Source organism: Cannabis sativa, chromosome 6 (genome assembly GCF_029168945.1).
Source record: "Cannabis sativa cultivar Pink pepper isolate KNU-18-1 chromosome 6, ASM2916894v1, whole genome shotgun sequence".
Classification (NCBI taxonomy): domain Eukaryota; kingdom Viridiplantae; phylum Streptophyta; class Magnoliopsida; order Rosales; family Cannabaceae; genus Cannabis; species Cannabis sativa.
This window is the reverse complement of record NC_083606.1, coordinates 34,462,924-34,535,012: the sequence shown is the minus strand read 5'-3', so window position 1 is coordinate 34,535,012 and position 72,089 is coordinate 34,462,924. Positions and strand designations below refer to the sequence as shown.

Here is a 72,089-nt window from a genome sequence, read left to right as displayed (position 1 = left end):
TACATACCCGTGGTCCTAGGTAACCCGACCACAAAATCCATCGTCATGTCCTCCCATTTCCACTACGGTAGGGTTAGAGGCTGCAACAACCCCGCTGGTCTCCGATGTTCGGCCTTGATCCGTCGACACGTGAGGCATCTCGAAACGAATTCTACCAAATTCTTCTTCATACCGCTCCACCGAAGTACGGTTTCAAATCTTGGTACATCTTGGTGGTGCGGGATGTAGAGAATATGGAGTAGAATGAGCCTCCTCGAAGATCTCGTTTCTCAAGTCCACACTGTTCGGGACACAAACCCTGGCTTTATACAAAAGCATTCCACTATCTGACACTGAAAAGTCCTTGGCTTGACCAGCCAATACCTCATCTCGGATCTTCACTAACTTTCCGGATACGTCGTCCGAGCAACTTTTATTCTTTCTAACCGTATCGGATTGCGGCGTTAAGTTGTGTAGCCGACCTACCACAAACTCAATGCGTCGGACCCGACCATATCCTCTCGCTAGCCGAGGTGAGATCCGAACCATGCTAGCCACTTGCCCGGACCCTTTCTCGCTCGGGGCATCGGCCACTACATTGGCTTTCCGGGATGGTAAAGGATCTCACAATCATAATCCTTCACTAGCTCCAACCAACGCCTTTGTCTCATGTTCAAATCTTTCTGAGTAAAGAAATACTTGAGACTCTTATGGTCGGTATAAATCTCGCACTTCTCACCATACAAGTAATGCCGCCAAATCTTCAGTGCAAAAACCACCGCGGCCAATTCTAAATCATGAGTCGGGTATCGCTGTTCATAATCCTTTAACTGACGGGAGGCGTAAGCGATAACCCGATCGGCTTGCATCAATACGCACCCCAAACCCCGTTTGGATGCGTCACAATAGACCACGAACTTCTCCTTGTCCGAAGGCAAAGCTAGTACGGAGCAGTAATCAACCTCTCGTTTCGGCTCCTGAAAACTAGCTTCGCATTTATCTGACCAGATAAATCGCTGATTCTTCTTTGTAAGTTCGGTTAGGGGCATTGAAATTTTGGAGAACCCCTCCACGAACCTACGGTAATACCCAGCTAATCCCAAAAAGCTTCTGATCTCTGTCACTGTCTTCGGTCTCGGCCAATCCCTGACGGATTCGATCTTCCCGGGATCCACCTTGATCCCATCTTTACTCACTATGTGCCCTAGGAAGGACACCTGAGACAACCAGAACTCACATTTCTTGAACTTGGCGTAGAGTCTATGTTCTCGAAGTCGTTGCAGTACCATCTGGAGGTGTAACTCATGCTCTTCTTCTGACTGAGAGTACACGAGGATGTCGTCGATAAACACAATCACACAGATATCGAGGAAATCCTTGAATACCCTATTCATCAGGTCCATGAATGCTGCAGGAGCATTGGTTAGTCCGAATGACATAACCAGGAACTCGTAGTGTCCATACCTAGTGCGGAAAGCCGTCTTTGGAATGTCCTCCTCTCGGATCCTCAACTGATGATAACCCGATCGGAGATCAATCTTAGAGAAGACCGTCTTCCCCTGAAGCTGATCGAACAAGTCATCGATCCTAGGTAATGGATATTTGTTCTTCACCGTCAGCTTGTTCAACTCTCTGTAGTCGATGCACATCCTCATAGATCCATCCTTCTTCTTCACGAACAAAACTGGGCTCCCCAAGGTGACACACCGGGCCGAATGAACCCTAGGTCAAGCAACCCTTGAGCTGAATCTTCAATTCCTTAAGTTCAGCTGGAGCCATCCTATACGGGGCTTTGGAAACCGGATCCACCCCTGGTGCCAAGTCAATCACAAAATCAATCTCCCGCTGAGGTGGTAACCCTGGAAGTTCTTCGGGAAAAACGTCCAAAAATTCCCGAACTACTCTGATGTCCTTCGGCGAACGGTGTCTGGCCGAGTGGTGTCCACCACCACGGCCAGAAACCCTAAGCACCCACCGTGCAATAATTCTCTCGCTGACATAGCCGAGATCACCGGGATCCGAGATCCCTGAACCGAACCCACAAATACGAACGGTTCTTCACTTTCCGGTTGGAAGACCACCATCTTCCTCTTGCAATCAATGCTCGCCGAATATTTAGATAGGAAATCCATTCCTAAAATAATATCGAATTCGACTAAGCTCATCTCTATCAGATCGGCCGCTTAACTCTCTACCATCTATCCCGATCGGCATAGACCTAATCCACCTATTGGAGATAACCAATTCTCCGCTGTAACAAGGTTCCAAACCCTGACTCATATCTATCAAAGGGTCTACCCAACTTACTAAAGACTCTGGCCGCCACATAAGAACGTGTAGCCCCAGAATCAAACAAGATCGAATAAAACGAGTCGTTAATAAGAATCGACTGTAACAACCGATGGGCCGGCATCCGCATCGGCTGCGTGATCGCGAATACCCCGGCCGGAGTGGGCATCGCCGGAGCTCTCGGTGCCTCCGGCCGAGCCGGGGACATTCCCTCTTGAAGTGCCGGGCATGCCACAATGAAAGCATCCCCGCCCCTTGCACTCTCCCCGATGATGCCTCTTGCGGCTAGGGCACTCGGGATAGGAGAAGCGAGTCTCATTACCACCGGACGACTCCTCCGTTCGGTTCCCCCGAACCTCTTGTTCGACTCGAGCCGCCGAAGCCGGTGGGTGCCCTCTTCCTCCGATCAATGGCCGAACCACTACTCCCCGCTAAATCCTGATGCAGGAGGGGTAGGAGCTCCGCCACCGACCGAGTACCGGGCCGAATCCGACATACATCCCACCGCGCCCTCGCCTCGCAAGGCCTTCTCCACCATCCGAGCGTAGGTGGTGCCGTCGTCGGTGGTAATCATCGTGTCATGCTCGATCTTGGGATTCAACCCGTCCAAATACTTCTCCTTCCGCCGAAGTCGGTCAAGACAATTCCCGAGGCTAACCTCGCCAACCGGCCAAACCGAGTAGTATACTCGGTGACACTCATGTTCTCCCGCCGGGTCGTGTGAACGAATTCCTTTCTCTTGGCGCTTCTAACCGCCTCGTTGTAGTACTTCGCGTTGAAAAGTTCCTGGAACCTCTCCCAAGTCATGGTGGTGACATCGTGAATCCGAGACACCATGTCCCACCATACTGTGGCATCCTCCCGGAACCGAAAGGTGGCGCACACCACTCGTCGTTGCGGTGACACCCATAAAGTTCAAAATTCGGTGATCACCGTAAGCCACCGCTCGGCTTTCGACACATCCGGACCTCCCAGAATACGGAGGTGCTTGCTTCCGAACCGCTCATATAAAGGTTCCAACTGTGGGCCGCCACTACCATCTCGGCACAGGCGGCGGGGGCAGGTGCCACCGGAACTGCGGCACCGGAACCGCAGGAGCACCCCGCCGTCTCAACCTCTCGAATCTCGAGGTCTTGCTCTTCGATCCCGGCTTGCATCTCCGCAAACCGTAACTCCCGATTCGGGGCTCCCCGATCGGGCCGGGGAGCTCGGGCAGCCCGTGGTGGGTTCTCATCACCCCGACCACGAGCCCCGCCTCGGGGACCTCTCGCCTCGCCCCTACAGGGTGGGGGAAACCGAGCTCCCTCTCCCTGATTCGACCCCACTGAGTTGCCCTGACTCCTCGTGGTCCGCCTGGCGTCCATCTAGCTAGAACCGCCTGCGAAACCAAGAGTTGGCATATCAGGTCGTATTCAGGGCGAGCTTACTAATGCCGCTTAATTTGGAAATTAGAAATGAAACATGCGCCTATTCTACTATCAGGCTACTAACATGCTTCCTAACAGGCTTTTCTTTTTCATAACTGAATAAAATAAACTACTAAAGCAATAAAGGCTTACTGAACCGTGAACCGAGCTAACTGCTGATGATGATTGTACATGTCGTGACGATCTTCGGAAGACAACCTGGCGGCTCTGATACCAAGTTGTAACACCCTAACTAATTTAGGCGTATTACGTGATTTTTTTAAACGTACTGTGCAGCTCGTTGCTAATCAACGAGGTTTATGGAAAAACGTGATTAATTAAAATTTTGCTTTTTCATTAAACTTATAAACCATTTTGCAAAAAGTCACGGGATCCCGATTTATAAAATATTTACAAACGTTTTCACTGTTCAACTTTTACATCAAAATAAAGTCGTCTAACGACAATTACAAAATCTCAGCCGTGCTGTCCCGAGGATCGTACGCTCCAGGCCTAACCGCCCCGACATGTACAATCCCATAAGCTCGCTCACGGTCCATCAGCAACTGCCTTGCCTTTACCTACACATGCAACGTAAACTGTGAGTCGACAGACTCAGTAAGAAAAGCATAATAATATCATACATAAAACTGACTGCCGTGTCCAACACGATACTGAGTCCCGCTACTGCCATGTCCAACATGGTACTGAGCACTACTGCCATGTCCAACATGGTACTGAGTTTTGAACGTTCGGGGACGGCACTATTGACAAGTATCCTCCCGATCGGCCGAACCGGCCATACTCCGCCGCCGGTCATACTCCACTCTGTACCGACGGGATAGGTCAATAGCCGAACCACCAACCGGTCTGTCACTGATCGGCCGAACCTGGCCATACTCCGCCGCTTGGTCATACTCCACCCGTACCGACGTGACGGGGTTGGGTGGTTCGAAGCCTAAATACATATCTAATGTAAACTAACGTGCTTCCTACATGCACGCTAAACATGTAAACTACATATGCATACTGTTATACTAATCTTACCTGGATTCCGATTTCAGGTGTGCTTGGCCAACTCGACCGGAACCGAAGCCGAACGGCGGACATCGGCTCCTAAACCATAAAAACCACAACGCTATAAGCGACACGCTAAATCACTTCCCGGGACTAAAACTCGAAACTAAAAGTTTCCCTATCGATAAAAAGCATGTCAATACCCCTAAAAACCCAAAAACGAGGAAAATTCGGGTTACGAAAAATCCCCCATCCGAAGTCCGTTGCCCAACCTAATTCCCGGTTCGGGAAAATTCAGGACCCCATCCGAATTCCGGATGCTCAACCGAATTCGGTTCCTCGCGAGGCAAGCAAAAACTCACATATCTTGACCAATTCGAACCCAATTGATCCCAAACTTTCCAGGACCTCCTCAATAGGTCCCAAATAACAAAACCAAAGCATCAAACCTACCGAAAACCTCATACACGAAATTCACCATTAAAGCTCAAGCTATGAGTTTCAAACTCAAGCTTGAGCAAAACCAACTAACTCAGCAATCCACTAGCTTAATTCACCTTAAACTAGCATAGATATACCTCGCAAACTAACAAAAACACCCAAAGAATTATACAGAAACAAAACATGCATTTTCTCACAAAAATCATCAATTTTCACATATAAACTAAAAGCTTGAACAATCCTAACTAACAAGCATTCAAACAACTCAATCATCAACAAAATAATCATACTTGAACCCTAGAAAAATAACAAAACCACAAAGAAGAACAAATACTCAAAACTCAAGCATGCATCATCATTTTTCACATAGTTTTTCAAGAAATTAAAGGAGGAGAGACATGAACCAACCTAGCTTGAGATGAACCCTAAGAGATGATGAACAACTAGCCAAAATCCAAAGAGAAAATCCCCTCCTTGCTGCTCAAGGTTTGGCCGAAAGAGAGAGAGAGAGTTGTGTGTGTGTTTTTTTGAAATTTTCTTTAAAATTGCCTAAGTGTTGAAAATGTGAGTAAAAGAGAATAAAAGCCATATGTCACATTTATTTCAGCCAAATAATCACATAAATAATTCTTTATTTTCCAATTAATAAATCATACAAAACAAAACACTAATGGGGCAAAAAGACCATTTTGCCCCTCCACCATAAAATCACATAATTCATACTAAAGGGGTATTTTTGGGACATTCTAAATTCCCGGCCATTCCCGACATTCCCAATGTCTAAACCCGTCCCCAAAATACTAACATACTAAGTTGTGATTTCTACTGAGCCAAACGCCGCGTTCCAAAATACCGGACACCGGAAATGCGAAATATAAAAACTGCTGATGACATAAATATGCATATCTGAATTCCATAAATATTAATGATAAATTATTTAAATAGCTATAAATAATTTCCTGATTAACATAAATAACTGCTAATTTCCAAATTAACTAAGCGGGCTTTACATTTGAATTTAAAAATAGTTGATATCTATCTTATTTGCTTAATAATCTATCTTATTTTTAAATTTGATTATATCTTATCTTATTTTTTAAATTTAAGGTCAGATTTTTAAATATTTTAAATTAAATCTTTTTTTTTTTAAAATAATTTGACCTTATTTAAATTTAAAATAATATAACTATAATCATGTAATTTTAAAAAGGTGTAAGATATTTTGCTAACTTTTAAATTTTGTTATTTTATTTATTTAAATTACATTTAAAATCTGAAAAAGATATTTATTTATCTTTTCTAATTTTTTATTTAATTTTTATTTATAAAATAACATTTAAATTTTAAAAGTAGTTAGAAAATTTTGAAATAATATTTAGGTTGGTTGAAACCTAATTTTTCAAAATTGTTGGTTTAATTTTAAATTTAATTTTTTTAATTTAATTTTGAAATTTTTTATTTCAATTTTTTTTTTTAAATTTTCGAATTTTTTCAATTTTTTTTTTTTAAATTTTCGAATTTTTTTTAATTAATTATTTAATTTAAAATTAAATAAATCCTACATCCAACTATCGAGCTAACCTTGTTGCAGGAGTATGTGTTTTAGCTTATGTGTAAGTTTTCAAAACCTATTATTGCTTGATTGCAAATAGCCATGGTTAACTTGTTGACAGATCCAATGATCTGATTTTAACTCATGGCTCCCTTGGTCAAGTAAATAATTTGTAACAGGTATATTTACAATCTTCTTTCATCTGTGTATGACCTAGCAACATGATAGGACCCATCCAAAGTGTGCCTGTGTGAGCCTATGTGTTTAATTTCATTATAGATGCATATAGGTTAATGTTGCTAAATAAAATGTCATAGTTCTTGATAGATTTTATTTAGGCCCATTTAGTTTTTAGGCCTATTCAATTGATAACAGTTGTTCATTTTAAGGTTAAATTCCTCTCTTTTGGACCTTGTGTGAGAGTTGGGAGCCATAGTAGTGGGTACGACATACTGAACCCAGCACCCCCTCACATGAACCATCCCAATTGTGAAGTCCCATTTTCCTGAATTGAATAACTGTACTAGGTTAATTACACTAGTTTAACCTAATAAAAATTATAATTAATTTCATTTATTTTGAAATTAATTTAAGAAAACCATAGTTTAAAGAATTTTATATTCTAAGCTAAACTATATGTATTTTCTTGTATTTAATTAAATATAGAATTATAACCATCTAGATTCTTTCTGAAGCTTAATTTAAATTTTTCATTAAATATTCCTATTTAAGTTGATATTTAGTTATCTACAACTAACCAACTTAAATCTGAATATCTTTTGGATTTAAAATTTCAAAATTAAGTTGAGAAATTTTAGGCATTGGTTATTAAGATTCTTTAGATATTTTTTAAGTTAATATCTTTTCGAATATTAACTTAAAATGGAATATTTTAGATATTTTTTAGGTTAATATCTTTTCGAATATTAACGTAAAATGGATTATCTTCAAATTAAGTGGTTACAACTTAATTTTAATTTAATTAAATCTGATTTGAAAGATATTTAAGTTGATTTTTTAGATTCTTCTAAAACAACTTAAACAATATATTTTTAAATTTGTTCCATTTAATATTCGATTTTATTTTTCGAATTTAATTAATAATTTTAAATTAATTAAAGTTTATTTTTTATTTAAACCAACTTTGATTTGTAATTTTTCATTATTATAATATGGAACTTGTTCGATATTTATTCGAATTTATTTTTCGAATTAAATAATAATTGAAAATTAATTGAAGTTGATTTTTTATTTAAATCAACTTTAATTTGTAATTTTTCATTATTATAATATCGAATAAAATGATTATACAAAATGCATATTTTTTTAAATAATGAGCTTTTAATCAAAAGATATTCGATCTCCATTGTTGGTCTTACAATAGTTAAATTTTTTCAATATAACCTCGAGACGCTAGACTTCGTCCCCCTATGGATGGTTATTCGTTGAACACTTTTAACACCGTAAGATTTCGTTTGATAAGTGTTTTGTGAGTTTTCGTCTCTGTTAGACTCTCCCCTACGGTGACTACTTAGAGATAAACTCATAAAACATGAAACAATGGTGGAAGCTCATAAAATGAGAATAACCTTGACTCTCGCCTACCGGGACAACGTTGGATTCTCATTTTGATCGAATAAAAGGTTGCTAAAATGGTTTTATTTTAGACGAGCTGACAACTCTATTCAACTAATGTTATCTTTGACTCTCGCCTACCGGGACACTGTATTTCATTATGTTGGAAACCTTGGAAAATAAACTATGTTAGATTTAGTATTTTTATAACATATGTGATTATTTGTTATTTTCTGAACTTGTGTATGAATTTTGAACCAAAACCGTACTTCTGTTTTATTGATGTGTTGTACTGTCTATAACCCTCTTCCCATTCCACTCCTAGTTAATATCTTAGCAATTGAACTTGAAGTTTTAAACTCCTTGTCAGAGTAATACTTCACATAAGCTCATGATGGACTTTAAATTCCAGAAAGCAGGTAAGCTGGGAATTTTTCACTCTGAAGAGCAAAAAGTTCATAACTCCATAAATCCTACTACTTCAAGCTTAGTTGAGAAGATAAGAGAAAGTGATTCCACTTCCTCAAGTTATACTTCATAACAAAATGAACCAGCAAGAACAACAATTAACAAACAAATAAGCAGTAATGCTTTAGTCTTCGAATCATGTGTGTTAGAGAATGATAAATCCATTTGGATTCTTGATTTTGGGTCTACAGACCATGTAAGTTGTTCATTGCAATTGCTTGAGAATTGGAATTATTTGAAATCCGGAGAGTTGAAACATAAAGTTGGTAATGGGGAAATGGTTTCGGTTAGAGCTAGAGGAAAAGCCAAACTCAAGTTTCAAAACAGAATTTTGGAATTAGACAATGTCTTATACATTCCAAATTTCAGTAGAAACTTGGTTTCTGTTTCGTGCTTACAATTGCAACAATACAAATTAGATTTTTCGAGTTCTGGTTATACCATTTCTCGAAATGACATTCAGATTTGTGTTGCATCCATGGAACAGGGGCTTTATGTTATTAGACCAGAAACACCATTTGCCCTACATAACGAACTTTTTAAAGTAGCTAAACCTAGAAACCACAAAAAGCAAAAGATCGTTGATGATAATGAAACATATCTATGGCATTTACGTTTAGGTCACATTGGCTATGACAGACTAAACAGGCTCACCAAAGACGGTCCATTGAAAAATGTCGTCTTAGGTGAATTACCTGTTTGCGAATCTTGCCTCGAAGGAAAGATGACCAAACGTTCTTTCTCTTCAAAGGGAGAGCGTGCCAAACAACCCCTAGGGTTAGTACATTCTGATGTCTGCGGACCTTTGAATGTCAAAGCCCGAGGTGGTTATGAGTACTTTGTCACTTTCATTGACGATTACTCTAGATATGGACATATTTACCTTATGCATAAGAAATCTGAAACATTTGCAAAGTTTCAAGAATTTCACGCATTGGCTCAAAACAAATTAGGTAAATCATTAAAGATCTTGCGAACTGATAGGGGTGGAGAATATATGGATATGCAGTTCAAAGATCATTTAATTGAACTTGGAATCGAATCCAATTAACCACCCCTAGCACTCCACAGCAAAATGGAGTTGCAGAAAGACGGAATCGCACGCTTTTGGAAATGGTTAGGTCCATGCGTAGTTTTTCAACTCTACCTACGTCCTTCTGGGGATATGCAATTCAGATGGCAACCGACATTTTAAATGTTGTTCCATCTAAATCAATCCCTAAGACACCTTTAGAACTATGGATTGGTCGTACACCTAGTTTACGCCATTACAGAATCTGGGGGTGCCCTGCTCATGTCTTAAGAAAGAAAGACGGCAAACTTGAGTCATGAACTGAAGTTTGCATGTTTGTCGGTAATTCTAAAGAGACTAGGGGTGGACTATTTTATAGTCGCAAGGATGATAAAGTGTTTGGTTCTACAAACGCAACTTTCCTTGAAGATGACTATATTAAGAATTTCAAATCACAAAGTAAAGTAGAGTTGGAGGAAATGCTTTCAGATATAAGTCCTTCCAATGTTCCGTTCTCTTCCACACGTGAAGAGGACAATCCCACTCCCTCAGTTGAACCAACTGAGAAATCTACTACTGAAGTTTCTGTTCAGAAGATCACCGCACCTCGTCGTAGTGGGAGGGTTTCAACAAAACCTGCTCGTTATGGCTTTGATGGTAAAATCAATATGGTCGTAGGTGACGGTATTGAAATGATCCATTAACCTATAAACAGGCAATGGCTAGTCCGCAACGGAAACAATGGTCGGCCGACATGGATTCAGAAATGGATTCCATGAAAAAGAACAAAGTTTGGGAATATGTAGACGCACCTAACGACTATCATCCGATAGGATGCAAGTGGGTTTACAAGAAGAAAAGAGGAGCTGGAGGCGAAGTCGGAACTTTTAAAGCTAGACTTGTAGCCAAGGGTTATACCCAAAGAGAAGGCGTGGACTATGAGGAAACTTTTAGTCCTGTTGCCATGCTCAAATCCATCCGAATTCTTCTCTCCATAGCTCCTGCTTTCGATTATGAAATCTGGCAAATGGATGTCAAGACTGGCTTCCTTAATGGTGTACTTGAAGAAACCATCTATATGGAGCAGCCAGAAGGTTATGTTCTTCCTGGGCAGGAAAAGAAAGTTTGCAAATTAAACAGATCTATCTATGGACTTAAGCAAGCTTCTCGCTCATGGAACAAAAGGTTTGATGAAATCATCAAGACCTACGGCTTTCTTCAGAATGAAGATGAACCTTGTGTTTACCAACTCAAGGAAGACCAAATAGTAGTATTCCTGGTCCTTTATGTTGATGACATTTTGATCATTGGAAACAATGTCAAGAAAATGACTCACATCAAGGAATGGCTTAAAACTCAATTCGATATGAAAGATTTGGGTGAAGCAGCCTATGTTCTTGGTATTCAGATTATTAGAAACCAGAAGAACAGATCTCTTGCTCTCTCTCAAACAACCTACATAGACAAAGTCTTTGAGAGATTCTCCATGAACAACACCAATGGGGCAAACATGCCTTCTAGATATGGTATTCGTCTATCTAAGGAGCAGTCTCCGAATGATCCTCAAGAGATAGAGGACATGGCAAAAATTCCCTATCCTTCTGCAGTTGGAAGTCTAATGTATGCAATGTTATGCACTAGACCTGACATCTGCTATGTAGTTGGAATCGTGAGCAGGTATCAGTCGAATCCAGGACAACAACATTGGAATGCAGTTAAGTATATTCTGAAATACTTAAAGAGTACAAGGAATCTTGTGTTAGTCTACAAGGGTGGTGCTTTAAATCCCATAGGCTACACTGATTCAGATTTCCAGGCAAGTCTTGAAGACAGGAAATCTACATCTGGGATGGTGTTTACTCTTGGGGGTGGAGCAGTGGTTTGGAGAAGTGCTAACCAAACCGCGATATCGGACTCAACTATGGAAGCTGAATACATAGTTGCAGCCGAAGCTGCTAAAGAACTTGTCTGGCTAAGAAAGTTCTTCACCAGTATAGGTGTTGTTCCTGGAATGGAAAAGCCTCTGGTCTTACTTTGTGATAACAATGGAGCAATAGCAAGCAGTAAAGAACCTCGAAGCCACAAGAGAAGCAAACATATTGAAAGGAAGTATCACATTATCAGAGAATACGTGGCAAGAGGGGATGTACTAGTTGCAAAAGTTGACACAGAGGACAACCTAGCTGATCCATTTACCAAAGTCCTGGCCGTGACAGCCTTTGAAAAGCACCGTCAGAATTTAGGATTAATTGATATGTACTAATTAGTTTTATATTAGTGCAAGTGGGAGTTTGTTAGGTTTTATGTCCTAAATAAAACTCCATTTCAATGTAATCTATTTTATTCAACATCAATAAAGAAACATAAGTATTTTTCATTCATTTGTGTATGTTTTGGTTCACCTTATCAATTGCTTGTCTATTTGATTTATAAATTCATCTTAAACCCTTTTCACATACTTGATCCTGTTTATTGTGTTGTCATCACATTGGAAAGTAAACATGACTATGTGAATAAAGTTTCCTAGATTTATCAGACACATGGTTTTACTGATATGATAATCTACAACAAGAGTATACTTGCATTTGGAGAAATGCTATATTATTTCCAGAACATTGGTTAAAGTAAAGCTCAGGTTGGATGCATGGAGTATGCATCGGAAGGGACCGATATTGAACTTTGACTTAGATTTAATTAAACTTACCGTAAAATCTATTCAAGTCAATATCGCCAAGTTGATCCTAGATCAAATGTTCTTAATCCTGTTATGATTAGGCTCAATCTTGAAAGGCTATTCGTGTTCTTTGATTTGTTAGTTAAGCCTACTTTTAGGTCAGGGTGATACGTACATTTTGGGAACACGGTAGTGCAATTGAGTGGGAGCGCTAGCATAAACATGGAACCTATAGCTTCTATCTGGCAAATAGTAAGCAAAGGATGATCTCCTTCGAGCTTGACCAAACGAACATAAATGGTGGAGTACTCATTTCACATAAGCCGAAATATCATTTATACGGGGTCAAGTATTTTAAGGATAAAATACATAGTAGGGTGTTACGGTAATCTAATCCCTTTACAGTGTAGATCATTCATATAGAGGATCATTGATCACATTAGGATTATAACAATGGATAACTAATGATGCGTCTATATGGTGGAAAATATAGAGCATTCTATATACTGAGAGTGCAATTCTAAGTTCTATGCGTGGATCCAACGAAGAATTAATAAGTTAGTGAATTTTAGTGCTAAATTCTTGATCTACTTATGGGAAGCTCAGTTATGTAGACCCATGGTCCCCGCACTAGTTGAGATAATATTGTTTGTAAGACTCATGTAATTGGTTTTGATTAATCAATTATAATTCACAAATTAGACTATGTCTATTTGTGAAATTTTCACTAAGTAAGGGCGAAATTGTAAAGAAAGAGTTATTAGGGGCATATTTGTTAATTATGATACTTTGTATGGTTCAATTAATAAATATGATAAATGACAATATTATTTAATAATTATTTAGAGTTATTAAATAGTTAGAATTGGCATTTAAATGGTTGAATTAGAAAATTGGCATTTTTTGAGAAAATCAGATACAAAAGTGTTAAAATTGCAAAATTGCAAAAAGCAAGGCCCAAATCCATCAAGCCATGGCCGACCACTTTTGTAGGAATTTTAAACTGATATTTTCATTATGTAATGCCAAATAATTCAAACCTAACCCTAGTGGAATGCTATAAATAGGTAGTGAAGGCTTCAGGAAAATTACACACTTCTGAATCAGAAAAACCTGAGCCTTCTCTCTCTTCCTTGGCCGCCACCCTCTCTCTCTCTTCTTCCTTCATATTTCAAAATTACCCTAGTGATTAGAGTAGTGCCCACACACAGCAAGCAATACCTCAATCATAGTGAGGAAGATCGTGAAGAAAGATCATCAGCAAAGGAGTTTTAGCATCAAGGATTCAGAGAAAGAGATCCAGGTTCAGATCTTGATAATACTCTGCTACAGAAAGGATACAAGGGTTAGAGATCTGAACGGAAGGAGTCATTTAATTCCACTGCACCCAATGTAAGGTTTCTTAAACTTTATACGTGTTTATTTCATCGTTTTAGAAAGTTCATATTTAGGGTGTTAATAAACATACTTGTGAGTAGATCTAAGATCCTTGTAAAATAAATTCCAACAATCTGACCGAGTGGTGTCCATCACCACGGCCAGAAACCCTAAACAACCTCCATGCAGTAATTCCTTAGCTGACATGGCCGAAATCACTGGGATCCGAGATCCCCAAACCGAACCAACAAACACAAAAGGTTCTTCACTTTCCGGTTGGAAGATCACCATCTTCCTCTTGCAATTAATACTAGTTGAGTATTTAGATAGGAAATCCATTCCTAAAATTATATCGAAATCTACTAGGCTCATCTCTATCAAGTCAGCACTTAACTCTCTACCATCTATTCTGATTGGCATAGACCTAATCCACCTTTTGGAGATAACTAACTCTCCGCCAGGTAGTAGGGTTCCAAACCCTAATTCATAACTATCCCAAGGTCTATCCAATTTACTAAAGATTCTGGCTGCCGCATAAGAATGTGTGGCCCCAGAATCAAACAGTACTGAGTAAAAAGAGTTATTAACTGAGAGCTGACCTGTTACAAGGGAGGGGCTGGCATCTGCATCAGCCTGAGAGATGGCGAACACCCTAGCTGGAGTGGGTCTCGCCGGAGCTCTAGGTGCCTCTGGTCTGAGCTGGGGACAATCCCTCTTGTAGTGTCCAGGCATGCCACACTGAAAGCATCCCTGACCTCTGCACTCACCCAGATGGTGCCTTTTACAACTGGGGCACTCTGGGTACGAAAGCCGGGTCTCAGCACCACCCTGACGGCTGCCTCTACTCTGGTTCCCCCGGAACCTCTTGTTCTGACTCAAGCCACCAGATGCAGTGGATGTTCTCCTCTTCTGATCCACGACCGAACCACTACCTCCCCTGCTAAAGCCTGATGCAGGAGGGGCAGGGGCCCCGCCACTCACTGGAGTACTAGCCGACTCCGACATACATCCAACTGCGCCCTCAGCTCGCAGTGCCTTCTCCACCATCTCAGCATAGGTGGTCTTGTCGTCGGTGGTGATCATAAGGTCATGTTTGATCTTCACATTTAATCCGTCCAGATACTTTTCCTTCTTACTGAAATCGGTTGGCACTATTCCCGAGGCCAACCTCGCCAACCGATCAAACTGGGTGGTATACTCTGTCAAGCTCATGTTTTCCCGCTGGGTCAGGTGGGTGAACTCCTTTCTCTTGGCACTTCTAACTGCCTCATTATAATACTTGGCGTTGAAGAGTTCCTGACACCTTTCCGAGGTCATGGTGGTGACATCATGAATCTGAGACACCATGTCCCACCATACTAGAGCGTCTTCTTGGAACTGGAAGGTGGCACACACCACCCTGTCATTTTCGGTGACACCCATAAAGTTCAGTATCTTGGTTATCACCGTCAGCCACTGTTCTACTTTCATGACGTCTGGACCTCCCAGAAAAACTTGAGGTGCCTGCTTCCGGAACCTTTCATACAGGGGTTCCATTCTGTTTGCCGCTACCACTATCTCGGCCTGAGCAGTAGGGGCGGGTGCCACTGGAACTTCTGGCACAGGCACTACAAGAGCCCTCTGCTGCCTCAATCTCTGTATCTCAAGATCTTGTTCCTCTATCCTGGCTTGCATTTCAGCAAACCTAGTCTCCCAATTTTGGGCTTCCTGATCGGCTTGGGCAACCTGGGCAGCCTGTGGCGGGTTATCGTCACCCCGACCACGGGCCCTGCCCCTGGGACCTCTACCACGGCCCCTGGCATGCGGGGGAAACTGGGCTCCCTGACCCTGATTTGACCCTACTGAGTTGCCCTGGCTCTTGGTATTCCGCTTGGCGTCCATCTAGTCTGAACAGCCTGCGAAACCAAGAGTTGGCACATCAGGTCATGATCAAAGAGAGCTTACTAATGCCGCTTAATTTGGAAATTAAAAGCAAACATGCGCCTCTACTATCAGGCTACTAAAATGCTTCCTAACAAGCTTTTCTTATTTCATAATAAATAATAAGCTACTAAAACAATAAAAGCTTACTGAACCGTAGAACGAGCTAACTGCTGATGATGATTGTACATGTCGTGAAGATCTTCAGAAGACAACCTGGCGGCTCTGATACCAAATTATAACACCCTAACTAGCATAGGCGTATTACGTGATTTTTAAACGTACTGTGCAGCTCGTTGCTAATCAACGAGGTTTATGGAAGTCGTGATTAATTAATTTTTTTTTTCTTTTTAATTAAACTTATAAAATATTTATACAAAAATACTCGGGATCCCGATTACAAAACATTTTACAAAAGTTCACTGACTATAAAAAATACTTGTCGCCTAGCGACTAATTACAAAAAAGCCTTGCTGTCCCGAGGATCGTACGCTACAGGCCTAACCGCCCCGACATGTACAATCTTCACCCGCTTGCTCTCACGGTTCCTCTGCCTTAGCCTTGCCCTTACCTACACATAAACATAGCACTGTGAGTCGACAAACTCAGTAAGAAAAGCATAAATCATAAACATACATAAATCCCAGGTTATGATCAGACGCCCATACCCCTGACCATAACCCTAACTGCCGTGTCCCACACGATACTGAGTCCCGAACGTTCATAAGACGGTACTATTGACAAGTAACAGCCTATACTCGGTACACTGGTCATACTCCAGCTGCTAGTCATACTCTAGCCTGTACCGATGTGTTACAGTATCAGCCTATACTCGGTTCACTGGTCATACTCCAGCTGCTAGTCATACTCTAGCTTAACCGATGTGATACGATCACATAGCACTGTACCACCAACCCTAGTATCAGCCTATACTCGGTATACTGGTCATACTCCAGTTGCTAGTCATACTCTAGCCTAACCGATGTGATATGGTCGGGGGGTATGAAGCCAACATACATATCTAATGTAATCTAACAGGCTTCCTAACATGCACGCTAAACATGTAATATATATGCATACTGTTATACTAATCTTACCTCAATTCCGAATTCAGGTGTCTTGGCCGACTGGAACGAAGCTATTTGCGGTTTACAGTCTCCTAAACCATAACAATCACAACACTAATAAGTGATACGCTAAATCACTTCCCGGGGACTTAAACTAGAAACTAAAAGTTTCCCTATCGATAAAAAGCATGGCAATACCCCAAATAACAAGAAAACGAGAAAAATCTAGGGTTCCTGAAAATTTCCCAACCGGCAGACCAGTTGCACAACCAGAATTCCGGTTCTGGAAATTCCTGAACCCCATCCGGAATTCCGGATGGACAACCGAAATTCCGGTTCCTCGCAGACCAAAATAAAAGATTCATAACTCCATCAATTCGAATCCAAAGCATATCAAATCTTCCAGACCTGTTCTAGACACCCCTAGGAACAAATCTAAAGCATTAAAACCGAGCTTCAACCACAGAAACTCATTTCACCATTGGAGGTTCAAGATTGAGTTTAAAAACTCAAAACTTGACTAGACCTCCCAACAGCCACCAAATCAAGCATAAACCAACATGTTTCAACATAATTTAACACCAAGAAACACATTTAAACAGCAGCAACAACTACAACAACAAATTTCATCATTTTTCTTTGAAAACTAAATCTTTTGAACCAAAACTTCTCAAACTAGAACAAGAGCAACTAACATGCATTTCAGCCTATCTAATCCAATCAATTCAAGCATTTTAATCCAAGAAACAACAACAACAATTAACAGCAGCAACAACATTAAGAACCATACATGCATTACTAATTTTTCATCATTTTCAACAAACTTAAAGAGAGAGAGAGAGATTAGGAGCTAACCTAGCTTGATTAGAACACCAAAAAGGAGATGAATTCACAAGAAAAATTCAAAGATCCTTGCTGCTCAAGGAGGCCGAAAATAGAGAGAGAGAGTTGAGAGAAAATGGTTTGATTTTCTTGATTCTTTTTCTAACTTTGAAAAATAAAAGATAAATGAAACATCAACACTATATTCAGCCAACATTTAACATAATAAACACTTATTTTTCCTCATACTAAGTCCACAAAAGGACAAAACAATAATGGGGCAAAATGACCATTTTGCCTCCCTCGCACTAAAATGACATAAATAACACTAACGGGTATTTTTTGGAAATTCTAAATTCCCGGGCAATCTCGACATTCCCAATGTCTAATAAACCGTCCCAAAATACTAACATACTATGTTGTGATTTTACTGAGCCAAACACCGAGTTCCATGTTACCGGGCACCGGAAATGCAAAATTATGAAAATCACTAAATGACATAAAATGCATTTCAAAATTCAATAATAACAGCATAATAATTATTTAAATAGCTATAAATAATTTTCCATAATTAAACATGATTAACTACTAATTTCCAAATTAAACTAAGCGGTCTTTACATGATCGTTCTGTGAAAATTCCTAGAGGTATTATAGAAGATGTTTTTAATTAAAGTGGATAAATTCTATTTTCTTGTTGATTTCATTGTTCTTGATACTCAACCTGTTGAAAATGCTCATGCTCAAATACCCATCATTTTAGGTAGACCATTTTTAGCTACATCTAATGCAATTATCAACTGTCGTAATGGTGTATTGAAATTATCTTTTGGAAACATGACTGTTGAATTGAATGTTTTTAATGTTGCTAAATCTGTTGAGTGTGAGGAAATACATGAAGTGAACATGATTAACACGGAAAATATGTTTGAAATGGACATGAATGAATCTTTTGAAACTTATGCAAAAATGTTTGGAATGTGCTTAAATGTTGATGATTTTATTCATGATGTCAATTCTTTGCTTGAGTCTACCCCACTAATGGATACTGAGAAATGGAAAGCCAAAATTGAACCATGTATTCCATTAGAGCATGTTGAGTCAACTCCTGAACCACCAAAGTTAGATCTCAAACCCTTGCCTGACACTTTGAAATATGCATTTCTAGGAGAGTCTAACACCTATCCTGTTATCATTGCATCTGATTTAGATGAAAAACAAGAAGCAAAGTTGTTAGATTTCCTTAGAAAACATAAAAAGGCCATAGGTTGGACCATGGGAGACATTAAGGGAATAAGCCCAGCTGTGTGCATGCATAGAATTCATTTAGAAGAAAATGCTAAGCCCTCCCGAGAAAGTCAAAGAAGATTAAATCTAAACATGAAAGAGGTAGTAAGAGATGATGTAATTAAAATGTTAGATGTAGAGATCATTTACCCTATCTCTAACAGTCCATGTGTTAGTCCAGTTCAAGTTGTTCCAAAAAAGTCTGGGATCATTGTTGTTAAAAATGAACAAAATGAGTTAATCCCTACTAGAGTCCAAACTGGGTGGAGAGTGTGTATAGACTATAGAAAGTTGAATAGTGTCACTAGGAAAGACCACTTCCCATTACCCTTCATTGACCAAATGCTTGAAAGGTTAGCTGGCCATGCTTATTATTGCTTTCTTGATGGGTATTCGGGATATAACCAAATCTCTATTGCCCCCGAAGATCAAGAAAAGACTACCTTTACTTGCCCTTTTGGAACCTTTGCATATCGTCGCATGCCTTTTGGTCTTTGTAATGCTCCTGCAACATTTCAAAGATGTATGATTGCAATATTTTCTGATATGGTTGAAAGAAATCTTGAAGTGTTTATGGATGATTTTTCTGTGTTTGGAAATTCTTTTGATGATTGTTTGCACCATCTTTCTCTTGTTCTAATTCGTTGCAAAGAAATGAATTTAGTTCTTAATTGGGAAAAATGTCATTTCATGGTTAAAAAGGGTATTGTCTTAGGTCATGTGATTTCATCTCAAGGAATAGAAGTTGATAAAGCAAAAGTAGATCTTATTTCAAAACTTCCTCCACCAAAGACAGTAAAAAAAATTAGATCATTCTTAGGCCTTGCCGGTTTTTATAGAAGATTCATAAAAGACTTTAGCAAAATTTCACGCCCTTTATGTCATTTACTTGGAAAAGAAAATGCTTTTGTCTTTGATAATGAATGCCATGTTGCCTTTGAAAAATTGAAATCCCTTTTGACTAGTGCACCCATTATTCACCCTCCTGATTGGAATGTTTCCTTTTAAAATAATGTGTGATGCTTCTGATTATGTAATTGGTGCTGTTTTAGGACAAAGAATTAACAAGTTACCTCATGTAATATACTATGCTAGCAAAACTTTAAATGAAGCTCAATTGAATTACACTACAACTGAAAAAGAATTGCTTGCTGTTGTGTTTGCATTAGAGAAGTTTAGGTCTTATTTGTTAGGATCTAAAATAATTATCTATTCTGATCATGCTGCATTGAAATATCTCTTGTCGAAAAAAGATGCTAAATCTCGTTTAATTCGTTGGATCTTGCTTTTACACGAATTTGATTTAGAGATACGTGATAAAAAAGGTTCTGAAAATGTTGTAGCTGATCATTTGTCTAGAATTGTTGTTGAAACTAATCATGATTCTACCACTATCATTGAAACTTTTCCTGATGAACAACTCATGCATGTATCTTCTTTTCCTTGGTATGCTGATATTGTCAATTATTTGGTCACTGGTAAAATTCCTTCTCATTGGTCTAAACAAGATAAATCTAAATTTTATGCTGAAGTGAAAAATTTCATGTGGGATGATCCTTATTTGTTTAAATATTGCCCTGATCAAATAATAAGAAGATGCATTCCAAACTGTGATCAACCTAAAATTATATCTTTTTGTCATGATCATGCATGTGGTGGACATTTTAGTGGTAAGAAAACTGCTTTGAAAATTTTACAATGTGGATTTTATTGGCCTACTATCTTTCATGACACATGTATGTATTGCAAATCTTGTGAGCGTTGTCAAAAATTAGGAAGTGTAACTAGAAGAAACATGATGCATTTAAATCCTATTCTTATTATTGAAATATTTGATGTTTGGGGCATTGATTTTATGGGTCCATTTCCTAATTCTTTTGGCAATTTATACATTCTTGTTGGTGTTGATTATGTGTCTAAATGGATAGAAGCTATTGCATGTAATACTAATGACCACAAAGTTGTGCTTAAGTTTTTGAAAGAAAATATTTTCTCACGATTTGGTTCAACACGTGCCATCATTAGTGATAATGGTACACACTTTTGTAATAGGCCTTTTGAACATTTAATGAAACAATATGGCATTACACATAAAGTCACTACACCTTATCACCCACAAACTAGTGGCCAAGTTGAATATCAAATAGGGAGATTAAGCACATCTTAGAGAAAACTGTCAACCCCACTAGGAAAGATTGGTCCCTAAGACTCATTGATGCATTATGGGCATATCGTACTGCTTACAAAACGCCCACTGGAATGTCTCCCTATAGACTTGTTTATGGGAAGGCATGCCACTTACCCGTTGAGTTAGAACATAGAGCCTATTGGGCTATCAAGCAACTAAACTTTTCCTTAGACAAAGCGAGTGAGAAAAGAAAGCTTCAATTGAATGAGTTAGAAGAGCTTAGGCATGATGCATACGACTATTCGAAAAAGTATAAGGACCGAATGAAATTTTACCATGACAAAAATATTTTGAGAAAAGACTTTTCTCCCGGTTAAAAAGTCCTTTTATACAATTCGCGTTTGCATCTCTTTCCGGGAAAATTACGCTCTAGGTGGGTAGGTCCATACATTGTTCGCACTGTTTTTCCACATGGAGCCATTGAAATTTAAAATCCTAATAATGGTAATATATTCAAAGTTAATGGACAAAAATTGAAACCATTTTTAGAATTGAAAAATGTGGAAGTGGATGAAATCCTCCTTGAGGATCCAATTTACCACGATCCTTAATTGCTCTCATCAATTCTTGGTAATATGTATTTTTCTTTATGTTTTAGATTAACTTTTTGTTTTGACTTTTGTTATCTTTTTGTTGCTCTTCACATGCTCCAAGATGAGGTATGACCATTCTAAACTCTCAACTCTTTCACTTTCAATTTATATTTGTATTTTGATACATTGAAGACAATGCATAAATTAAGTTTGGGGTGGTGAGTTCCTATGGTTATTTCTTTCATGTGCTTACAAATGGTAGAGTATTTTTCACTAAAAAAAAAATTATTGTTTGGATGCTAAAGTAGTAATATTATATATTTTTATAAACAAAAAAAACAAAAAAAATGTTTATTATTATTTTTCTAGTAAAAAAAAACAAAAAAATATATTAACTTTCTATATATATATTTATGCCTTAAAAAAAAAAAAAAAAACCCTTTGGTGATATTCCCTTTTCCTATGATAATACCCTTGATTGACTTTGATTTTAATTTATAAAAATATGAATATCTTTTAAGCTTTATTTTTAACTCTTGGGTCAATTTTGCTACAAAAATCAAATTTTGAAAAAAAAAAATTATTTATCTTGTTATGTGAAATAAATATTTTGTTACAATAATTTTTCCAAAATTCACATAACAATTTGATGAATAGATTTTAGATTTAGAATTTCAAATATATTTTCAAAGCAAGATTGACTATTGAATTAATTAGATAAGCTTAATTTTTATTCATATTTTATATAAGCTATTTTCAATGTGCAATTTTTGAGAATATTTTTGATATCACCAAAATAAAAAAAAAATGTGTGTTTTTAATTTTTCTTTTGCTTGAGGACTAGCAAAATTTTAAGTTTGGGGTTGTGATAACTCTAGAAATTAGAGTTATTTTTCACATTTTTTTAACTAAAAATTGGTTTAGTTCTTAAGTTTTTAATTAATTTAGTAAGTTTCTAATTATTTTTAAATTTATTTGTTTTATTGTAATTTTATATGTTTTTGTGTGTTTTTATAATTATTTTATTATAATATGTTATGTGGTATTTATTTTTAATTTTACTTTATTTTTTTTAATCAATTTTTTGTATTTTTAGGTGTGTTTAGAAGAAAAGGATTGGGATTAAATTGATGAAATATTAGAGAAATGGAGTTAAAAGTGCAATTTTCAAAAGAAAATCAGATCAGCCCTTTAGAAGGCCCACTCTCGGTCAGCCCTTTGACCCAATCCACGCCGTTCGTCATCTGATCCAATGGCCCCTACGCGTGCGTGAGATACACACTCGACAGCAGCAAGTGAAGCCTGCCAACTCCTTCCACACGGGTCCCAGCCGCCAGCCCTCTCTCTACCAGCTTGCGCCACCTGTCCCCCTGGTCCCCACTTCCGTCAGTGCCTCAGCGAATCAGCAAGCGCCACGCAACCGCCTCGTCAACTTCTCCTCCAATCACAGCTCACCAGCTGCCACCTGCTGAGAACAAAGAAAAAGGCTGTTAAATTAACTGCTTTATTCTTATTTTCTCATACACATAAAAGCCAAAAATCCATATTTTTCTCCCATAACTTACACCTAAATACCTATTCACTCTTTCCTACTTATTTCACCTAAATAAACATTCCTATTTTATTTTTACCCTACCTTTCACTACTTTTACATCCTTGCAAAACATTTATTTTTTCCAATACTCTTACACATACTCTATTCATCCATTCTCTTCCCAACACTAATTAAATTAACCAATTTATTTATTTTATTTTGATTAATTTAATCCTTCAAATTTTGCCTATAAATATGGTGTTGGAAGACCATTTCAAAACACATCTCTTCACCCCCCTAAACACCTCTTCAACCCAAAACACTTCTCCGTTCCACACTCTTTATTTTTACCATTTTCTTTCTACCATTTTTACATTTTGAAGAGCATGTCAAGTATGTTTATCTTTTGTAATTTTTATCTAGTTATGAGCTTCTAATCTTTTTTCAAAATTATTAAGATGATGATGAAGCAAAATGTAACTAGATAGTGTTTATGTTTGTATGTTAATTTCCCATTTGTGCTATAAAGTTCATGGATTTTTCTATCAAAAATATGTCTTTTTCATCTTCAATATCATGTATTTTTGATTGTTAAAGCATATTTCCACTTAGTTCTTCGTTATGCAAAAATATAATACTCTTTGATTAAATGTCTTTCATTAAATTGTTTACATCTAATTCTTAGAATATAAGTGTTATATTTTGCCTAAACATAGTTTCCTTGATTTTGTGTAGTTTCATTAAATTGTAACACATTTAATGCTTAGAAATTATACCTTTTATAAGTGAAGAAAAATCCTACATTTTTGAAAATAACTTGTACTTAAAAGAAAAATATAGTGTGATTTATTTCAACTATATATATATATGAACTTGGAAATCAATATACTTATAAATACTATTGAACTTGCATTTTGTGGATTCTAATATCTTAATAATCTTATTTTACACATCTTATTTGAAAATCATTTTTATACTCACTCATCTTTAATCTTAAGTATTTTAGTTACTTGTCTTTTATTTTGTTTTGCAAAACTAAAATCCCATCAAATATTTGGAGCTAGGTTAGAATATTCTTATTTTGTTTGAAGTAGTTTCTTTTGATGTTAGTCAACTCCCATGGGTTCGACCTTGCACTTACATGAACATTATATTCCGTAACAATTCGTGCACTTGCGAGTATAAATATTAAAACACTCACTTTTGAGGACAACACTGATGATTCAGAATGTAATAACTCCAATGATGAAAGTTATGAGAGTTGTTGGTACAATGAAGAAGGGTCATTATTTGAATACAAGGAAGATAATGAGCCTACAATTGAAGATCAAGATCCTTGTGAAGAGGAAATCATTGAATATGAAATCACAAGTGAGGGTTTGGATAGCCAAGTGGAGAGTGAGCAACAAGAAGAAGAGTTGTTAGATGAAAGTGTAGAAACTATGACATTGGAGGATGAAGAAGAACATGCCATCATTGATTCGACTTTATAAATGATATTGACTGATAAACCACCAATGAATCCATATATTTCATCAACATCATATTATATCCTCTACGAGCTACGAAAGGCTTCGCCCCAAGCACATCATCCAAAGTCTTATGTTGTTGGTACTGATTTTAGTTCAAACTCATCACTTGCCAAGCTTGAAGGCAAGTACAACAATAATTTTCAAGTTGTCTTGCATGATGCTTATTACGGGCGTTAACCGCTTGTTGATGTGGCGCTCAGGTAAGTATATCTCAACCACAATTTTATTTTAACACATCGGGGACAATGTGCATCTTTAGTTTGGGGGGAGAGATTTAATTTTTTTCAGTTTCTTTCAGTTTTTTTTCGTTTTTAGTTAGTCTTTGTTATCTTTAGTGTCATGTGTTGATAGCTAAGTTGGAAGATTGATTGAACCACTGTTATTTACTTGAGCAATGGATTGGAATCTTAACCGTATGCTTGAGTCATAACTCTTTGAATTAAATTGGATGTGTGTTAGAAGGTTGTTCATTTAGATGTAAAACATTTATTTTTGACGCGTATCACTTTTGTTCTATTTGGATTGTGGAATGATTGGCTTGACATGGAATAAAATTTGGTTGACATACTCTCTTGAAGCGAAGCTGTTATTGATTTCTGTTTGGAAAGTGATTTAGGCAAGTTTTCTTTGGATCGATTGAGCCTTTCAAGCCTACCTAAAAAGTTTTATCCTTAGTTTACCCAAAGTTGAGCCTTAGCCTATTTTAAAAAAAGTTTCACCACTTAACTAAGCTTAATTCGCTATCTTTAACTACTTTCATCCTCAACGTACCTTATTATGCCATAAGTTGTTACGCAAGTTTGGGGGGGAATGAATTGTTGTAAGTGGGGGAGTAATTTTGAAAGTAAGAGATTGGAAAAAAATAATAGCTGTTATGTGTTGTGCCTCTATTGTAAAAAAAAAGAAAGAAGAAAAGAAAACAAAAGAAAAAAAAAAATAAATGTGATAATTTCTTCTTGAGAATCAAATGTGAACAATGAGGTGGGCACATAGGAAAGAAAAAAAAAAGAAAAGTGTAATCTCTTACTAGTTTCTTTGGGATGAAAGAATAAATAAGTATGGGTGCTTGTTTGGTATAATTGTGCTTATAATATAATGTAGCCTAAATGACTTCTCATCTACCCGTTTTACCTAAGCCATGCTATTATAACCGAAAAAGACCTTTTGATTCCAAGCAAGAGTTGTCAACATTAGTGGAGAAAGGTATGTCGTTCAAGCTTATTGAACATGGGTTAGCGGAATGTCGGAGAGTGTAGAATGGTTGTGATATGGGTGTCAAAAGAGGGGTTTTGTGTCTATATGAATTGCTTACTTCTGAATTGTGCATCCAAGTTAATACTTAGAGTTATTGAGTTGAAATTCTGGTTTTTGATTTGCTTGAAGTTGTGCAGGTGGTAGTGGTAGTTCAATCTTTGGAAGGTTTAGTTATCTATTACATTGTTTAATTTCAGTTTGAGTTTTACCTTTACTCGAGGGCGAGTAAAGATCTAGTTTGGGGGAATTTGTTAGGCTAAAATTAGTCTAAGTTTCGGGTCATATTTTCGGTTAGGTTTCACTCTTTATTTCTAGTTTTAGGGCTAGGTTACGCTTGATTCTTTTGTTTCAGGTCCTCGGGTGTTTAAAGAAAGTATGTACAAGAATTGAGGACAAGTGGTGAAGGAATTGAGAAGAAAAACCAAGAAAATGTGTGCTGCCTAATCCCATCGCGATGGGAAATGTCCCAGTCGTGACGGGGATTGGCAGAAAGAATTCGAGAAAAAAATGTTTAACCCCGTCGCGACGGGGGCATTGCCAGTCGCGACGGGGACCCCAGTGTCGTGATTTTTGGGCAGTTTCGTAATTGCACGAATTTTTAAGATGAGACTTGGTATAAATAGTGAGAGCTCATGAAAATTAGGGATTATTCAGATTGTGAGCCCTAGAAACAAAGAAGTAGGCTAGAAGAGCGGCTTGTGGCGACCCGGATCAATTGCTTCAATTAGTTCTTTCTCTTCTCTTTAATTTTTCTATGCTATTTTTTGATTCAATGTTAATTATGGATTTGATTATGGATGTTTTGAACTAAACTCCTATATAGGGAGAATGATGAATGTTGTTTTAAGTTTTTCCTAGTTAATGAATAATTGCCATTCCTTCATTCTTGATTTGTGAAATTATCTATATTTGTGCTTAATTCCATGTGTAAGATTGATCACCTTTTACATGTTTTATGATCTCAATTCAAAATCTGAAAAGTGAGAATTGAGAATGCTAAAATTGGATAATCTAGGTTTTGATGTGAAACGAAAGTATTTGCATAGCCTTTGTGATAATTAGATTATTGCTTAATGTTGATTTCATGTTAGTTTAATTAAGAGATTAATTAGAGAACATGTGATTTAGAACCTAAAAGATCTGGAAAGAGTTAGGTTGATTTATAATCTGTCATTCACTTCAAGAAAAGGATAGCAATTAGGCATTAACGATTTGGTAAACTAACAACAGGATTCTTCTCCCTAATCTCTCATCTTGATTAATATTCACTTGTTTCTTTAAGTTTCTTGAATTTCTTTCTTCCTTTTTCAATCATAAATACTTTTGATTTGCCAAATAGAATTATAAGTATAGTTTAGTAGTAATTAATCCAATTCCCTGTGGTTCGACCTCACCTGTGTGAGTTTACTACTTGACTGCGTATACTTGCGTAGTGTTCATAATTTTCGTAACACCTATAAATAATGATGCATATTCACTGGGCAAAAGGCTCAAAAGATTTTAATTAAGAAATATTATCTAAGAATTCATATTCAGAGATATTGTTGTGAGAGCTATAAGAAAAGGAACCTTTCTCCTTGTTCTTGAGTTAATACAAATAACGAGGATTAGGCTATTGCCGAATTGCTCGGGGCTGAACCTCTATAAAATTCCTGCGTCTTTATATTGCTTTATTATATTTCAATCGTTATAAACTACTTGTTGCTTACTAAATTAGACTCACTGTCGTTGGCTAAAAGCGATGTCAACATTTTGGTGATTTCATTGAGAGCAGAATAAAGAATCACACTTCATTCTAAATCTAACCACAAGTACGATGGTTTACAGACTCGTAGGTGCCTGGTTGATCCAGCGAATCCACAGGCGGTGGATCCTGCATTGCAGAACCAAGGAAACACAAGGGTTTTGCCAGCTGTTAATCCCGAACAGCCGTCGAACGCAGGTCATGGTGTGACGACTCCTGTGGATGATATCGCGCCTGGTGTGCAAGAGACTGGGAATACCAGTTCAGCACCCAGCCAGGGCATTCATAACACAGCCGTTTCACCTGCTACCAACACTTGAACGACCATTGGAGATGATACTGAGATGGAAAATCTTTGTGCTGCTCTTGGACTCATGTAGGGTCATACCAACACCCTACATCATGATCAGGAAGAACTCCGCGCTGCGGTAAATCTCGCGTTCGAGGAACAAAGACGCATGTTTGCCGAGTGGAGAGAAAAAGAGATGGAAGCGTTAAGGGCTCATCATGCAGAGATTGACAATCGTAGTCGGCAAGCTACTATGCTGATACGAAAAGCCTACCAAACTGTGGGGCAGCAACCCCCGAATGTCATCCCATTGGGTGAGACAAACGAAGATCCAACGATGAATACTTCCCAGACTATAAAGACTTTTAAAAGTCTAAGTACTTCAAAACTTTATAGGATGGGACATATAGTACTTATAACATTTGTTCACACATTGATTTGTTCTTACCTATTGAACCTAACACTAGTAAAGTTACTAGTATTAAGATATGTTACCCTCAATTGTGAATCGGTTTAAGGAGTTTTAGTCCCATCCCTTTAGAAGTCTTTTCCACTAAATCTCTAGTTAGTTGCTTCGTAAACGGATACACCAAGTTTTCACTTGATCTCACATAGGATATTGAGATGACTCCTCTTTGAATCAACTCACTTACATATCCATGTCTTAGACTAATATGTCTAGACTTCCCATTATATACTCCACTATATGCTCTAGCCAATGTTTCTTGGCTATCACAATGTATCGATATTGTAGATACATCCTCTTTAATAATTGGAATCTCAATTAAGAGATCTCTTAACCATTGGGCCTCTTTCCCAGTGGCAGCTAGAGCTATAAACTCTGCTTCCATTGTCGAATGAGAAATGCAAGTTTGTTTCTTGGACCCCCAAGAAACTGCCCCTCTACCTAGGGTAAATACCCAACAAGCTGTGGACAAATTATCCCTAAGGTTGGCTATCCAACTTGCATCAGTATATCCTTCTAAAATTGAAGGTAATTTGGAGTAGTGAAGGCATAGGTTTTTGGTTTTTTAGATAACCCAAAACTCTCCCTATTGCCTTCCAATGATCCACACTTGGATTACTAGTAAACCTACTAAGTTTACTCACCGCAAATGATATATCGGGCCTTGTACATTGGGCAGTGTACATAAAGCTCCATATAACACTTGCATACTCCAACTAAGCCACTGCTCTACCACTATTTTTAACTAGTGGTTTACTATGATCAAATGGTGTGTTGGCCTCTGTAGCCTTTAGATGGCTAAACTTATTCAACACTTTCTCAATATAGTGTGCTTGCCCTAAAGCAAAACCCCCACTATGCCTTGTAACTTTGACACCCAAAATAGTACCCACTTCTCCAAGGTCTTTCATTTTAAAGGTTGAAGAAAGAAACCTCTTAGTTTCTTCTATTCCTTTCATGTTATCACTAAGGATTAACATGTCATCCACATATAAGCAAACAATTATCACATAATTTTTACAAGTTTTTAAATACAAACACTTGTCTCCATTGTTATGCCTAAAGCCATTTGAAAGAATTGCATTGTCAAACATGACATGCCATTGTTTCGGAGCTTACTTTAATCCATATAAGGATTTCTTCAACTTACACAATTTATGTTCATTGTTTGGTAGGACAAACCCCTCGGGTTGTTCCATATAGACCTCCTCATCAAGGACACCATTTAGGAATGTCGTTTTTACATCCATTTGGTGAACATACAAGTTGTGTAATGAAGCCAATGCAAACAACACCCTTATGTTAGTTGTTCTAGCAACAAGAGCATAAGTATCAAAATAATCAATACCCTCCTTTTGCCTAAAACCTTTAGCTACTAACCTAGCTTTAAAGGCTTATATAGAGCCATCAGTGTGATATTTCTTTCTAAATATCCACTTACACCCAATTGCTTTGCATCCTTGTGGAAGATCCACAACAATAGGTGTCATTGGAGAGAATTGAGTCCATCTCATCATCAACTGCTTCTCTCCAAAATGCACTATCTCTAGATTGGATGGCTTCTAGAAAAGTCTTAGGATCATCCTCAATAAGAAGTATTAAGGGAATTTTCCTTATTACTTCTTCTCTAGTCCCTTCTACCACGTAAAAAGAAATTAGTTGAGAATCTATTTCATCCTTATTTAGACTTTTTTCTTTTTCTATTTTCTCACCCTTTGACCTCTCCTACGTTCAATGGGTTGTTCTACAACTTTAGTAGTGTTCTCCTCTTGAGATCCTCTTTTAGAAGTAGAAGCTTGAGAATTATTTTCATATAAAATATTCTCACCTAGAGGTGTGGAACTTTGAGAGTTGTCCTCATACAACTTATTCTCAAAAAATTCTACTTCTCTAGATTCAATTACAACATTGGATTCCACATCCATTGGCGTATATGCCTTACTATTGTTGGCATAACCAACAAATTCACATTATGGCCCTTGAACCCAACTTGGTTCTATTTGCTTTGGTCTTCTTACAATAAGCAAGACACCCCCACACTTTGAAGTAACCAATATTTGGTTTTCTTCCTCTCCATAACTCATATGGAGACATGTCATTTTTCTTCATAGGTATTCTATTAAGAATATGACATGCGGTTAAAAGTGCCTCCCCCCATAAGTTGTAGTTCAACTTAGAGTACACTATCATAGAATAGACCATTTCAAGAAATGTTCTATTCTTCCTTTCGGCTACACCATTTTATTGTGGTGTATGTGGTGTCGAACTCTCATGAATTATACCATTTCCCTCACAAAAATGAGTAAATTAATTAGAGAAGTATTCACCTCCTCTATCACTTCTCAACACTTTTATTTTCATGTTAAGTTGATTTTCAACCTCCGCTTTAAAAATCTTAAAAGCACCAAAGGCCTCATCCTTTTGCTTTAACAAATATACATAAGTATATCTACTATAATCATCAATAAAATTAATAAAATATCTTTTACAACCTCTAGTTAGAATACCATTTAATTCACATAAATCACTATGAATTAAATCTAACAATTTTGAATTTCTCACAACATTTGGAAAAGGTTTTTTAATCATCTTTGCTTTTACACAAGTTTCACACTTACCATAATTTCTTATATCACAATCAATCATGCCACATTTTTTTAACTCTTTTCATAGTAGAAAAACCAATATGAGCTAATCTAAGATGCCACAAAAATAAAGAACCATGCTCAATCATATAAGTGGAACTAGATGCTTTATTATTGCTGACATTAAAGTTACATCATTGGTGCACAATTTCACCATTCCCTCACAAGAGTACCCCTTGCCCAAAAATACATTAGACTTGGTAAGTATGAGCTTACCGGATTCATAAACGGCCTTAATACCGGGCTTTCCAAGTAAGTCACCACTAATCAAGTTTCTATTCATGTCGGGCACATAAAGCACATTCACCAATGTGACTTTCTTACCGGAGGTGAAAAACACATCAATGGTACCTTTCCCTAGTACCTTTGATTTGACCTCATTGCCCATTTTGATCTCATGGTTATCCTTTGACTCTTCAAAGGTCTTGAACAATGATTTGTCATATGTGACATGAACGGTGGCACATGTACCATACCACCATCCCTTCACTTTCCCTTGCACAGAATTCACCTCACTAAGAGTAGCAATGATATCCTCCTCGATAGCTTTTACTTTGGGTCCCTTAAAGTCTTTTCTATGCTTACAATCCTTAGCATAGTGTCCAAGTTTGCCACACACAAAACATGGAACTTTTCCACCTTTGAATTGGTTTGGTTTAGACTTTGGACCAAAGGTATTACCCTTTTTGGTCTTTTCCTTGTTCTTATTAGGAACTTTGGAAGTTGCATTTGCTTTGGAAGCCTCTTCATTAGACCCCTCCACAAGCTTATCCCTACATATCGATTCCTCCTCGATTCGAATATGTTTTTGGATTTCTTCCAAAGAGTAATCCTCATTATTATGAAGGATTCTCTTCCTATAATTCTTCCAAGATGGTGGTAATTTTGCCACTATTGCACCAACTTGGAATGCCTCGGGTGTTCAATTTTGAGCACTTTCAATTTATTAACAATAACTTGCAACTCATGAATTTGAGGTAAAAGAGGTTTACCATCAAGAAATTTTAAATCAAAATATTGAAAAATTAAAAATTTCTTGGTACCTTCCTTCTTGGCCTTGAATTTATTTTCAAGGTGATCCCGAATTTCTTTGGCATCCTTAGTGTCGGTGTATAGGTCATAAAGCCTATCCGAGAGTGAGTTAAGGATGTGTCCTCTACATAGAAGATTGTCATCTTCTCTCTTCTTCCTTTGTACCTTGACATCATCGGTATCCTTGTCGGTAGGTGCGGGTAAGGGCTCCAAGGTGGACTCAAGAATATAGGCAATCTTGAGTGTGGTTAGGAGGAACCTCACCTTGTCTTGCCACCTAGTGAAATTGGTGCCATCAAAGCGGTCCAATCTCACCAAGTCTTGCTTCATCATCTTAATAGTTTCTCCTTCCATTGAAAATAAAAAATAATCTTCTTGATTGTTAGAAATAATAGAGCGATTACAATGGAAGAATAAAATAAGATGAATAAAAAACTAAGACAATTACAACTCTAAAAAAAAAAATATTACAACGACAATATATTAAATAAAGAGTTACAATCCCAAAGCACAAAATACAAATAAAAGAAAAGAGTTACAACTCAAAACTCAAAGATTCAAGTAAATGTAAATTATATAAAATCATATATATATAATAGTGTATATATATGATATAAAATATATATATATAATAGAGTATATATATATGATATAGAATGTATATATAATAGATGATATATAGTACAGATATAAAGAGTGTATATATAGTATGTATATATAATATATATAATACTATATAGTCAATATATAAATATATGATAGCATATATATAAGAGTGTTTAAAGGAGAATAAGAGAACAATATAAAACTTGAGAATAGAATAAAATAAAAAAGAAGAACAAACACCCAAAGTGGAGATTGGGATCACCAAAAGCTTGAACAAAGTTTCTACACCTTTGTCCAAGAAGATTATTTCCCCCTCTATGAAACACTTAGGGCTTTGTAGAAATACTTCTAGGAATTATCAAGCCTTAGAACTCTCTAGCTTTGTGTTTGATAGATAGAAGAGAAGAGTGTGTCTCAAAGAGTGAACCAAGGCCTCTATTTATAGTGCTTAGGATCACAAACTTTGAAATTCAAACATCACACACCCAATGGCTATTACCATTTCTTAATGGGGTGTAAATGAGATTAAATGTGTGATTTGGAGGTTATGGAAGTTGTTAAAAGCCATCCCAATAGCAAAAAACGTTTTACTATTAATGCTAAAAAAAATAGTAACTAGTTACTAGTTACTTTCAGTTTTTGCAAATAACACTCCAACCTATTCCAAACCATTCCCACTTTATTTTATATCACTTATACACATTATAAATGATAAAATTCAATCTCCAACAACTATATTTGAATTATAGTTTTTGAATTTTAAAAATTAAGTTGTGTAACCACTCTTTACACACTTAATTAGTGATCATGTGGAAGTTACAAAATATTAACTCTACCTCTTATGTTACAACTATATGTAACTTCTAATCACATATTATTACATGTATATAATTCACAATTATATTATATATAATAAGATATATAATATATCACAATTTTAATCTTAAACATTATATTATTTAATAAATAATATAACAGCTATATCTGATAGCCCTTCGTGAGTTGTTCATAATCAACGCGACTGGTCTTAACTTCTCCACCTAGCCCCAACATCTCTTGCACCTCGTTGTGTCTGCATAGTTATGCCTTAGTGGACAACAGGGAACTCGAGCCTGGCGGTGCTAGTGCTGGATCAGTTGCTGACGACTACTTCTATTATGTACAAGTCAATCCCACGAGGACTAATATCAATTTATTATTCAACAATTAGTAACAAGAATTAGAAAATGGAGGTTTGGATTATGAGAATAAAATAACATAAATTATAAAGCAAATTAAAGGAGATACTACGATATGAAATAAATAGTTAAAGATTATTCTCCACCCTCAACAATCATTCTTAATTTCTATTAATGAATGTAATTTAAGTTTTCCAATCAAACTCTTAATCTCGTAGAAAATGCTAAAATAGTCAAATTATTCCAATCTCCCTACTACATGTAATCAAGAACAAGTGCTCAAAAATTAACTCTCTTACCTAAGCAGTAAATTCAGGTTACATGAAATTTATTTAACTTAGAGAAAGCTTTAAGATTAATGGTGATAGACTAATCAAGGTAATAAATTAATGAAGCATATCATTCATTTAACCTAGGGTCTATTCTTCATCACAATTAAAAGTACCTTTGACAATATTAGAAATTTTAATTTATGACAAATACTTAGAATCCTAGACTATTAGGTGAATAATAATCCTAAGATGACAATAGATTAAAGTAAAACCTAATTTAGTGATCATATAAACAAGATTAACACATCAATCATGACATTAAACATAAAAGAATAGAAGCAATTTAATATAATGAAAACTAGAAATTAACATTCGTCAATGAAATTAAAAACTCATGTCTTGGGTTTTGAAATAACACTTAACTAAAAAACTACCGGGAAGTAGACATTATAATAAAAATCACAATAAATAGTAAGAGTTTAAGGAGAAGAAAAGAACTATGATGTAGAACAATCGATGCCGCAATATTCATCTTCTTCTTCCTCTCTCTCTGAGTTTTCCTTTCAATTTTGTAGTTCAAAAGTTGCTAAAAGCGAACCCTAAAAATCATGTAAATACCCCCAAAATATCTCAGTTTAAAAAAAGATAAAAAAATTTTAAAATTGGCAAAAATCGTGTGCTCACCGTGGCCATGAGTTCCCTTGCCGCGGTGACAGCTTGCTGGCGTAAAAATTCGGTCGTGTGTTCAGATTAGTGTTTTGGCCATAACTTTTTTAATACTATTTTCCGCCAAAATGTGGTAAAATCCCTCCAAATGCATGATTAGTCTTCAAAATAGTTTAACAAATTATAATCACACAAATCAATAAATTATTATGTTATAGAACCGGTTCTATTTTTGTTTATATTTGAGACATCTACTTTTGGTGACTTTTCCAGTGACTTTTTCCGGCAACAGTGACTTTTCCGGCGACACTCACTTTTTCGGTGACTTTTTCGGCGCTAGTGACTTTTTCGACAAAACTTATTATTGTTTACAAATATGGGATTTCCATATTTTTTTACAAAAATATGGCATAAATATAAATGTAAAACAATAAAAAACCCATAACCCCTTAGCATTATTTATTTATGCTATAAAAAAGTAAACTCTTATAATTTTCCCATATATTATGTAATTTCTACTTACATAAATAATTTTTATTAATTGAATAAGCTCAATACTAATTGGGCCTATATAAAATTATCAAGATGATTATTTTACTTTAGCAACCTAGTCGATTTAAATATCTAAAAGTAAATGGGATTCTTATATGCATCTAAGCCCAATGGAAAACATGTAGGCTCACATAGACAATTGATTTGGATGGCCGTATCATGTTACTAGGTTTATCACATATGAAAGAATTATAAAATTACCTGTTACAAATTATTTATTTGATCTATTGCCAATTAGACTATAAATAATAGAATATTTCTATTTTAAAATAGAATATTTTAAAAAAAATATCTTAACTTGAATTCAAATTAAGTTGTTTAAAAATATTTAAAATCTAACAAAACGTAAAATATCTTAAATTTAAAATTTAAATATCCAACTAATTTACTAAATATTCAGTTTGATTAAATAATTTCAATTATTTAAATATCTAATTAGATAATATAACATAATATCTTAATTTGAAAATTTAGATATTTCTACTGTCATATTTCAAATCTTATAATTTAGTAAATTAAATTTAAACAAAAATAAATAATTTGAAAATAGGATATTTTGATGGTTAGGATATTATCAACTTTATTAAAAAAAATAAATAAAATACAATATTCTAAGTTTGAAAATTTTATGGTTAGAAAACATAAAATATCTATTCAAACAAAAATTAACAACTTTTCAAAATTCCATGTTATTTCAACAAAAATATAAATTTTAATTAAGATAAATATCTAATAAGATAACATATCAAAACTAACACTTTTCGAATCTTATAATTTAAATTAATAAAACAAAAATAACAAATTTTTTAAAATCTAATATGGTTACCAATTTAAAATTCTAACTAGATTATCTTTAAGTTTTATAAATATTATAGTGTCAAAATAAGATCACTTCAAATTGTATTAATATAATTAGAAAATATTTGATCTTATAATTAAAATTAATAAAATAAACAAAAAATAATCAAATTCCAAAAATAACCATCAAAGTAATTTTGTGGAAAAATTGATTTTTCAAATTCAAAGGCTACTAATATCTAAAACTAATTTAAATTAATTAAAAAGTTAATAAAAATTAATTTTATTATGATAATTAAATTTTTTTTTTTCTGAAAATTTAGATTCTACACAAAATTCTACTAAAATGTGAATTTTGTTTCATTGAAAAATAATTTTTAAAACTCAAAATATCTCAAAATCAAGTTTGGCACATGCATACTGCATACTCCCCGCGCGCGCACAAGGGGAAAATGGCATATAATGAGGCTTCATGCAGCCTTCTTGAGGGGCAATTCTCGGTCAACTGGGGATTCAAACAGCCCTAGTTCGAGAAAACTTTGTCATGGGCTTGTCTGAAGCTCGGTCATGATCGAGTGACACCCATAGCTGCGCGCGCACGTGCACCTTCCCTTAGATATTTTATTTTCAAACTTTAAAAAATCATAACTAATTCAATAAAAATTCAAATTAAGTTTTGTAAGAGCCTAAATTCATTAATTTTGTTATCTACTTTCCAAAAAAAATATTTTAAGTAGGAAACTAAAAATATTTTTATCGAAAAATCATAATTTACATACCTTCATCAAATAAGCATATAAGCTAGCATGAACACATCCAAATCATCACAATCATTGTTTTAAATTCATATTCCATGAAAGTAAATCATTATCATGGTTCTGATACCAGTTGTTGGGTATTATTTTATTAGAATTTAGATTTACTAATATGTATGTTGTTTAACACCCTAAACATGAATTCTCTAAAACAATAGAATTTAAGCACATATAAAGTTAAGAAACTTTACATTGATGGAAGCAGAATAATATGTCTCCTTCCACTCAAAGCTCTAATTCTTGTTAATTTCTATCGCACAATATTACCAAGATTTGAGCCCGATTCTCCTTCGAGTGTTGGATTCTTCACATTCCTACACACTATTGAGTACTTAACTTGCTATGGGTAGGCATGTACTCTTTCACTATAAGGCTCAAAAATATGAGGAGAAAGAGAGGGAGATTCATATTCTATAGAAGGAGGCTCTCAAGTTTTTAGTTGTTTGACAAAGAATGAAAACTTGGTAAACTTATGGGTGATGAGAATGAGAACCATCCTATTCCTTATATAGGATTTCTCCAAGGATTAGATTTAAATTATATGGCATTAAAAAATTGATAAATAAATTGCTAATTTTATCCTTAAGTGGCTGACCATGTGACGAGCCCTACTAGTTTGAATTTTACCATTTTATTCAATAATTTATCCTTTCTTTCAAAAGTACTATATTTTCCAATTTCAATCCTTTAAATGTCAAAAAATTTTATTTAATAATTAAAATAAATTATCAAATAAATTTTTATTTAATTTATTTATTAATTAGACTTAATAAAGTCTCTCAATTAACAAATAAACCCTAAAATTTCTTTTCTTCACAATTAAGTCCTTGCTTAGTGAAAATTTATAAATTAGACATAGTCTAATTTTAGAATTATAATTGATTAATTAAAACCAATTAACTGAGTCTTACAAACAGTATTATCTCATCTATTGTGGGGACCATGAGCCTATATAACCAAGCTTCCAATAAGCAGATCCAGAATTTACCAAGCAAATTCTCTAACTTATTAATTCCTCCTTGTGCCACTATATAATTGGAATTGCACTCTTAATTATATAGAACACTCTATATGTTCCACGATATAGATACACTATGAATTATCCATCGTTCTAATCCAAATAATCAAAGATTCTCTATAGATGATTTACAATGAGTAGGGACAAATTTATCGTTCTACCCGTCAATGAATTTTATCCTTAAAACACTGAGCTTCCTATAAATAATATTTCAGTAAACTAATATAATTACTGAAATAAGAGGTCTTTCATTTATCTCTATTAAGCCAAGCTCCAAGGAAATCATCATTTCACTTCTATATCCAGATAGAAGCTATATATTCTGTATCTATGATTAGCGCTCCCGCTTAATTGTACTATTATGTTCCCAAGATGTATGTGTTACCCGAACTAATTGGTAGGCTTTAACGAACAATTCTAAGAATATAAATAACACTCTTGATATCGCACCTAACCATATCAGGATTAAGATCTTTCGATCTAAGATCAACCAGTGATATTGACTTAGAAAGATACAACGGTAAGATTATAATATCTTTACCAAGATCAATATCGGTCCCAGTCCTATGTATACTCCATACATCCAATACTAGCTAGCATACTTTGCCAATGTCCTGGAATGAACATAACACTTATTCAAGGTGTAAGTAAACTTTATCGCTGACCATCACATCAGTGTAAATCCAGTGCACTGATGAATCATGGGACATAATATTTTGAAGCATACACTACTACAAATTACACTATTTACGTCGGTCAATGCTACTATTCATAGCGTTGACCGACGTGAATAGTACTCAATAATTTGACCCTTCTATTTATAACCGACACTAATAATATATGATTTGCGTCTATTTATAAACGTTACTAAAAAGCAAACCGACGCAATAAAGAAAAAAAAATTAAAAAATTGCCTTACAGTTTGCTGGTAACACTCGCCTAATGTATATGCGAGGTTTAAAAAATGACGCTAAATACAATATAAGAGAGAGAGAGAGAGAGAAACCAACACAACGCAACTCGCCCCTGATATCGTGCTTGCCCTATCCTCTCTTTCTCCTTCACTCCTCTTCTTCCATCAAAGAAAGCCCTCTTTTCTCTTCTCCAACCCTAAGCCCTTTGTCTTTCTTCTTCACCACTCTTCTACTATTTCATATTCTTCTTCCTTCTGACTCCGTTGTTTCTCCTCCACTTCCCATTCCCAATCTATATCGGAATAAGAACCAGAGGATGGTGTTTGCATGAAGATCCAGAAACTTCCCAACAACTCACGCAGAATACTCTCCTCCGTCGCAATTAACGTTTCTCTCCTAGCTGTGTGCAAAACAATACTCTAAAATGGCTGAAGCGGTGAGGCTCAACCTCTGAATGTAGAAGGAGCTCAAGCTTCTCCTCTCTGACCCTCCTCCCGACACCTCCTTCACATGCCTTTCCCCCGACTCTGACTTCTCTACCTTCTTTTTGTCTGTCATCGATGCCCGTATGTATCCCTCTTCTCTTTTCATATATCCTGTTATGTTCCCAAGAAAATATTCATTATATATACTTTACAAATTACAATTATAGTTTCCTTTATCTTGGTTTTGATTTCCATTGACAAAAGTTTTAAAACCTTTGGTTTTGTTTCAGAAATGATAGGTCCTGAAGGAACTGTGTATGAGAAGGGGGTCTTTAATATTAAGATCCAGATACCTGAAAGGTACCCATTCCAGCCTCCAACTGTGACTTTCGCCACCCAGATTTACCATCCCAATATCGATAATGGAGGCCGTATTTGCCTTGACATTCTTAATCTCCCACCAAAGGTCAGTTTGTTGAAAAAGCTTGCATAGAAAGCTTTTTAATTTGGTCACGAATTTGATTTAGGTCAGTGACCTTGCTGTTTTGATACTATAGAAATAATGGGTTTTGATTAAATTAATGAGAAATAAGAATTCGAGCACTTGATTGCTGCTTTATGCCGTATGTTAATATTGCATCTTCTATTCAATCTCATTGTCTATTATGCGCCTCTTAATCTTTCTTCTCTAAAGATACAGCTGATTACTTAACTATAATCTATTTTTTTATTCTGTTCTCATTACGTGGTTTTAACATGCATTGTGTTTTATCACTTCAAGAACAAAATTTCTCTAAAAGTGTTTTGTAGTATTGTGAAATTATGTGATTTATCGTTCTCAGCTTTGAGTTTATGATTATAAACAATAAGGCTTAAAGCTCTAATATGAACAGGGGACATGGCAACATCGTTGTGTGGAATGGAAGCCGGAATCGGACGTGAGTCTTTATCTACTTCACTTGCAAGGGCAGTAGCTCCCACTGGACATTTCTATACTTTTGATTTCCATGAACAAAGGGCAGCCTCGGCTAGGTAATCAATGTTATTATGTGCTTGCCAGATTTTTTAGTGTAAAATTTTGTTCAATGAACTTCTTAAAAATTAAGATATATATTGTGAACTTGTGATATGACTAAATGCCTACTTGCATTTGGTTTTAAGATTTGACTAAGATGTCAAATAATTGAATTATGTTGGTAATGAATGATATGCTTGATAGATTTTGTTCTTTGAACTTTGTGAAATATGTGTGGTTCAGATTTTGAGTTGTGTCTACTTAGTTTAAGTTGTGAAAATATGCACAGGGAAAATTTTGAGAAGACAGGATTAAGCAGCTTGGTTACTGTTGTTGGAGTAAGAGACATTCTTTATTGTTTTTTTTTTTCTTTGTTACATTTATGAAATTTGCAATTGAGTTTTCTAAGTATTGCGTTTTAAGGATTGGTTATTTGGTTAGGTTAAAGTAATAGCTTTGATAAGTTTATCCTTAGGAGTGAGATGATTCTTTTGGGTGAATGAAACTTATTTTAAGGATTTAGGGAATTCGAACACTTTATTTGTGTTTTTTATTGGATGTAAAGATGAACCCCAATATTCTAATGTTTGATACATAGCTCAATTTTAAGAATGTAGTCTATTTGAGATTAAGATTGACAATATTACTGTGTTAAAAGCCAGCAGCAAGCTTGGAGAGTGAGCAATAAATTACTTTGTAATCTCATCATATATTGTTTTTTTTTCTTTAATTTTTTTTTTATTGGTATTATTTTTGTACCAATTAGTAGTAACTGGTTATTGTTCTATGAATTAATGGTTGATTCTCTGCAATCATAATTTGATAATTTGATAATGCATGTGGGGAAAATTACATGAAAAATTGCAATGTCTTTATCTCTACAGTGATAATTTTGTTAAGTTTGCATGATACTTTAGATACTAATTCCTCAAATATTTGGGACAGGTGCCACTAGGGAATTTTGAACTTGATTGGCTCATACATACCTCAGATGTCATCTTTTCAAGAGCACTCCGTGATCAGCAACAGGTTTTTCTTTTCATCAGATGACATCTGGTCATGTTATTTATAAAGATTTTAGGAATTTGGATCACTTTCTTATGCTAGAGGGATGTGAAGATTGCTGAGAATGTGTAACAGTTTTGAGAAAATTTGATGTTCCCTGTTTTCAAATTGATATTCAATTTAAACATGTTAGTTAGTGTAATGAAAAATGTGGGTAAAAGAAATTATATATTGATGGTGTTCTTGTTTTGTATAAAATAACTAGCCTTATTTGCTGTAGGATGACCCTCATTGGAAATGGACTTGATCATTGTTTGTCTACTAGTTGATTTTAATTTTTCTCGTGGCGCTTTTCTCTCCTGCTTAGTTGTTATATCTTTGATGTATTTCAATAATTGGTGATAGATTAACTAAAAGTTCATTTCTTGGTTGTATTATGTGATTAGTTAATAGAATTGATTACTAAATTTATATTAGTTTTAAAAATGTTATTTTTTTTTTTTGTATTATGCATTTACTATTATGTAGAATTATTCTAAAATTTGATAATGCAGGTGGGAAAAATTGCATGAAAATTTGTTATTTTTTCTTACCTATATTTGTGCTTTAATTTATAAGCGACGCAATAGGTAAAAAAAAGTATTTTTGTAATAGATATGGCATTTTTAAACCGACGTAATAAGTTTTTTGTGACAGTTTTAAAATGCCATGAAACATTTAGCGTCATTTTTTAACCGATGCATAAAATAAAATAGAAAAGTAAGTATTTAGCGTCGGTTTATAAATGTCAAAAATTATTTTTTGCGTCTTTTTAAAAATGACGCTAATAAAAAACTATTTGCGACTGCGGTATATACGTCAGTTTTATAAACCGACGTAAATTCTTTAAGTGACACTTAAAAACCGACGTGAATTATACTTTTTGTAGTAGTGATATAATCACAATTACTTTCAACTGTGTTGACATCACTGTAATTGTGAATAACTATATGTTCTAGATTTAACATAAATTGTATATTAAACCATAAATATGAATAATACATGAAAACATAAATGACTTCTAATTTTCTATGAATAATAAATAAGATTATACTCAAGTAGATTTTATTTAAGGCATAAAATCCAAACACTAAGTAGCTTAGCCTAATCCCTTATTAGGTGTCAAGTAGCCCAAGGTCTTTGTCTTCAACCATGTTTCAATTTCTATTTACATGTAGACTTAAAGTGGGATTTGTAATGAAGCCTTGATGGAGCAATGAAGGAGTAAACCCCATTTCCTACTCGATACGCTGAGTAGGAATAGGAGGAGAATCATACACGACATGCCGAGTAGTAGCGGTGTTCATCAAACCGCTCAAACTGTCTGCATCGCAAGAAAATGTTTGAAATTCTTCGCGGTGCGGTCGGAGTTTGAATTTTTCCTAAACTGCCCAGTGCGGTGCAGTTTGCGGTTTTGAATTATTAATATGCGGTTCAAATTGCACCACACCGCACATTATGAAAATACCAATTTTTATATTTATTTAGGTTCAATATGTGAATGTCTAACCCAAAGCCCACTAATTATTGTATTATTGAAACTTAAAGTTTTTTTCAAATTTATTTTAAGCCTTATGGTATTTTTGACAAGTATTGCTCAAACTTTGTTGTATTTGTGATAGTTTAATTATTGGTGATAGTCCAAACCGCAGAAATCGCAAAAACCGCATCGCGTCGCACCATTTTTCGCGGTGCGGTTTTTGCAGCTTTTTAGTTTTGCGGTACGGGTACGGTTTTGAAAATTGGAAAAACCGCATGTGCGGGTTGGTTTGACAAAATGGTCAAAAACTGCACCACTTGCACCGTAAACACCCCTACCAAGTAGCGCTTTTATCACAATTTGCTCCCGTAAAGTTTATCTAATGCCTTAGTCTCGTCTTAAACATTAATTAGCTCATGTCATTTTTCATATAAACAAAAAAGTTAGCTAATACAGTAATATTGCGAACAGTTTAAAGGACTAAACCATTAAAAAAGAAACAATAAAAAAATAGAATATATAAAATATATAATTATAAATAATATACAAAATAAACTTATTATGATTAACAAAAATCAACAACACATAATTTTATTTTTTTAAAAAAATGATTTATTTTTGAAAAAAGGAGAAAATATATTTTTTTACCAAACAAAATAAACTATTTTGATTATTTTTTAATTTCGTTTATTTTATAAATCTGTTTAATGTATTACATTAATAATATAAAGTATTATTTGTTTATTCTAATTTTTTTTATTTAATGAATTTGTTTCTTTTATATATCATTTGATGACATATAAAAGGAAAAAAATTAATTAAAATATTTTTTCAAATGTATAATATGATTGTATTGTATATAAATATTAGAGATTGTTAGGATGTCTTACTGTTTCATTAGTTTGTTATTACCGTTATTATTTGTACTGTTAGTTGGTTAGTTTGTTACAACTACCATCTTGTATCTCAGCTGTATATAAAAGCCTTGTACCTATCATCAAATCAGATATACAACATATTTTTCTTTCTCTTTTCTCCTTTGCTTTCTCTGTTTTCTCTCTTTGTTCACTAATATGGTCACAGTTGCTAAAATCCAAGAACAGTAATCTTCATCAAAGCTTCTACTGTCTGCAACAATGGTGCGCACGAGAGCCAATTCATCAGCTACCTCCACTGACAATCCCGTGGACGAAGCTCCTCCAAATTCTGCTCTTCCAGCATCTTAGAATTCTGCAGACATTCCACCACGGGTTCCTGTTCCAGCTGCTGCTACTCATCACAACAATGGTGATCGACCGACGTATGAGGATGTACGAAGTCCCTACTACCTCAGCACTGCATATCACCCAGGCTTAGCCCTTGTTACTCCGATCTTGACAGATCGAAACTTTCAACCATGGACTCGAGACTTCAAACTCTCCATAGGTGCGCGTAATAAAACTTCGTTCATCGACGGTACCCTTCCTAAGCCACCTCCTGATGATGCTCTTTATAGTTCTTGGATTCATTGTAATCAAATGGTCCAATCTTGGATCCTTCACTCGGTTTCATCCGAAATCAAGAGCAGTATCATGTATCTTGATACTGCTGCTGAAATGTGGACCGAGCTCAACAATCGATTCAATGAAGGTAACGGTCCACGCATTTTCGAGCTTAATGAAAGCCTCGCTTTTCTCCATCAAGGAGATGATTCCGTCAGTACCTACTTCACCAAACTGACTGCCATTTGGGATGAAATTCAGCAACTTTGCCCAAAGATACCTTGCACTTGTGTTGCTGCTACTAAAGCACAAGAATATCACAACCATGATCAGGTGCTGCAATTTCTCAAGGGTCTGAATGAATCTTACCATGCTGTTCGTGATCAGGTATTGCCTCTTGATCCTTGTCCACCATTAACCAAAGTTTTTTCTATGATTGTTCATCAAGAACGCCAAAGAACTCTTGGCAATAAAAATGTTACCCCCCTTGCTGCAGCTGCCTCTTAATCCACACCTTCTACACCAAATCTGGATTCTACTCCAGCAGCCAATTTCACCACCAAAAACAAAAAGATGCGTCCAACTTGTACCAATTGCCAAAAACCAGGTCACCTTCGAGACAAATGCTACTTTCTCATAGGCATTCCTCCTGGATATGGCAATCGCAGGACAACAGATACTGCTGCTAAAGGCAAAGGCAAATCAGATTCCAATGCTGCATCTCAACCCCATACCATGCAGACATCTTCCCTTTCATCTGATTCACAACCCCCTCAATTAACTAGTGAGCAATGCCAGCAGATAATTTCAATGCTCACTCAGCAGCTGCAACCCTCCTCTTCTTCTACACCAGAAACCAATGCAGCCATCACCAATTTCTCTGGTAATACCAGTCCCTTCCCTTACAATTTTTGGGTAATTGATAGTGGGGCTACCCACCATGTATGTTTTGACATTAGATGCTTTTCCTTTTTTGTCAATAAAAAACATGCTTCTGCTGTTACATTACCAAATGGACATTGTGTTAACATTGAAAAAGTTGGCACTGTCATTCTTAATTCCAAAATCATTTTAACCAATGTTTTATTTGTTCCTCAATTTCATTTCAATTTATTTTCTGTAAGTTCTTTCTTGAATGATAACAAACATACTTTGTGCTTCACATCTAATAATTGTTCTATTCAGGAAACTTCACGGATATTGAAGATTGGGATTGCTAACAAGCTTGGAAATCTTTTGTAACACCCTAACTAACTTAGGCGTATTACGTGATTTTTAAACGTACTGTGCAGCTCGTTGCTAATCAACGAGGTTTATGGAAAAACGTGATTAATTAAAATTTTGCTTTTTTAATTAAACTTATAAAACAATATTACAAAAGACTCGGGATCCCGATTATAAAATTATTTACAAAAAGTTTTAACTGTTTAACTGTTACATAAAATAAAGGTCGTCTAATGACCAGTTACAAAAAATCCGCCTTGCTGTCCCGAGGATCGTACGCTCCAGGCCTAACCGCCCCGACATGTACAATCTCATAAGCTCGCTCACGGTCCATCAGCTATAGCCTTGCCTTTACCTACACATAAACGTAAACTGTGAGTCGACAGACTCAGTAAGAAAAGCATAATAATACTCATACATAATTCTAACTGCCGTGTCCAACACGATACTGAGTCCCGCTACTGCCATGTCCAACATGGTACTGAGCCACTACTGCCATGTCCAACATGGTACTGAGTTTTGAACGTTCACAGGGACGGTACTATTGACAAATATCCTCCTGATCGGTCGAACCGGTCATACTCCGGCTGCTTGTCATACTCCAGCCTGTACCGACGGGATAGGTCAATAGCACGGAACTACCAACCAAATGTCAGCCTGATCGGTCGAACTGGTCATACTCCGGCTGCTGGTCATACTCCAGCCTGTACCGACGTGACAGGGTTGGATGGTTCGAAGCCTATATACATAACTAATGTAATCTAGCAGGCTTCCTACATGCACACTAAACATGTAATCTACATATGCATACTGTTATACTAATCTTACTTGGATTCCGAATTCAGGTGTGCCGGTCAACCTGACTGGAACTGAAGCTGAGCGGCGGATTACTGGCTCCTAAACCATAAAAATCACAACGCTATAAGTGACACGCTAAATCACTTCCCGGGGACTTAAACTAGGAACTAAAAGTTTCCCTATCGATGAAAAGCATGGCTATACCCCTAAAAACATAAAAACGAGGGAAAACACGGGTTCTGAAAAATCCCCAACCGGTAGACCGGTTGCCCAACCGGAATTCCGGTTCTGGGAAATTCAGGACCCCCATCCAGAATTCCGGATGCACAACCGGAATTCCGGTTCCTCGCAGGCAGCAACATCAAATTTTCATAACTTGCACAATTCAACCCCAAATCACCTCAAACTTTCCAGACCTGTTCTATACCTTCCCTAGAACATATCCAAGGCATCCAAACAACCCAGAAACCTCAAACACGAAAAATGCCATTGGAGCTCAAGCTTTGAGTTCTAAACTCAAACTTGAGCAAAACCACCTAATCATGCATTTCACTAGCTTAATTCTACTTAATCAAGCTTATCTAAGCTTCTGAAAACAATTAAAAACAAAAGCAACATCACAGAAACAGATTCACTATATTTTCTTCCAAAAATCACATTTTTGCATAGAAAACTCAAAGCTTTAAACAATCCTAACTAACATGCTTCAAACAGTTCATTTAACTTCAATTAGGCATGCTTTATACCACAGAAATCAACAACAAAACACAGCAATAACAACAGCCACTAAAAGCATGCATTTACTCAATATTTCACCATTTTTTCAAGAAAACAAAGGAGAACAATTAGGAAATACATACCACAATCAAGAGTACCCAAAGTTAGGAAGAATCTAGCTAGAAATTTGATGAAAAACCCAGCCTTTGAATCCCATGCACCAGCCGAAATAGAGAGAGAGAATGAGAGTTGTTCTTTTGAAATTTTCTTTCTTTTTCTAAACTTAGTATTTTTTGTTAAGTGATGAAATGAAGAGGAAAAAGAATATAAGCCACATATCACATTTTATTTCAGCCATTAATTAAACAATTAAACATTTAATTTCCATTTCAAAAAATCATAAAAGACAAAATACTAATGGGGCAAAAAGACCATTTTTCCCCTCCACCTTAAAACCACATAAATCATACTAAAGGGGTATTTTTGGGAAATTCTAAATTCCCGGCCATTCCCGACATTCCCAATGTCTAAAACCCGTCCCCAAACTACTAACATACTAAGTTGTGATTTCTACTGAGCCAAACGCCGAGTTCCAAAATACGAGACATAGGAAATGCAAAAAATGAAAACTACTGAATAACATAACCATGCATTTCTGAATTCCATAAATAACAGTATAATAAATTATTTAAATAGCTATAAATAATTTCATAATTAAACATAAACAACTGCTGATTTCCAAATTAACTAAGCGGGCTTTACAACTATCCCCCCCTTAAAAGGATTTCGTCCTCGAAATCTAACCTGAATAACTCTGGATATTGAGCTCTCATATCTGACTCTAGCTCCCAGGTGGCTTCCTCCACCTTCTCAAGTTTCTCCAGAGAACCTTGACCAATGCTATGGTCTTATTCCGAAGGACTTTATCCTTTCTATCCAGGATCTGCACTGGCTGTTCCTCATAAGTCATGTCTGGTTGAAGCTGAAGACTCTCATAACTGAGTATATGAGAGGGGTCTGAAACGTATTTTCTTAACATCGAGACATGGAATACGTTGTGAACTGCTGATAAGGCTGGAGGCAATGCTAACCGATATGCCACTTGACCTATCTTCTCGAGAATCTCGAAAGGTCCTGTAAATCTAGGGCATAACTTGCCTCTTTTCCCGAAACGTTTAATCCCCTTCATCGGAGATACTCGTAAAAACACATGGTCCCCTACTCGGAACTCAACATCTCTGTGTTTCGGATCTGCGTAACTCTTCTGTCTGCTCTGTGAGGCAAGCATTCTAGCTTTTATTTTCTCTATTGCCTCATTGGTCCGCTGCACTGACTCTGGACCTAGGTAATTCCTTTCCCCTGTCTCATCCCAGTGGATAGGGGATCTACATTTCCTACCGTACAACAGTTCATAGGGAGCCATCCCTATTGTACTCTGATAACTGTTGTTGTACGCAAATTCTATCAACGGTAGGTATTTATTCCATGAGCCTTCAAAGTCCATAACACAGGCTCTCAACATATCCTCCAATATCTGAATTGTCCTTTCGGACTGACCATCTGTCTGAGGATGGAATGCTGTACTAAATTTTAGCTTTGTACCCATTGCCCGTTGCAAACTTTGCCAAAATTTGGAGGTAACCTTCGGATCCCTGTCCGAAACTATAGACTTCGGTACCCCGTGAAGTCTTACTATCTCTCTGACGTACAGTTCTGCCAACTGATCCACTGAAAATGTTGTTCTAACCGGCAGAAAATGAGCAGATTTCGTAAATCGGTCCACCACTACCCAGATGGAATCAAATAAACCCGTGGTCCTAGGTAACCCGACCACAAAATCCATCGTAATATCCTCCCATTTCCATTCTGGTAGGGTTAGAGGCTGCAATAACCCTGCTGGTCTCTGATGTTCAGCCTTAATCTGCTGACAAGTGAGGCATCTCGATACGAATTCTACCAAATTCTTCTTCATACCGCTCCACCAGAAGTACGGTTTCAAATCTTGGTACATCTTAGTGGTGCCGGGATGCAGAGAATACGGGGTAGAATGAGCCTCCTCAAAGATCTCATTTCTAAGTTCCACACTGTTCGGAACACAAACCCTGGCTTTATATAAAAGCATCCCACTGTCTGACACTGAAAAGTCCTTGGCTTGACCAGCCAACACCTCATCTCGGATCTTCACTAACTCCGGATCTGTCATCTGAGTGACTTTTATTCTTTCCAACAGATCAGATTGCAGCGTCAAGTTGTGAAGCTGACCTACCACAAACTCAATGCTGGATCTAACCATATCCTCTGCTAGCTGAGGTGAGATCTGAACCATACAAGCTACTTGCCCGGGACCCTTTCTGCTCAGGGCATCAGCCACTACATTGGCTTTTTCGGGATGATAGAGGATCTCACAATCATAGTCCTTCACTAATTCCAACCAACGCCTTTGTCTCATATTCAAATCCTTCTGAGTAAAGAAATACTTGAGACTCTTATGGTCGGTATAGATCTCACACTTCTCCCCATAAAGGTAATGCTGCCAAATCTTCAGTGCAAAAACCACTGCGGCCAATTCTAGATCATGAGTCGGGTATCGCTGTTCAGAATCCTTTAACTGACGGGAGGCATAAGCGATGACCCGGTCGGCTTGCATCAATACACACCCCAAACCCTGTTTGGATGCGTCACAGTAGACTACGAACTTCTCCTTGTCCGAAGGCAAAGCTAGCACCGGAGCAGTAATCAACGTCTGTTTCAGCTCCTGAAAACTAGCTTCGCATTTATCTGACCAGATAAACCGCTGATTCTTCTTTGTAAGCTCGGTTAGGGGCATTGAAATTTTAGAGAACCCTTCAACGAACCTACGGTAGTAACCAGCTAAACCCAAGAAGCTTTTGATCTCTGTCACTGTCTTCGGTCTCGGCCAATCCTTGACGGATTCAATCTTCCCGGGATCTACCTTGATCCCATCTTTGCTCACAATGTGCCCTAGGAAGGATACCTGAGATAACCAGAACTCACATTTCTTGAACTTGGCGTAAAGCTTATGTTCTCGAAGTCGTTGCAGTACCATCTGAAGATGTAACTCATGCTCCTCTTCTGATTGAGAGTACACGAGGATGTCGTCGATAAACACAATCACACAGATATCGAGGAAATCCTTGAATACTCTATTCATCAGGTCCATGAATGCTGCAGGAGCATTGGTTAGTCCAAATGACATAACCAGAAACTCGTAATGTCCATACCTAGTGCGGAAGGCCGTCTTCGGAATGTCCTCCTCTCAGATTCTCAACTGATGATAACCCGAGCGTAGATCAATCTTGGAAAAGACCGTCTTCCCCTGAAGCTGATCGAACAAGTCATCGATCCTAGGTAATGGATATTTATTCTTCACCGTCAGCTTGTTCAATTCCCTGTAGTCGATGCACATCCTCATAGATCCATCCTTCTTCTTGACGAATAAAACCGGGGCTCCCCAGGGTGACACACTGGGCCGAATGAACCCTATGTCAAGCAACCCTTGGAGCTGAATCTTTAATTCCTTAAGTTCAGCTGGAGCCATTCTATACAGGGCTTTGGAAACCGGTTCCACCCCTGGTGCCAAGTCAATCACAAAATCAATCTCCCGCTGAGGTGGTAACCCTGGAAGTTCTTCGGGAAAAACATCCAAAAATTCCCGAACCACCCTGATGTCCTCTGGCCGAATGGTATCTGGCCGAGTGGTGTCCACCACCACGGCCAGAAACCCTAAGCACCCGCCGTGCAACAATTCTCTCGCTGACATAGCCGAGATCACCAGGATCCGAGATCCCTGAACTGAACCCACAAATACAAACGGTTCTTCACTTTCCGGTTGAAAGACCACCATCTTCCTTTTACAATCAATGCTCGCCGAATATTTAGATAGGAAATCCATTCCTAAAATAATATCGAATTCGACTAAACTCATCTCTATCAGATCAGCGCTTAACTCTTTACCATCTATCCTGATCGGCATAGACCTAATCCACCTATTGGAGATAACCAATTCTCCGCCAGGTAACAGGGTTCCAAACCCTGATTCATATCTATCATAGGGTCTACCCAATTTACTAAAGACTCTGGCCGCCACATAAGAATGCGTAGCCCCGAATCAAACAAAGATCGAATATAGCGAGTTGTTAATAGAAAGCCGACTGTGACAGGCGATGGGCCGGCATCCGCATCGGCTGCGTGATAGCGAAATACCATTTGGAGTGGGTATCGCTGGAGCTCTCGGTGCCTCTGGTCGGAGCTGGGGACATTCCCTCTTGAAGTGTCCGGGCATGCCACAATGAAAACATCCCTGACCTTTGCACTCGCCCCGATGGTGCCTCTTGCAGCTAGGGCACTCGGGATAGGAGAATCGGGTCTCAGTACCACCAGGACGACTCCCTCTGCTCTGGTTCCCCCGGAACCTCTTATTCTGACTCGAGCAACCGGAAGCAGTGGGTGCTCTCTTCCTCTGATCAATGGCCGAACCACTACTCCCCCTGCTATAGCCTGATGCAGGAGGGGTAGGAGCCCCGCCACTAACCGAAGTACTGGCTGATTCTGACATACACCCCACTGCGCCCTCAGCTCGCAGTGCCTTCTCCACCATCTGAGCATAGGTGGTGCTGTCGTCGGTGGTGATCATCAAATCATGCCTAATCCTGGCATTCAACCCGTCCAGATACTTCTCCTTCTTGCTGAAGTCGGTTGGCACAATTCCCGAGGCTAACCTCGCCAACCGATCAAACTGAGTAGTATACTCAGTGACGCTCATGTTCTCACGCTGGGTCAGGTGAGCGAACTCTTTCCTCTTGGCGCTTCTGACCGCCTCATTGTAATACTTCGCGTTGAAGAGTTCCTGCAACCTTTCCCAGGTCATGGTGGTGACGTCATGGATCTGAGACACCATGTCCCACAAGACTAAAGCGTCCTCCTGGAACTGAAACGTGGCGCACACCACTCTGTAGTTACCGGTGACACCCATGAAATTCAGAATCTTGGTGATCACCGTCAGCCATTGCTCGGCTTTCATTACATCCAGACCTCCCAGGAAAACCGGAGGTGCTTGCTTCCGGAACCGCTCATACAGAGGTTCCAATCTATGGGCCGCCACCACTATCTCGGCACAGGCGGCAGGGCGAGTGCCACGGAACTACGGCACCGGAACCGCAGGGAGCACCGCCGTCTCAACCTCCGAATCTCGAGGTCTTGTTCTTCGATCCGGGCTTGCATTTTCGCAAACCGCAACTCCGGTCCGGGGCTCCCCTGATCGGGTGGGGGAGCACGGGCGCCTGTGGTGGGTTCTCATCACCCCGACCACGAGCCTGCCTCGGGGACCTCTACCTCGGCCACAGCGAGGTGGGGAACCGAGCTCCCCGTCCTTGGTTCGACCCTGCGGAGTTGCACGACTCCTGGTAGTCCGCCTGGCGTCCATCTAGTTAGAACCGCCTGCGAAACCAAGAGTTGGCATATCAGGTCGTATTCAAGGAGAGCTTACTAATGCCGCTTAATTTGGAAATTAAAAACGAAACATGTGCCTATTCTACTATCAGGCTACTAACATGCTTCCTAACAGGCTTTTCTTTTTCATAACTGAATAAGATAAACTACTAAAGCAATAAAGGCTTACTGAACCGTGAAACGAGCTAACTGCTGATGATGATTGTACATGTCGTGACGATCTTCGGAAGACAACCTGGCGGCTCTGATACCAAATTGTAACACCCTAACTAACTTAGGCGTATTACGTGATTTTTAAACGTACTGTGCAGCTCGTTGCTAATCAACGAGGTTTATGGAAAAACGTGATTAATTAAAATTTGGTTTTTTTAATTAAACTTATAAAACAATATTACAAAAGACTCGGGATCCCGATTATAAAATTATTTACAAAAAGTTTTAACTGTTTAACTGTTACATAAAATAAAGGTCGTCTAACGACCAGTTACAAAAAATCCGCCTTGCTGTCCCGAGGATCGTACGCTCCAGGCCTAACCGCCCCGACATGTACAATCTCCTAAGCTCGCTCACGGTCCATCAGCTATAGCCTTACCTTTACCTACACATAAACGTAAACTGTGAGTCGACAGACTCAGTAAGAAAAGCATAATAATACTCATACATAATTCTAACTGCCGTGTCCAACACGATACTGAGTCCCGCATCGCCATGTCCAACATGGTACCGAGCCACTTCTTGCCATGTCCAACATGGTACTGAGTTTTGAACGTTCACAGGGCCGGTACTATTGACAAATATCCTCCTGATCGGTCGAGCCGGTCATACTCATTCTTGTTCATACTCCAGCCTGTACCGACGGGATAGGACAATAGCACGGAACCACCAACCAACTGTCAGCCTGATCGGTCGAACCGGTCATACTCCGGCTGCTGGTCATACTCCAGCCTGTACCGACGTGACAGGGTTGGATGGTTCGAAGGCTACATACATAACTAATGTAATCTAGCAGGCTTCCTACATGCACACTAAACATGTAATCTACATATGCATACTGTTATACTAATCTTACCTGGATTCCGAATTCAGGTGTGCCGGTCAACCTGACTGGAACTGAAGCTGAGCGGCGGATTACTGGCTCCTAAACCATAAAAATCACAACGCTATAAGTGACACGCTAAATCACTTCCCGGGGACTTAAACTAGGAACTAAAAGTTTCCCTATCGATAAAAAGCATGGCAATACCCCTAAAAACATAAAAACGAGGAAAAACACGGGTTCTGAAAAATCCCCAACCGGTAGGCAAGTTTGCCCAACCGAATTCCGGTTCGGGAAGTCAGGACCCCCATCCGGAATTCCGGATGCACAACCGGAATTCCGGTTCCAGGCAGCAACATCAAATTTTCATAACTTGCACAATTCAACCCCAAATCACCTCAAACTTTCCAGACCTGTTCTATACCTTCCCTAGAACATATCCAAGGCATCAAAACAACCCAGAAACCTCAAACACGAAAAATGCCATTGGAGCTCAAGCTTTGAGTTCTAAACTCAAACTTGAGCAAAACCACCTAATCATGCATTTCACTAGCTTAATTCTACTTAATGAAGCTTATCTAAGCCTCTGAAAACAATTAAAAACAACAGCAACATCACAGAAACAGATTCACTATATTTTCTTCCAAAAATCACATTTTTGCATAGAAAACTCAAAGCTTTAAACAATCCTAACTAACATGCTTCAAACAGTTCATTTAACTTCAATTAGGCATGCTTTATACCACAGAAATCAACAACAAAACACAGCAATAACAACAGCCACTAAAAGCATGCATTTACTCCATATTTCACCATTTTTTTCAAGAAAACAAAGGAGAACAATTAGGAAATACATACCACAATCAAGAGTACCCAAAGTTAGGAAGAATCTAGCTAGAAATTTGATGAAAAACCCAGCCTTTGAATCCCATGCACCAGCCGAAATAGAGAGAGAGAATGAGAGTTGTTCTTTTGAAATTTTCTTTCTTTTTCTAAACTTAGTATTTTTTGTTAAGTGATGAAATGAAGAGGAAAAAGAATATAAGCCACATATCACATTTTATTTCAGCCATTAATTAAACAATTAAACATTTAATTTCCATTTCAAAAAATCATAAAAGACAAAATACTAATGGGGCAAAAAGACCATTTTGCCCCTCCACCTTAAAACCACATAAATCATACTAAAGGGGTATTTTTGGGAAATTCTAAATTCCCGGCCATTCCCGACATTCCCAATGTCTAAAACCCGTCCCCAAACTACTAACATACTAAGTTGTGATTTCTACTGAGCCAAACGCCGAGTTCCAAAATACCGGGCACCGGAAATGCAAAAAATGAAAACTACTGAATAACATAACCATGCATTTCTGAATTCCATAAATAACAGTATAATAAATTATTTAAATAGCTATAAATAATTTCATAATTAAACATAAACAACTACTGATTTCCAAATTAACTAAGCGGGCTTTACTTCTTTACTATATCCAACAGCAAATTCATGAAAAACCTCTTTCGAATTCCATTTCTCGTAATATGCAACTTACTCCAAACCAATGGCATACTCGCCTTGGTCATCCTTCTGTAAAAATTACTGATAAAATCAATAAAAAGTTGCATTGTTCATCTGATTTGTCTCATCTCCTTAATTGCAAAATCTGTCACTTTGCTAGGCAAAGAAAACTACCATTTAATAGCAATACCAGTTTTGCAACACAAATTTTTGATCTTGTCCACATGGACATTTGGGGACCTTATCCTTTAGAATCAATTGAAGGATATCGATATTTTCTCACAATTGTAGATGATCATTCTCGCTATACTTGGATTCATTTACTTAAAGCCAAATCTGAGGCACCCACACTCATTCATAATTTCTTTACTTATGTCAATGTTCATTATAAATGTCATATCAAAGCTGTGAGAACTGATAATGCCAAAGAACTCACTTTAACACATTTTTATGCTAGTCAAGGAGTTCTACATCACAAATCTTGTGTTAACAGGCCCCAACGAAATGCCATCGTTGAAAGGAAACATCAGCACATATTGAATGTAGCTAGAGCTCTAGCTTTGCAATCCAATTTACCTCTTCTTTATTGGAGCTATATGGTAAGAACTTCTGTTTATTTGATCAATAGAACTCCATCTATATTATTAAAAGACAAGACATCTTATGAACTATTGAATTCCAAGATTCCATCTTATGATCATTTGAGAAATTATGGTTGTCTATGCTATGCCTCTCCTCACACCAGCAGCCACAAATTATCCCCTAGGGCCAAAGCTTGCATATTTATTGGCTATCCCGATAATATGAAAGCTTACACCCTATTAGATATTGAATCCAATAATATTTTCCACTCAAGAGATGTTATCTTCTATGAATCTATCTATCCTCTCACCAAAACCAGCAACCACAATGTCAATAGTGACACATTTTTTCCTACTGCTACAAAACCAGCAGCTACAAATTTCGATAATCCCTCACCACATGACCACAATATTGTTGCCCCCAAACCAGCAACCAATACACCTGCTGCTTCCATACCAGCAATCACCATACCTCCTACTCCAATTGCATCCCCACCAACAACCATTATTCCCCCAAAAATGGCTTCAGACACACGCCAAACAATATCCAAAATGGGCAGAAACATCAAAAAACCACTATACCTACAAGACTACATATGTGACAAGGTTGCTCATACAACAAATTATCCCATTGCTAACTATGTTTCTTACCATCGCTTTTCTAATCTTTTCAGGAATGCTATTCTTGCAACTCAATCGTTAATTGAACCAAAATCCTATGCTGAAGCTTCCAAATATGCTGCTTGGTTAAAGACTATGGATGCTGAAACAGATGCCTTAGAAAGAAATGACACATGGATTGTTACAAGTTTACCACCCAACCAACACGTCATTGACAATAAATGGGTTTACAAAATTAAATACAATCCCGATGGCTCAGTCAATAGACTTAAAGCTCGCCTAGTTGCCAAAGGGTATACCCAACAACAAGGTATTGATTTTTTTGACACTTATGCTCCTGTAGCTAAGTTCAATACACTAAAACTTCTTTTTGCTCTTGCTGCCATAAAACAATGGCACCTACATCACATCGACATTGATAACGCCTTCCTTCATGGCAATTTAAATGAGGATGTTTATATGAAACTACCTCAAGGTTACACTCCCAAAGGGGTGATACCACCTAATGCCGTTTGCAAATTAAAAAAAAAAGCTTATACGGCTTAAAACAAGCATCTCGACAATGGTATGCTAAACTTAGTACCACTCTCATTACACAAGGCTTTACACAATCTAAAAGTTACCATTCCTTGTTCATTAAAAATACATCTACTACTTTCCTAGCCTTACTTATATATGTAGATGACATAATTGTAGCTACAAACAATATTTCAGCCCTCAATCATTTTATTGCTACATTAGACTCAACTTTCAAATTGAAAGATCTTGGCAGCCTACGATTCTTCTTAGGACTCGAAGTTGCAAGATCGAATAAAGGCATTTCGGTTTCACAAAGACCATTCACATTGCAACTTCTTCAAGAAATGGGTCACCTTGGCTCCAAACCGGTTTCCACACCAATGGAACCCAATCTCAAACTAAGCAATGAATCAGGTGCTCCTTTGTCAGACCCAAAACAATACCGCAGCCTCATAGGCAAGCTCATCTACCTCACAATAACTCGGCCTGACATCAGTTTTGCTGTCAACAAACTGAGTCAATACATTCAACAACCCCGCCAACCTCATTTCCAAGCTGCAATACGAATTGTATCTCAAACAATCTCCAGGTCAAGGCCTCTTCTACCATGCTGCAGCACCTCACCCTCTTCAACTTCACGCCTTTGCAGATGCTGATTTGGGGGCCTGCCCAGATTCACGGAGATCAATCACAGGCTATTGTGTTTTTTTGGGGCATTCTCTCCTGTCTTGGAAGGCTAAGAAGCAGCAAACAATCTCAAGATCTTCCGCTGAAGCCGAATATAGATCAATGGCACATGCCACTTGTGAACTGACATGGCTCAACTCCATTCTTCAAGACTTTGTTGTTCCCATCAAAGCTCCTTCCATCTTATATTGTGATAACACTGCAGCTATTCACATTGCTGAAAATCCTGTCTTCCACGAACGAACAAAGCATGTGGAAATCAATTGTCACACTGTTCGTGAAAAGATCAACAACGGTACACTTCAGATGAATCATGTCTCTTCCGAACACAATCTCGCTGATATATTAAACAAGCCTTTGTTTCCTCAGCACTTTCATAACATTCTGTCCAAGCTGGCTGTCAAAGACTTTTACACACCAGCTTGAAGGGGCGTATTACAGATTGTTAGTATGTCTTACTGTTTCATTAGTTTGTTATTACCGTTATTATTTGTACTGTTAGTTGGTTAGTTTGTTACAACTACCATCTTGTATCTCAGCTGTACATAAAAGCCTTGTACCTATCATCAAATCAGATATACAACATATTTTTCTTTCTCTTTTCTCCTCTGCTTTCTCTGTTTTCTCTCTTTGTTCACTAATAATAAATTGTAATGAATAATCCGATTAATCCTATAACAAAGGGGTGGTGATGTTTGTACGTTGCAAAGGCCCAGGCAACCAGCCGATGTAATGGTATTGGATGGCCAACTCTTTGGTCAAATTATATATTGATATTAAAGGTGTGAAATGTGAAAGCATTAAGTAAAGATGTGCAATGAAATATAGCTCATCAAAATTCTTGTTATTTAAAGTTAAAATAGAGAAGTGGATACTCGTTAAAAAAAAAAAAATAGAGAAGTGGATACAAATTTAAGAAAAATATGACATAGAAAATGCTTTATTTTACATAAATTTTAAAACAACAAATTAATAATGTTGTTGTAGAGTATTATTATTCATTTTCTAAACATATTTTATTAATTTTTTAAGTTTTAAATAATTTTTTATGTATGATTATGTGTGTATATATTAATATTATGTATTTAAATTGAATAAGATATATTAAAAGATAAAATAGAAGGAAAAAAAATAGAGAAATTGATAGATTGTATAATGTAAATGCTTACTATAAAATAGATAAAATATAATTTATGTGATGTATTAATTAAAAGAATAGAACAATGCTCTATAGCTAAAATAAATAAAGTAGAAATTTAATTAAAAAAATTAAAAAATAAAATAAACAAGGTGATGTGAGTGCTCTTATGTCCAAACGTGACTTTTCCTTCAGAACCTTATAGAATGTTTATGATGATGCAACAATATTTAATGTGGGTGGCACTTGATGATGTTGGTAGTGATAATTAATAATTACTTTATCATCTTCTCTCATCAGATGTGTCCAAATAATGATGGTTAATTTACCCCACTCACAGACATGTTTCCGTATAAAACTCCCTTTTATATATTAATCTATATATATATATGTATATAACGGGTATATGTGATAATCAGTTTACATGCTAACAAAATTAAAACTTATAACACCATATTTAATGCGAATGTATTTTTGGTCGATCCTCCAAGGCAACAGATCAGAAATATATAAAATGAACTACATTAAAAATCTCAACCCTACACCTCATTTACTCACCACTCGCTTACGTATACCAAACCCCCTTAAATGCCTCACTAGCAAATCTACAACATTAATTAATTAGTATTTATGTATGTAGTTGTGATTTTTGAAATTGTACATATGGTAATGACAAAAGAAAGAAATAAGAGATCAGAATTGTAATCCTAGAAGGCTAGACCATTGTAATGGCTAATAAGAACATTATTTTGGTAGTGATCATGATCACCTTCTTGTTATGGTTTTGTCAGTTAAGTAGTACTAGTGTATCATTTGCATATCCCCTTGTCCCGGCCATTTATGCATTTGGGGACTCCTTAGCCGATGTGGGCAACAACAATTACCTCGTCTTTTCTGTAGTCAAAGCAAATTTTCCACACAATGGCATAGACTTCCCCACCAAAAAACCAACCGGGAGGTTTTGTAATGGCAAGAATGCTATTGATCTTCTTGGTAAGTGATCTCTTATATTTCAACTAATATATTATTTCCAATACTATTTTCATTTTCATATGAGTTTCAAGCCAAAAAATAAATAAATTCTAATGTCCGGAAAATGAGGAACATTGACTGTCATACAAAGGTATTTGATATTTTAATGTAATTTTTGGGCAGCTGAAAAAGTGGGCTTACCATATTCCCCGCCATATCTGTCTACCCTATACAAGTTAGAACAGAGAAGTAAAAATTTCCTAACAGGTGTAAACTTTGCTTCTGGTGGTTCTGGAATTCTTAATCAGACAAATCATCAGTATGTAAGTCAAACAAAAACATTAAATTATATAATTTGTTTTTCAAACAAAATTTCCACAAAAATATTATAACATTGGATTTATATTGTTGATGTGCTTTCAACCCCAGTCATTATGCTTAACAAAACAAGTAAGTAGCTTTGTAAAGGTGCATGAAGCCTTAAACAAACAGTTAGGAGCCTCCGGCTTGAATCAACATCTCTCAAAATCCCTCTTTGTAATTGTGACTGGAAGCAATGACGTGTTCAGCTACTTTGGTTCCGCAGATTTGCGTAATAAAACCACATTGCGCCAATACATAAACTCAATGGTAGTTACTTTTAAGGGACAAGTTAAGGTAATAATTAATTAATTAGTTAATTACAACACATTAATTACTTATATATATTACTTAACTTTTTTTATTTATGTACTCTGTTCCTTTTTGATATATTAGAGTATGGTATCTCACAAAAATAATGATGAACATAGACGAACTCCACTAATCACTAATTAAGTTTTAAACGGAATGTGATTCTTATTATATGGTATCATGAGCATAATTGAGATAAAAGTCAGTAGCTTTAGATTCAGTAATGCAAATATAAATTGGTGAGCAAAGAAATGTGAATATTAAATTATTTATAAAGATGTGATATTGTTCGATTTGGGCGCCTCATTAGTTTTTGAGCATCTTCCCAAAAGATTTTATTTCAGTGGAGAAAGTATTCATCGTTATATACCTAAGATCAATCCTATTATTAGCCAATGTGCAAATTTGGTTGTACATCCAACAACCCAACAGATACCATATCTTTTATATTATTGCTTAAAATTATTCTAATTTGTTTTTGGTAGCGTTTGTATAATCTTGGAGCACGTAAGTTTGTAATTGTTGGGATTGGAGTAATTGGATGTACTCCATCTGAGAGGAAAAGTAACAAAGCCGAGCAATGCAATGAAGAAGTAAACAGCGTAGCGGTTAGGTACAACGAAGCTTTGACTTCAATGTTGAATAGCTTGAAAGTTGAGCAAAAAGGGTTAAGCTACTCGTACTTCGATGGCTATAGTGTCATGCAAAATGCCATACACAAAGCAGCTACTTATGGTATATATAAAATAATAATACATTACCCTTATTTTGAAATAAAATATTCTTACAAATTAATATAGTTTTAATTTATAAATAACACAAGTGTTCTGGGATTTCATTTAATTGTCAGGTTTTTCAGAGGTTAAGGCTGCTTGTTGTGGACTTGGAAAGCTTAAAGCCGATGTTTACTGTCTGCCAGTTTCAAAAGTTTGCTCCAATAGAAGCAGCCATCTGTTCTGGGATGCAAACCATCCTACAGAATCTGCTCATCGCCTCTTTGTGGATTACATTTTTGGTGGCCCTTCACCATACACATTCCCACTAAATGTTAAGCAGCTTATTTCCACTTAAATTACATCTAATATTTAACAATAGCATGACTAGCTAGTTTATCATCAACCTCTTTCTTATTTTATGTCATTATATTTTAATATTTTTACATTACTATTATCCATATAGTACTTTATAGTTGTATCTCTCCATAATTTACCTATAGTAATGGAACATTATTGTTATCATTGACAAATATGTACACCTAAATTTAAAGTGTGTTTGTTGATTAGTCCAATTATTTCCCCATGGAATTGACTACACTAGCGTAAATAATAAGGTTAATTATAAAATTTTTTATTTTTGTTTTATAAAAGTTATTAATTGTGCCTTCTATTTTGTTAAATGAAAAACATTACAAAAAATAGTTAGCAATTTAGTAATACTTGTTAGTCACAATATTAATTTTTTGTGGCTAAATCTGACTTTTAGTCACAACAAAAAGTTAGTTGTGACTAAAACATAGTATTAATTTAGATTAATGTTATTAATAATTTAGTTTTAGTCACAACAAGTACTGTGACTAAAAACGTATTTAGTCACAACAAATTGTAATTATTGTGACTAATACTTTTAGCCACGGATATTTTAGTGACACCATAGCAAATATGATGTATAATTAGTCACATATTTTTTTTATTTTAAATCACAAGTTTTGTTGTGACTAAAAGTAAGAATTTTTGTAATGAAAATAGACCAGGTATGTAATGACCGCATAAATAAATTATGTGAATTAACAAAAGAATTAAGGGATTTTAATTATATTTTATGAGTACGTGTTTCCTAGTAGAAAGTTATGGCTTATTATTAGAAACAGGCCTTAGGAAAATATTTTTTTTCAATTACAAAGATAAATTTGAATTCTAGAGGTAATATACATACTATATATGAAATTTTATGTTTTCCATGTTTTATGCCCGGTAATAATAGAATGTGACGATTTGGCTATTCGTATCACTTGGATACGGTAAAGTATCTTAGAATTAGTGGGGTAAGATGAGTAGACATTTAGTATGTTGTGAATCACTGGAGTTATGATTTTGGACCAAATTACCACTAGGATTATAAGCTTACCACATGAGGAGGAAAAGGGTAAAATTGTCATTTTGTTATAAGTTGATAATGGTTATCTTTAGTGGGATTTTTAGCTTATTCCTAAGGCTTTAATGCTAAATATTGTATTTAATTAAAGATAATTTGGTATTATCTCAAAGGTTAGAAAATTGGAAACAAACCCTTATCTTTCTCTCTCCCAAGGTTCGGCCCTTAGGAAACTCAAAAGAAATCAAATTTTCTCTCTTTATTCAAACCAAATTTTATAGTGATTGCAGCAAGGATACAAGTATTAAGGAATAACCTAAGGTAAACTAAAAGCGAAGGGCGCTTTGGGGCTACTGTCCTTGTGGAGTAATTAAGATAATTCTTGATCTAACTCCCTTTTCATTCGAAGCACCGTAAACATAAACCTTCCAAAGTGGCAATTCTGAGACTGGCTCGTCCGGTAGGTCATTCATGTTGGAATTATTTTACCAGGATCTTAGATCTACTCACAAGTATGTTTATTAACATCCTAAATAAGAACTTTCTAAAACGATAAATTAAACACATATAAAGTTTAAGAAACCTTACATTGGGTGCAGCGGAATTAAATGACTCCTTCCGTTCAGATCTCTAACCCTTGTATCCTTTCTGTAGTAGAGTATTATCAAAATCTGAACCTCGATCTCTTTATCTGAATCCTTGATGTTGAATCTCCTTTGCTGATGATCTTTCTTCACGATCTTCCTCACTATGATTGAGGTATTGCTTGCTGTGTGTGGGCACTACTCTAATCACTAGGGTAAGTTAGAAATATGAAGGAAGAAGAGAGAGAGAGAGAGTGGCGGCTAAGGAAGAGAGAGAAGGCTCAGGTTTTTCTGGTTCAGAAAGTGTAATTTTCCTGAAGCCTTCACTATCTATTTATAGCATTCCACTAGGGTTAGGTTTGAATTATCTGGCATTAAAATAATGAAAATATAAGCTTAAAAAACCTACAAAGGTGGCCGGCCATGGCTTAGTGGATTGGGCCTTGCTTTTTGAAATTTTGCAATTTTAACACTTTTGTATCTGATTTTCTCAAAAATGTCAACTTCCTAATTCAACCATTTAAACGCCAATTCTAACTATTTAATAACTATAAATAATTATTAAATAATATTGTCATTTATCATATTTATTAATTGAACCATACAAAGTATCATAATTAACAAATATGCCCCTATTAACTCTTTCTTTACAATTTCGCCCTTACTTAGTGAAAATTTCACAAATAGACATAGTCTAATTTATGAATTATAATTGATTAATCAAACTTGGGGCTAGCTCAAGTGGCCATAGGTGGGTGTGTGAGTGTTGGAGGTCTTTGTTGGGTTTTATGCCCTAAATAAAACTCATTTCATATAATCAGATTTACTTATTAATAAAGATCAGAAATAACATTTTATGTTGCATGGTTCACATGATTTATTTCATGATTATATGTGTATATAATGTATGAATTCTTTTTAAGTCCAGAACATATGTGTTTGTTAAAGATTATAGTGTTGTCAGCACAGTGGAATATAATCTTTATTATATGTTCAAAAGTAGATTCCCTGATTTGTCAGAACACTGGATTTAGACTGACATGGTATAATCAGCGATAGGTATTCTTACACCTTGGAAAAGTGTTATGTCCTTTCCAGGACATTGGCAAAGTTTACCAGTATCGGATGCATGGAGTATGCATTGGAATGGACCGATATTGAACTTTGAATTAGATTTTGAAACTTACCGTAAACATCTATTCAATTCAATATCATAAGTTGATCCTAGATCACATGATCGAAATCCTGATATGGTTAGGCTCAATTTCAAGAGTATTATTCGTGTTCTTTGATTTGTTAGTTAAGCCTAGTTTTGTATCAGGGTGATACGTACATTTTGGGAACACGGTAATGCAATTGAGTGGGAGCGCTAACATAAATATAGAATCTATAGCTTCTATTTGGCAAATAGAAGTAAAGGATGATTTCCTTCGAGCTTAACCAAACGAAGATAAATGGTGGAGATCTCATTTCACTTAGTTGAAATATCATTTATACAGGGTTAAGTGTTTTAAGGATAAAATACATTGTAGGGTGTTACGGTAATTTAATCCCTGTACAGTGTAAATCATCTATATAGAGGATTGTTGACCGAGATTTTCGGCAACTACTAAAATATGATTATAATATTGAGCCGTAAGAAAGCGAGAGAAGGATTTTTACGTGGTTTCGGCGTTAATGAGCCTTAGTCCACGAGTCTTTGTTATTAATGGATGTATTTAATACAGATTCCACACTTGAGGGAATGTCTCCCTTATAAATACAGAGAATGTTCTTGGTGAGTATTTACTCTTCTTGCTCATATGCAGCCCAAGATTCTCGATCCCATTTAATGAGCTTTGAGGGGGTATTTATAGTGTTTTGGTGGGGTAATCCCTAGAATTGTTCTTACAAACGTATCTGTAAGTATCCATAAAGTTGGGTATTCCCAATGAATATACCATGAGTAATGCATGGTCAAATCCCTAGGTGCTGTAGGGTTTTTATGAGGAATGTCCTTTTTGCCTTGTGATTGATGTGACTCTTCGCAGAGTAGCCGTCGCTAGACTTAAATGATCATTACTGTGGCGCTGTTGTTTGGAGGTTGTGCCGTCAGACTTTATTGCGTGTTGCAGTCCCAACACGCTTCCTCCCATGCAGCATTAAATGCGACTTGATTGCTCAGGAGAAGCCTGACACCTCACGGAGAGGCTTTATGCTATGCGAGCTTCCGGGAGCACCTTGCACTCCGGGTGCCTCCTCCGGGACCTATGCCCAGAGTGCTTCCTTGTGGCATACAAAGACTTAGCAAATATTTATAAGTTATCTGATCCTCGTGTCCCTGTTCGATTGGTCCACGTATATTGGGTGAAATTAGAGGCAACATTTAACCCCCAAGCCTTGTTTACTTGGAAAATAAACCAAGGCTTGCTTAGGCGCCTCCGGTTGACTCCTTGGTTTCCTGGCACGAGCTCAGAGCGCGTGGGGGCGTATTTAATGATGGCATTAAATGCAGCGATTCGCTTTTTACAGAGGTGTCTCCGGCCGACTCCTCGGTTTCCTGGCACGAGCTTGGGGCGCGTGAGGGTGCGTCTAATGATGGCATCAAATGCAGCGATTCGCCTTTTGCAGAGGTCGATTCGTTTCATGCCCATTGATTGATGCGGCGCATTAATGGTGTCAGACGGATACTCAAACGTTTCCACCGCCTTTATTGCAACTCAATCTGGCCCGTTGATCTTTGGGTATTTGAATCGTGCGTTTCCCCCACCGTTCGATTGGTAGGTGGTGACGCCTGTTCCTCATGCACTTTTGCCTATAAAAGCCACCATCTTTCCTTCATTTCGGTTACTTTTCATTCCTTGCCATTTTTGCTCGAATTTCCCAGAGAGAAAATTCTTCAAAATCAGCACGAACCTTCTGAACACTTTGCCATTTTTTTCCAGTTCTTCCTTGCTTGCTGTTATCAGTCCTTTTCATCTTTACTTGACTAAAATATGGACCCCCAGTTCAACACTTCACTGTAAGTTTCTTGCATCCTTTGGTAATGACATGCTTTTACTCGCTTTGTTTGTTTTTTCTGGGTTCGCATTTTGAGATTTCTGGGCATGCAAGTGTTTAGGTTCTTCATGTATTCTGTTTTGTGTTTACTGCTTTAGTTGTAGGATCACCATTATCATGCCTCTGTTTTTATCGTGCATTTTCGTTGAAGAAAACCATATGTTCTTCGTTCAACGGTTGCTTAGGGCATAGAATGGGGTCTTTTTCTTTCTGTTCCCCTTACTGTGTAAAACCACCTTCTGCGATTTCACTGCACCTGACACTTGTTCAGGGAATCTTTCTAGGGTTTCCCATGTGACATGTGTCCGGAGGGGGCCTCTTTCCAGCGGTTAGGGGACCCCCATTCCCTTTTTCTTGACTTAGGGTTTTGTATGGGACCTAACTGCTGGAATTTTCTCTCTCTTTTTTGTTTTTCACAGAATAGAAAATGTCTGCCTCTGGCTCGAAGTCCTCGAAGAAGAGCGGGAAACGCATGGCCACTTTGGAGGAGGTTTCCCTGGGACCCGTTGCCCAGGAGGGGTATAAATCCCGAGCAACCGGGTGGGAAGCGGCTGAGCTTCATTCCACCTTAACCTGTCCCCATCAACTGGAGAATATTGTGGACGTTGCTGGGATCAAACCTTCCACTTCGGGGACCTATCACCGGCCACCTCGCGACTCGGAGACGCCTAACCATAATTACGGCGGCTTCGGAGCCTGGAGCCAGACGAACCTGATGGCCGGTGCCATGCTCCCACTTAAGGACTATTTTGTTAATTTTCTTGTTTTTGTCGGCCTTGCGCCATACCAACTCATTCCTCAAGCTTATCGCCTGCTTTTAGGCTTATTTATTTTTTATGCCGCCCGCCGATGGGGATCTCCCCGCCCGGCGGAAATTTTGTATGTTTATGAACTTGTATCCGTCCCCAAGAAAGGGGACAAACTTAAGGACGGTTTCTATGGGTTCCGGATCCATCCCGCTAACGAAGGGGTGGTTCCGTATAATAGGCAAACTCACGTCAAAGAGTATCGCCATCGCTTTTTCTTTTCCTCCGGGTTCAGGGCAGTGGATCACCCGGAGCTCCTTACTGAGTGGGTGAGGATCCCACCCTATCAGCGGACGGCCCCTACACAGACCTTCCTCCGGAGGGCCCAAGCCTTTGCCTCCTACGACCGCGCCGATCTCGATGTCGGGGGTTTGGTCACCACGGAAAACTGCAGGAAGGCCAAACTTATCCTTCCGCATCAATCCGTGGAGGACTCTAACCTCTCACGGGTCATCTGTCCCAATGTAAGGGCGCCGGTCGCGGAGAAGACCTTCCGGGACGAGATTATCGCCACGGCAGAGAAAAAATACCAAGACTATCTCTACCGGAAGGCCCAGGAGAAGGCATACTCTCAGGCCCAGGCGGCCTCTGGGAGGGGACTCCGCGTGGGGAGGCCGGTGGTGCGAAGGAGCCAGGCGATTGCCGGGAAGTCCGAGGCTAAATTTTTTGACAAGATTCTTCAAGAAGAGATTGGGGATCGTCCTGCCGGGAGGCCCCTCCGCATTGAAGATTCTTCGGAGAGAAAAACCCCCAGGCCACAGCCTTCGGTCCCAGAGCCAAATTCAGGGGCTCCTGGTGCTAGCACCTCCGGTGCCTGCGGTAAGTCTCCTTTGATAATTCGTTATGTTCCTTCCGTTGGCGAATACGCAAGTCATAGGCCTGTAGGGTTCGACGAGCGTCTTCATAGGTTTAGGATGCCATCGACCCGGTGGGGGGATCATTTGAAGGAATTTTACTTTTCAAACTTAGGAGATTTTCTAGGTCGGTCCCGGATGGGCTCTGGCCCTCCGGAACCTATTCCCTTAGGTCCTTCAGCTTACATTACGTCCAGCTGGTTCCGGCCTTCGGACAGCTATCTCGGAGATGATGCTGCCAGCATTAAAGTTCAGGACTTTGCTAGGGCCGAATTAGGAAGTCCGGGTAGGAGTAGCTTATTTGCTGTATCTTATGTAAGTTGTTTCCCACGGATATCTAACACTTGCTTATTTTTGTGAAACAGGTGTCTCCATGGATGCCATCTTGGAACAGCTTGCCGGAGTTCGCACTCCCGTGGCTCCTCCGGCCTTTACCTCTTCCCCCATAGCCCCTTCCCTGAAGGTCTCTTCTAGCGCTCCCCCTGACACTATTGATTTAGTGGACGACGAGGAGGTGCTTCCGGGAGAAGGCCAAGGAAAGCAATGGGGCTTTTCTGAGGGAGTCGCCGAGGGTGCGGGAGAGCTCCGGGCCCTTCCGGAGGAGGCTGAAGAAGGCGAAGAGGAGCCTGAGGTAGCTCTGATTCGTAAGCGCAAGGGCAAGATGATTGCCCAGGACGAGCCCAAGAAGCCTCGGAGAGCCGACACTCCTGCCCATGGTCTTGACGGCGGGGTCTCCCCCATGGAAGAACATCCTGCTCCTCCCAACATCGTGCTTACTCCGGTCCCTGGGGATGAGGTGAGGCAAGAGCTTCGGATAGCCAAGCATAACTATGTCATGGACGAGTACTCCCGGGGGTATGCCGAGGTGGAGGCCCTTAGGAGGATCTTGCGGGTTGAGGTAGAGGCGATTATTAACAACCCGGAGTACCAGGATCCGTGGGACCTTAACTTGGACCCCCTATCGGACTGGTTCCGTCGCTTCCTTGGGCCCACCTTGGCTCCCTTTGCCGCGGAGATGACCGGCGAGTTCGCTTCTCAGCTTACCCGATGCGCGCCTAAGCGGTTCGCCACTTGTGCCTCCCTGAACTCTATCTTCCAGGTCCAGGACCTCAGCCATTCCCTCACCGTGGTAAGTACTTCGCAATTTTGCTTTTCCCTTTATTTTTCTTCTTGGGAATTTTTTTTTCTTACACTTGTGTTATTGTTCAGCTTGCTGCTGAGGCTGGCCGCCTCTCCAAGAACATCATAAACCACGGCTTCGTTCTGTCTGACTTTGGGGACATGAACGACGTCAAGAAGGTCCTTCAGGACCTTACTGCGGAGAGGCAGATCTACCAAGAGGCTGCTGAGCGCCAGGAGGCGGCTGCCAAGGCCAAAGAGGAGGAGGCCAAACGGAGGGAGGCTCAGGCGGAAGCCATGATCCGGGACGAGGCCCAGCGGAGGGACAGGTTGGAGGCCCAACACCAGGAGGAGCTGAGGGCACAAAGCGAGGCTGATGATAGGGCCAGGCGGGAACTCCTGGAGGCCAGAGAGGCTTTGGACGAGATGGTTGCCAAGGTGAGATCCTTAGAGGAAACTCACCAGGTGAACATAGAGTCCAAGGCCGCTCTAGCTGCGGAGCTGAAGGAGCTCAGGGACTACAAGGAGCAATCCATCAAGAAGGCAAAAAGAGCCGAGCTCCTTTCTCCTGTTTCCAGCGCCCAGTGTCCGAAGCGCTTCGATGATGGGGTCTACATGGCTTGGTCCACCAACGACCAGAATATCAAGCTTACTTTTTATCCCAAACCCGAGGACATGATTGCCAAATTCCAGGAAAAGAAGAAGAAGCTTGACGCCATGGTAGAGGCACGTATCGGACCTCGCCTTCCTCCGCGCATTGACTGAGCTGCTGTATGACTGACCCAGTATAACCAAGATTCCACCCGTCTCTTTTATTATTCTTTTTTTTTTCTTTGTACATATTTGCTGCTGCCTTGGAACAATATATATAGGTAGCAGTTTTTATTCGAAGGGAAGACAATATTTTTTAAGGCCTATCCCCGGGCCATTTATATGTATATGACCTGCCCTTTGGGTCAGGATATTTTATATGTGATCTTTTCTTTTGTCACATGCTTATGCTTTTTAACCTGTCCTTTGGATCAGGGTTTTTATACTTATGCTTTTTATTTTTGCGCATACTTTTTGACCTGCCCTTTGGGTCAGGATATTTTACTTAGTTTGTTTTTCTGTCTGTCCGTGCGGCATACCCTAGTACCCTCCTGAGTGGCATAGAAACTTTGTTTTTAAGGCACTCAGTTTTATTTAACATGTAGAGGAGGTATACATTTGGACGGTACAAACCCTTTGAACAAAGTCTAAGTTTTATTTCGCTACTGGTAATATCTTCTGAGGTGATCGGCATTCCAGGCTCTTGGCACGGTGGTTCCGTCCATTCTTTTTAGTTTGTAAGTGTCGGAACCGATCTCGTCCTCGATCTCATATGGTCCTTCCCAATTTGGCCCAAGTACCCCCACTCCGGGTTCCTGGGTGTCTGGGAAAACCCTTCTTAGGACCATATCCCCAATAGCGAATTTCCTGTTTTTAACCTTAGAGTTAAAATACTTGGTCACCTTCTTTTGATAAGCAGCCATCCGTATTTGAGACTCATCCCGGAGTTCTTCGACTTGATCCAAGGCTTCGTGAAGCAGTGCCTGATTCGTGGCAGGATCGTAAGTCGTCCTCCTGTGGGATGGGAATAATATTTCTACCGGGACCATTGCTTCGCAACCGTACGCCATCGAAAAAGGCGAGTGACCGGTCGTGGTTCTGGGGGTCGTCCGGTAGGCCCATTATACCCTTGGCAATTCTTCAGGCCAGTTATTTTTGTAGGCCAGCAGCTTTTTCTTCAAGGTGACCTCTAGGATTTTATTGACCGCTTCCGCCTGGCCGTTTGTTTGAGGCCTGGCTACCGCGGAGAAGCTCTTCACTACTCCGTGTTGGTTGCAGAAGTCAGTAAATTCCTCGCAATCAAATTGCTTTCCATTGTCGGAGACTATTTTGTGAGGCAAGCCGTATCGACACACTATGTTTTTGATAACAAAGTCCAATGCTTTTTTGGCAGTTATTGTCTTCATAGGCTCAGCCTCTGTCCATTTGGTGAAGTAGTCTACTGCTACTATTGCATACTTTACCCCTCCTTTTCCTGTTGGAAGGGACCCGATGAGATCTATTCCCTAAACCGCGAAGGGTCAGGGACTGGTCATCAGGGTGATCTCATTTGGAGGGGCTCTCGGTATGTTCGCGTACCTTTGGCACGAGTCACACTTTTGGACATAGTCTACACAATCTTTTTTCATTGTTGGCCAGAAGTACCCTTGCCTCAATATTTTCTTTGAGAGGCTGGGTCCTCCCGTATGATCTCCACAGAACCCTTCGTGGACCTCTAGCATGATTTGTCTAGCTTCAGGGTCCGATACACACCTTAAATAAGGCATGCTGAGTCCTCTCCGGTAGAGAATTTCGTCCATCATTACATAACGATGAGCCTGATACTGAATCTTTCGAGACAGTGCCCTCTCTTGGGGCAACTCACCTGTTGTTATGTATTTTATGATGGGGACCATCCAGCTGGGTTCTTGCCCAACCGTTAGTGTGGTCTCTTTTATTTTGATGCTTGGCTCTGCCAAGCGCTCCACTGGTACTACCCCCAGCTCTTCGATTTCGCTGTCCGAGGCTAACTTAGCCAGACAGTCCGCATGAGCGTTCTTTTCTCGGGGGATTCTTTCTATTTTGTAGTCCGTGAACTCATGGAGCAGCTCTCGGACTATTGTTACGTACGCGGCCATCCGCTCGCCGCGGGTTTGGTATTCTCCGGATACCTGGTTTACGACCAGTTGGGAGTCACTGTAAACTTCCACTCTTTTGGCTCCTACAGCTTTTGCCAATTTCAGCCCTGATATCAGGGCTTCATATTCGGCCTCATTGTTTGAAGCTGTGAAGTCAAATCGGAGGGCCGCCTGGAGACGCAGTCCAGTTTGTGATATCATAGCCACTCCGGCTCCTGAACCATTCTCATTAGAAGCTCTGTCTACAAATACCCTCCAGGTGGGGATTGGTGGTACCGGCGTATTTGCTGTTGCCTCGGCTTCGTTGCATTCAGTAATGAAGTCTGCCAAGGCTTGGCCTTTTATAGAAATCCGGGGGACGTAGTGCAAGTCGAATTGACTTAGCTCCATCGCCCACTTGAGGAGTCTTCCGGACGCTTCAGGCTTTTGGAGAACTTGCCGGAGCGGATGGTTGGTCAGAATCTTGATCGGATGGGCTTGGAAGTATGGCCTTAACTTCCTCGACGCCATCAGGAGGCAAAATACTAGTTTTTCAATGACCGGGTACCTTGTCTCGGCTCCTATCATGCGCT

General features: G+C 37.9%; 2 protein-coding genes and 1 long non-coding RNA gene across 3 annotated transcripts; all 3 read left to right on the top strand.

Moving 5' to 3' along the window:
* The first annotated feature begins 38,938 nt into the window (after positions 1-38,938).
* LOC115724833 (uncharacterized) lies at positions 38,939-41,687 on the top strand. The gene is made up of 4 exons (XR_004013290.2): positions 38,939-39,487; positions 39,637-39,812; positions 40,240-40,378; positions 41,307-41,687. It is a non-coding gene; the product is annotated as an uncharacterized LOC115724833 (long non-coding RNA).
* A 1,001-nt stretch (positions 41,688-42,688) lies between these two features.
* LOC115694988 (uncharacterized) lies at positions 42,689-44,873 on the top strand. Its single transcript, XM_030622089.1, has 2 exons — positions 42,689-42,746; positions 44,122-44,873. The coding sequence occupies exons 1-2, from the start codon at positions 42,689-42,691 to the stop codon at positions 44,871-44,873; spliced, it is 810 nt and encodes a 269-aa protein (XP_030477949.1).
* A 14,343-nt stretch (positions 44,874-59,216) lies between these two features.
* On the top strand, positions 59,217-61,604 carry LOC115724494 (GDSL esterase/lipase At5g55050). Its single transcript, XM_030653786.2, has 5 exons — positions 59,217-59,665; positions 59,828-59,967; positions 60,074-60,301; positions 60,802-61,051; positions 61,167-61,604. The coding sequence occupies exons 1-5, from the start codon at positions 59,401-59,403 to the stop codon at positions 61,385-61,387; spliced, it is 1,104 nt and encodes a 367-aa protein (XP_030509646.1). The 5' UTR covers positions 59,217-59,400; the 3' UTR covers positions 61,388-61,604.
* Positions 61,605-72,089: the final 10,485 nt, after the last annotated feature.

Coding starts and splice junctions, on each gene's coding strand:
- LOC115694988 (XM_030622089.1), top strand. CDS start 42,689: ATGCCGAGTAGTAGCGGTGTTCATCAAACCGCTCAAACTGTCTGCATC. Junction 42,747..44,121: donor TGTCTGCATCGCAAGAAAAT/GTTTGAAATTCT, acceptor AGAATTCTGCAG/ACATTCCACCACGGGTTCCT.
- LOC115724494 (XM_030653786.2), top strand. CDS start 59,401: ATGGCTAATAAGAACATTATTTTGGTAGTGATCATGATCACCTTCTTG. Junction 59,968..60,073: donor ATCAGACAAATCATCAGTAT/GTAAGTCAAACA, acceptor TTTCAACCCCAG/TCATTATGCTTAACAAAACA. Junction 61,052..61,166: donor ACACAAAGCAGCTACTTATG/GTATATATAAAA, acceptor TTTAATTGTCAG/GTTTTTCAGAGGTTAAGGCT.